General features: G+C 48.1%; 1 protein-coding gene across 1 annotated transcript; it reads left to right on the top strand.

Moving 5' to 3' along the window:
• The first annotated feature begins 17,501 nt into the window (after positions 1 to 17,501).
• LOC123039315 (vegetative cell wall protein gp1) lies at positions 17,502 to 44,943 on the top strand. Its single transcript, XM_044462528.1, has 3 exons — positions 17,502 to 17,677; positions 41,245 to 42,547; positions 44,675 to 44,943. Exons 1-2 carry the CDS (start codon positions 17,502 to 17,504, stop codon positions 42,305 to 42,307), a joined length of 1,239 nt encoding a protein of 412 aa, XP_044318463.1. The 3' UTR covers positions 42,308 to 42,547; positions 44,675 to 44,943.
• Positions 44,944 to 72,089: the final 27,146 nt, after the last annotated feature.

Here is a 72,089-nt window from a genome sequence, read left to right as displayed (position 1 = left end):
ATGCTACAAAACTTCTTGATAATATTATGGCTAATTATTCTCAATGGCACATCGAAAGATCTTCTAGTAAAAAGGTGCATGCTATAGAAGAAATCAATGTTTTGAGTGGAAAGAAGGATGAACTTATGAAGATGTTTGCTACTAAAAATACTCCTCTTGATCCTAATGATATGCCTTTGTCTTCCTTGATTGAGAATAATAATGAATCTATGGATGTGAATTTTGTTGGTAGGAATAGTTTTGGAAACAACACTTATAGAGGAAATTTTAATGCTAGACCGTTCCCTAGTAATTCCTCTAATAATTATGGAAATTCCTACAATAATCCTTATGGTAATTTTAATAAGATGCCCTCTGATTTTGAGAATAGTGTGAAGAATTTATGATTTCTCAAAAGAATTTTAATGCTTTGCTTGAAGAAAAATTGCTCAAAGTTGATGATTTGGCTAGGAACGTTGATAGACTTTCGCTTGATGTTGATTCTCTTAAACTTAGACCTTCTCCTCCTAAGTATGCTATCAATGAGTCTCTCAAAGTAATGAGAATTTCCATTGACGAGTGCAAGGAAAGAACCACTAGATTGCGTGCTAAGAAAGATAGCTTTATAAAAGCGTGTTCTTCTAGTTTCCGTGAAAATAATGATGAGGATCTTAAAGTTATTGATGCGTCTCCTATTAGATCTATGTTTTGCAATATGAATTTTGATGATTATGGGACTGATGATGAATCAACTTTGCCTAGAAGGTGTCCCAAGAATTCGGAGTCTTTAGATCTTAATGCTAAATTTGGTAAAAGAGAGATTGGAGAATCCTTAACTTTTAATAATGTTGAACCTACTATCTCGGATTTCAAGGAATTTGATTATGATAATTGCTCTTTAAAAGGTTGTATTTCCTTGTTGCAATCCGTTGTTAATTCTCCTCATGCTTATAGTCAAAACAAAGCTTTTACCAAACATATTGTTGATGCCTTGATGCAATCTTATGATGAAAAACTTAATTTGGAAGTTTCTATACCTAGAAAACTTAATGATGAGTGGGAACCTACTATAAAGATTAGAATTAAAGATTATGAGTGTTTTGCTTTGTGTGATTTGGGTGCTAGTATTTCCACGATTCCGAAAACTTTATGTGATATTCTAGGTTTCCATGATTTTGAAGATTGCTCTTTAAATTTGCACCTTGCGGATTCCACCATTAAAAAGCCTATGGGAAGGATCAATGATGTTCTTATTGTTGCAAATAGAAATTTGGTGCCCGTAGATTTTATCGTTCTTGATATAGATTGCAATCTTTCTTGCCCTATTATTCTTGGTAGACCTTTCCTTAGAACGATTGGTGCGATTATCGATATGAAAGAAGGGAACATTAGATTCCAATTTCCCTTAAAGAAAGGCATGGAGCACTTTCCAAGAAAGAAAGTTAAATTACCTTATGAATCTATCATGCGTGCTACTTATGAATCAAGTGCCAAAGATGGCACTCGTTAGATCTATCCTCGCTTTTATGCCTAGCTAGGGGCGTTAAACGATAGCGCTAGTTGGGAGGCAACCCAATTTTCTTTATGTTCTTTATTTTTGTTCCTGTTTAGTGTTAAATTTTGTTTCTACTTTATGTTTAGATGTGTTTTTATCTTTTGTTTAGTGTTTGTGCCAAGTAGAACCTATAGGATAAACTATGATGATGGTTGATTTGATTCTGCTGAAAAACAGAAACTTTGCGCTCACAAGAAAAAATTCAATAAATCACAGAAACGTGATTTTGCATTGATTCTTTTTTCTGCTGATCAATAAACAAATTGTCCAGTACTTCCTATTTTGGTAGGATTTTTAGAGTTCCAGAAGTTTGCGTTAGTTACAGATTGCTACAGACTGTTCTGTTTTTGACAGATTCTGTTTTTCGTGTGTTGTTTGCTTATTTCAATGCATCTATGGCTAATAAATTAGTTTATAAACCATAAGGAAGTTGGAATACAGTAGGTTTAACACCCAAATAAATAAAGAATGATTTCATTACAGTACCTTATGTGGTGGTTTTGTTTTCTTTCACTAACGGAGCTTATAAGATTTCCTGTTGAGTTTTGTGTTGTGAAGTTTTCAAGTTTTGGGTAAAGCTTTTATGGACTATGGAATAAAGAGTGGCAAGAGCCTAAGCTTGGGGATGCCCAAGGCACCCCAAGATATTAAAGAATAGCCAAAAGCCTAAGCTTGGGGATGCACCGGGAAGGCATCCCCTCTTTCGTCTTCGTTCATTGGTAACTTTACTTGGAGCTATATTTTTATTTGCCACATGATATGTGTTTTGCTTGGAGCGTCGTGTATTATATTAGTCTTTGCTTTTTAGTTTACCACAATCATACTTTCTGTAACGCACCTTTTGGGAGAAGCCTATTTGATTAGAATTTGCTAGAATACTCTATGTGCTTCACTTATATCTTTTGAGCTTGATAGTTTTTGCTCTAGTGCTTCACTTATATCTTTTAGAGCACGGTGGTATCTTAATTTTGAAGAAATTGCTAGTCTCTCATGCTTCACTTATATTATTTTGAGAGTCTTTTAGAACAGCATGGTATTTGCTATGGTTACAAATTTGGTCCTAGAATGGTGAGCATCCAAGTTGGGTATAGTAAAAACTATTATAGGAAGTGAATTGGATGCTATGATTAATTTGATACTTGATAATTGTTTTGAGATATGGAGGTAGTGATATTAAAGTCATGCTAGTTGGGTGATTATGAATTTAAAGAATGCTTGTGTTGAAGTTAGCAAGTCCCGTAGCATGCACGTATGGTTAAAGTTATGTAACAAATTTGAAACATGAAGTGTACCTGGCTTGTGCATCCTTATGAGTGGCGGTCGGGGACGAGCGATGGTCTTTTCCTACCAATCTATCCCCCTAGGAGCATGCGCGTAGTACTTGGTTTTTGATGACTTCTAAATTTTTGCAATAAGTATATGAGTTCTTTTGACTAATGTTGAGTCCATGGATTATACGCACTTTTACCTTTCCACCATTGCTAGCCTCTTCGGTGCCGTGCATTGCCCTTTCTCACCTTGAGAGTTGGTGCAAACTTCGCCGGTGCATCCAAACCCCATGATACGATACGCTCTATCACACATAAACCTCCTTATATCTTCCTCAAAACAGCCACCATACCTACCTATTATGGCATTTCCATAGCCATTCCGAGATATATTGCCATGCAACTTTCCACCGTTCCGTTTATCATCATCATGACATACATTACTTTTGTCATATTGCCATTGCATGATCATGTAGTTGACATCGTATTTGTGGCAAAGCCACCATGCATTATTTTTCATACATGTCACTCTTGATTCATTGCACCATCCCGGTACACGCCGGAGGCATTCATATAGAGTCATATCTTGTTCTAGTTTAGAGTTGTAATTCATATGTTGTAATCAATAGAAGTGTGATGATCATCATTTTAGAGCATCGCCCTAACAAAAAAAAAGAAAGGCAAAAGAAGGCCCAAAAAAAGAAAAAAAAAAAAAAGAAGAAAATAAATAAAAAGGGCAATGCTACTATCTCTTTTCCACACTTGTGCTTCAAAGTAGCACCTTGTTCTTCCTGTAGTGAGCCTCATATATTGTGCTCCAAAGTAGCACCATGTTTTTCATATAGTGAGTCTCATAAGTTATCTTTTTCATACTAGTGGGAATTTTTCATTATAGAACTTGGCTTGTATATTCCTACGATGGGCTTCCTCAAATGCCCTAGGTCTTCGTGAGCAAGCAAGTTGGATGCACACCCACTAGTTTTCTTTTGTTGAGCATTCATTTATAGCTCTAGTGCATCCGTTGCATGGCAATCCCTACTCCTCATGTTGACATTAATTAATGGGCATCTCCATAGCCCGTTGATTATCCTCGTCAATGTGAGACTTTCTCCTTTTTGTCTTCTCCACACAATCCCCATCATCATATTCTATTCCACCCATAGTGCTATATCCATGGCTCACGCTCATGTATTGCGTGAAGGTTGAAAAAGTTTGAGATTATTTAAGTATGAAACAATTGCTTGGCTTGTCATCGGGGGTATAGAAGTTGGGAACATCTTTGTGTGACGAAAATGAAGCATAGCCTAACTATATGATTTTGTAGGGATGAACTTTCTTTTGCCATGTTATTTTGAGAAGACATGATTACTTTGATTAGTATGCTTGAAGTGTTACTATTTCTTTTATCAATATGAACTTTTATTTTGAATCATTTGGATCTGAACATTCATGCCACAATAAAGAAAATTACATTGAGAATTATGCTAGGTAGCATTCCACATCAAAAATTCTCTTTTTATCATTTACCTACTCGAGGACGAGCAGGAATTAAGCTTGGGGATGCTTGATACGTCTCCAACGTATCTATAATTTTTGATTGTTCCATGCTATTATATTACCTGTTTTGGATGTTTATGGGCTTTATTTTATACATCTTTATCATTTTTGGGACTAACCTACTAACCGGAGGCCCAACCCATATTGCTGTTTTTTTGCCTATTTCAGTATTTCGAAGAAAAGGAATATCAAACGGAGTCCAAACGGAATGAAACCTTCGGGAACGTGATTTTTGGAACGAACAAGATCCGGAGAGCTTGGAGTGCAAGTCAAGAAACAACCGGAGCCTCCACGAGATAGGAGGGCGCCCCCCCTGTAGGGCGCGCCCCCTGTCTCGTGGGCCCCTCGGGCGGCCACCGACGTACTTCTTCCTCCTATATATACCTACGGACCCCGAAAACATCCAGGGGCACCACGAAACACAATTTCCACCACCGTAACCTTCTGTATCCGCGAGATCCCATCTTGGAGCCTTCGCCGGCACTCTGCCGGAGGGGGAATCGACCATGGAGGGCCTCTACATCAACATCCTTGCCCCTCCTATGAGTTGTGAGTAGTTTACCACAGACCTACGGGTCCATAGTTATTAGCTAGATGGCTTCTTCTCTCTTTTTGGATCTCAATACAATGTTCTCCCCCTCTCTTGTGGAGATCTATTCGATGTAATCTCTTTTTGCGGTGTGTTTGTCGAGATCCGATGAATTGTGGGTTTATGATCAGATTTATCTATGGATATTAATTGAATCTTCTCTGAATTCTTTTATGTATGATTGAGTTATCTTTGCAAGTCTCTTCGAATTATCGGTTTGGTTTGGCCTACTAGATTGATCTTTCTTGCCATGGAAGAAGTGCTTAGCTTTGGGTTCAATCTTGCGGTGTTCTTACCTAGTGACTGAAAGGGTTGCAAGACACGTATTGTATTGTTGCCATCGAGGATAACAAGATGGGGTTTATATCATATTTCATAAGTTTATCCCTCTACATCATGTCATGTTGCTTAATGCGTTACTCTGTTCTTATGAACTTAAACTCTAGATGCATGCTGGATAGCAGTCGATGTGTGGAGTAATAGTAGTAGATGTAGGCAGGAGTCGGTCTACTTGTTATAGACGTGATGCCTATATACATGATCATGCCTAGATAATCTCATAACTATGCACTTTTCTATCAATTGCTCGACAGTAATTTGTTCACCCACCGTAATACTTATGCTCTCGAGAGAAGCCTCTAGTGAAACCTATGGCCCCGGGTCTATCTCTTATCATATTTGCTTTCAATCTACTTTTATTTGCATCTTTACTTTTTGCATCTATATCATAAAATACCAAAAATATATTTATCTTGTCATACTATCTCTATCAGATCTCACTTTTGCAAGTGACCGTGAAGGGGTTGACAACCCCTTTATTGCGTTGGTTGCGAGTTCTCAATTTGTTTGTGTAGGCGCGTGGGACTTTTGAGGAGCCTCCTACTGGATTGATACCTTGGTTCTCAAAAACTGAGGGAAATACTTACGCTACACTTGCTGCATCACCCTCTCCTCTTCGGGGAAAACCAACGCTAGCTCAAGACGTAGCATGCACCCGTACACTTTGGTACGTTCAATTCGCCAGGGGTTTCAATGTACCCCATAACACGGCAAGAAAAGTCCGAACACTTTCGACAGTATGGCACCCCGAACTCATAGCATTATATGCATCAGCTCCGAATCATGTCTTGGGTCAATAGTTGGGTTTGCCCGACTCCCATGTTTTGATGCCTTATGTTCCACTATATCGGCTAAGGTAGCACAGGGAGAACTACTGCGATTGTGTCCCGGTTCTTCTGGACGAGCACCTCAGTAGAGAAAGCCGAAAACTGACTGTCATGATGCGGCGAGAGCTGGTCGCTGTTTGAGTGGTCTCAAATCCTTAAAGATTTTTTCCACTTTGGGTGAGGAATCGGCCTTGTCTGATTTAGGCATGTATAGCGCCCCAAGTTTGGCCTTCCAAATACTAGGGGCTTCGCCAAAATTTAAAATTGTAGACTTCTATGGCTAAGTGAGAGTGATAGAGCTGTATAGTCCGATTACCTTGTTCACTGTGCTAAACACCTCCTTAAAGGACCATAAATTTGGATAAAGTGTGTTTAGATTTATCCCGAACACCCCAGTACTAGTTACATCGGGGCAGAAGCCGACGACTAGCCAACTTTCAGATTTTTATAAACGGCCGCACAGAAGGTAATATTTTAAATCAACAAGCGTTATATAGCGCACACGAACTAGTTTTCGTATTACAGGATGACATGAGTACATTTATTCAAATATTACATCCTTGGCACAATCCTCCGCCACCACGCGGGCGCCTTTCATAACACCGTCATAGTACTTCTCGGGGTGGCGGTGCCCCTTGCCCTTCGGTGGCCCCTCCGTCACCAGCTTCTCGGCATCCATCTTCGCCCAGTGCACTTTTGTGCGGGCGAAGGCCTGGCAGGCACCTTCAATGCAGACGGACCGCTTGACGACTTCAAGCCGCGGACAGGCATTTACCATCTGCTTTACAAGGTCGAAGTAGCTGCTGGGCTGGGGCTCACTAGGCCACAGCCGGACTATGAGGTCCTTCTTGGCCAGTTCGGCCACCTTGTGTAGTTCGACCAGTTGCTTCAGCTGGTCACTCAAGGGCATCGGATGTTCAGTCCTAGTATATTGAGACCACAACAACTTCTCTGTCGAGCTCCCTTCTTCGGCACGGTAGAACTCCGCGGCATCCATATGCTGCGTGGCAGATCTGCGAACGCTCCTGGAGAGCTTCGAATTCGGGTAATTAAAAGGAAATCCTCCTTCACATGCTTGCTTTGCATAATGAATGCCTTACCCGCCGCTATCTTCTTGGCCGCCTGAATCTTCTGGAGGGCCTTTTGGGTTTCGGCCTTGGCGTCTTGCATGCTCTGGAGGGCCTTCGCAAGCTCAAACTCTTGCGTCTTGGAGTCACGCTCCAAGGACTCGAATTTTTTGACAAAGTTCTAGAGCTCTTGCTGGACCTCATTAACCTGAGCCTCTTGTTTCTCACGCTCGGTGTGCTCCTTGGCTGCCTTGTCTTCGGCCTCGGACAGCGCTTTCTTAAGGGCTGCCACTTCGGTCATGGCCCCTATTAAAATTCGTGATGCTTCTGTTAGCACCAACGATTTTTCCTTTATATGACACACGGACGGGGTATCACTTACCTTTGTTCTCCTCGAGCTGCCTCTTCACGAGGCCGAGCTCTTCCTCGGCCCACTCCAGGTCCCGCTTCAGTCCCGAGACCTCCGCAGTGCGGGCGGCAATGGCCAGCAGTGACACCTGCTTATTCACATAGAATTATTATGTTAGACTCCTGCGAATATCACTTGACCCTGTATTAGAGTCATGTTCCGGAGCCGTGTTCGGCTGGGGGCCAAATTCACTGCGGCCCGGTATTAGAGTCCATGGGGGTCTCCCCCCATGTGTCCGGCGTCTGGGATCTCGCCCTGGGGTGTCTCTAGAACTTTCTCCCCCTGGTCCGGCATCCTCTGAGACAACACTTCAGTGTCATCCGTAGGCCTGGGGGAGCAGGCCGTCGGGAGTGACTCGCTGTTCATCGCCGACGGGTCCAGGAACTCCTCCAAAGAGGATACCTTGATGTGGGACTTGGCCGGACTGCATATGCGTGTTCGGCATTATAAGAAGCAATGAAGCTAAACACACTGAAAGTACTATGGAGTGCGGATACTAACCACTTCACTAGGGGCTTGTCCCTGGGCAACCACTCCTCGTCGCTGTAGGCGACCTGGTGGAGTGGTCCGGGAGGGATGTCTTTCCCTTCTTAGGTATCTTGGCCTCCCCCTGTGGGGCGGCTTTTCTCTTCTTCTCCCCCCCCCCCCGGTTGGGGGAGGGGGGATTTCTTCTTCCTCCTCCCCGTCTTCGTGGGAGGAGTGCGTCTTGGTGTCCTTGGACGACGAGTCCGATACGACCTCGCGTCCGAGACCTTTCCTGGTCCCCGCGTCCGTCTTCTTGGCCTTCTTCTCCGGCACCTCATAGGGCGCCGGAAACAACATCCTTGTTAGAAGCTCCGTGTCGGTGTACAAAAGTAGGGGCATGACTTTTGTACCCCTTTACTTGTGCGCGGGCAGTTGGAGCCACGCGCCACGACCACGAGCGGCAAGGCAGGGGAGGTGAACCGAGGCAAAACCAAAATCCAAGGCAAACAAGACAACGCCAAGGGCTAAGACCACAGAGAGCAAATGGGCGAAGCGGTTTTCCCCGGCAAGACCCTTGCCGGGGTGGCTCGCCAACACCAGCGGAGTAAGCCACTCTCGAACCCACGGCCTCCAACACTATCAACCACGTTGGGCCAGGGCTTGGGAGGCACCTCCATGGTGACATGCAGACCTTTGTGAAGACAAAGAACATAAGAGATCAGATGAGGATCAGAAGACGGTGATCCTTGGCGAGACCTTAGCCAAGGAAACCCACAAGACCCCCGGCAAGATCCTTGCCGGGGACAGCAGCGCGCCCCGGCAAGGCCCTTGCCAAGGGCGTCGGCGGGGCCGCAGCCGGGCCCGCACCAACCAAGTCTCCACCGCCTTTCACATGCAGCTACCAGCTCAACCAGCTAGGCAGGCACCTGCGTGGCAACATGCGGCTTCCACGCCAACTCAGCACACGTCTGTGTGGCGGCATGAAGATCTTCGTGAAGGCTCCACCACCGCGCCACCTCAGCTGCTTGTCTGCCTACATGGCGCCGCATGCATCGCTGGCCAGGGCGTGTGTCGAAGCAAGGAGGAGTGGCGACGGACGGGATGACCCTCGCTCCCAACCCCAATAAAGCAAGCGGACACCTAAGCTACGCATTAAATGCGTCTTGTCCTGTAATGCAAGCGATAAGCTCATAGCACTGTAGGCCTTTCCACCTCCTGTGTGCCACTGTGGCAGCCCCTTTCGACTATACAAGGAGGCCCATGGCGTACTGGAGAGAGGTATTCGGCTCTTTTGAACCACGCAACCACCATAGCTAGTTCAAGAGCTCAAGAACACTCAATACATCCACCAAAGCAGGACTATGGTTTTACGCATCCTCGCGGCCCGAACCTGGGTAAACGATCCTTGTGCTGATTGCGAATCCTGCTCTTCTACAACCCTGCGCCCCAGCAACTGTAGAAGGGATCCTCGTGATCTCATAGGTGTCGTTTCCCACCGACATCTCTGGCGCGCCAGGTAGGGGCTGCGCAATTGTGCGAATCTGGTCTAGAAGTTGGCCCAGCAGTCCTCCATCGCCATGGCTCATAAGAAGAAGACGACCACGGCGATCGGTTCGTCCGGGACCGGACAGCCAGTACCAATGCGGACCAGTAGCGGGCCAATCGTGGAAAGAACCCATGGCGCGGCCCGCGAACATCCACATCGCCCTGACAGTCCAGGCCTGGTGAGCTGCGCCGTTCGTACGACAGGCGACGAGCCGCGCGTCGCGAGCTCCAGAGACGGAGTCGGGCCCCCCGCAGGCGGCGCGGGGCCCTCCAGGGGCGTCATCATGCTGGTGCGGCGACCTCCAAGACACCAACACCGGCGCCCACGGTGCACTCTTCTCAGGTCATGCGGGATGAGTAGCGCCGCCCTGCAGGTGACCCTAGGCGCCGCCTTGGGAAGAGTCCCATGCGCCCTTCACATGATGAGGAGGGCCAGCATGCGCACCAAGGTGCTGGCGGAGGTGGCGAACGAGTGCAGGGCCATGATGGGGCTCCTTCTAACGCGGTTAGAAGTCGAAGCGCATCGCGGTCCACACAGCTTTCGCCACCGCCCACGCCAGCAGAAGCCCTAGCACGCGTGCAGCTGCTCCTCATCTTTCCTCCCGCTGCGGAGAAGCTTGACGAATGGAGGGCCACCGTTCGGAGCCTCTTCGGCATCACTAACAACAACGAGTTGTGGCCGGCGGGACCCATAGGCCATCACTCCGTCGAGCCACCGCATGCCAGCGGAGGTCGGGCCGGAGGTGATGCGGCCATGGTGCACTCCCCTCCTCCACATCGGCCACCGCGGGTGTCGGGCCATCGCGACAATGCTCGTGATGATATCTCTATAGCATCGTCTGACCCGCGAACCCACCGCGACAAGCTTCAAGTACTTCGGGAGCGAGCTCATGAAGATGCTCGAACCACCATCGAGCACCAGCGTGAAGCGCGCCACCAGTCGAACAGGCGGGCAGGGCCCACTGCGGACCACCCAGCACCAGGAGGCTACAGTGGCCTACCCTACGAGGTGGGTTGTCCGGCCTTCACCCGTGAGCTGCGGAAGTTCCAGTGGCCCTCTCACCACATGTTCAAGCCCGACGTTGGTGAGAAGTACAACAGCAAGACTCACCCGTCGGAGTTCCTCAACATCTACACCATCGCGATGCAAGATGCTGGGGCCCGCAATGAGAAGGTGCTTGCCAATGACTTCCTGTTGGCACTCAAGCCCAATGTTATGTCATGGTTGATGCACTTGCCAGTGGACTCCATTTCTTCTTGGGCGGATCTGTGTCATGAGTTTATTGGCGCCTTTACTGGAGGCCACCAAGCTCATGGCCAGGCGTGCGACTTGCACATCATCCCCCAGAAGGAAGGAGAAAACTTGGTAAGTACATCCAAAGGTTCAGCCAAGTGCAGTACAACATCCCCGACGTTCATCTTGCCGCTGTGATCAGTGCATTCCATCAGAATGTGCGCAATCGCAAGATGCGTGAGGAGCTAGCGATGAACAAGGTCAAGGATGTGGCCGAGCTTTATGTTCAGGCCGATCGGTGCACTCGCACTGAAGAGGGAAGGAAGTACCCCGGCGAAGATGCCGACGCGGAAACCGACTCCATGGATGATACCACCACCCCGGTGAAGAAGGGCCGGCGCTGTAACAGGAAGCACAAGGGCAAGACCGTGCTTGCCGTCGAGGGGTCCGACGACACCGGCGCCACCAAGAATATCAAGGCGAGCGACCCCGGGAAGGAGGTTGCCGGGTGTGTCGCTTGCCGGGCCTTGGCGGCTGCCGACAAGCCAGGGGGCTCTGACAAGCAGTATTGCAAGACCCACCACACCAAGGGCCATGACCTCCAGAACTGCCGGCAATTGGAGCTGCTCGCTGAGAAGTAGAAAGACGAGTATGAGCGGCGGGACAAGGAGAAAGGCCAAGAGGGTGCCGAGGGACCCGGCAAGAAGCGTGGCGGTCAAGGAGGCCGCCGCGGCAAAGATAATCAACAGGAGAGGCCCGCCCGGGGCCGCGACAAGAAGCAGGAAGACGATGATCATGACGTGGATGATGAGTCCGGCGACCACGAGTTCCAAAAATCCATAGAGGCCATGTGCGTCGATGGTGGCGCCTCGCTGCATACATCCCACCGCCGGCTCAAGCAGTGGGCGCGTGAGATCACAGTGGTGGAGCCGTCGTTCGACGCACGGAAGCCGCTGAAGTGGTCTAGCACGCCTATCATCTTCGACACCGAGGACCATCCTAACCACACTACTGCGGTCGGGTGCTTGCCGTTGTTGGTTTCACCAATGATCCGCAACCTCAAGGTGACAAAGATGCTGGTTGACGGTGGGGCCAGTCTAAACTTGATCTCGCCTGTTGTGCTCAAGAGGCTGCAGATCCCTAATGGAGACCTCGAGGAGACGGGCACGTTCCAAGAGGTCAACTCAGGGAGGAGCGAGCCAAAAGGAAAGGTCACGCTACCCATGACGTTCGGAGGCGAGCTGAACTATAGGACGGAGAGGATTGTCTTCGATGTAGCCGAGATCCCCTTGCCCTACAATGGGATCCTCGGCTGCCCAGCACTAGCCAAGTTCATGGCGGCTTCACATTACGCCTACAACACGCTCAAGATGCCCAGGCTGATGAACATCATCACCGTCCCCTCTAACAAGAAAGACGCTTTGATTTGCCCCAACCAACTCTACCGGGAAGCAGTTGCGGCAGCTGCCGCCAAGGCACCAGCTCCTGCCGATGGAGTCTCGGGAGGGAAAAAGACCGGCGAGACCCCTCACACCCCCTCCATCAAGCGCACCCCTTCGGGGTGTTGCGCTCCCGTTGAAGATGTGCCATAGAGCTCCACCAGTAAGAGCAAGAAGTCTAGAGCTGCACCACCAGAGACCAAGAAGGTGTCCATAAAGGAGGACAACTCGGAGGGAGCTTTTACCATAATCTCCACCCTCGGCGGCAAATAGGAAAGCGAGCTCGTCACTTTCCTGTGGGTGAATGTCGATGTGTTTGCATGGCAAGCCTCCGACATCCCCGGCGTTCCCAGGGAAGTGATTGAGCACCATCTTGCTGTCTGTCCTCATGCACGGCCCGTCAAGCAGAAGGTCAGGAAGCAAGCTCTAGAGAGGCAGGAGTTCATCACAGAGGAGATCAGGAAACTAGAGGCGGCAGGCTTGGTAAGAGGGGTACTACATCCGAAGTGGTTGGCCAACCCGGTAGTGGTGCGCAAGGAAAATGGGAAGTGGAGACTGTGTATTGATTACAGAGATATCAATAAATCTTGTCCAAAGGATCCCTTCCCGTTACCGCGCATCGACCAGATTGTTGACTCCACGGCCAGGTGTGACCTATTATCCTTCCTCGGCGCCTACTTAGGGTACCACCATATCTTCATGACCAAAGAAGACGAGGAGAAGACAACATTCATCACCCCATGTGGTACGTATTGTTTCTTACGGATGCCTTTTGGGTTGAAGAGTGCTGGCTCAACCTTTGCAAGAGCAGTCCAAATTGGTTTTGAGCCCCAGCTACATATAAATATGGAAGCTTATATGGATGACATAGTGGTCAAAACCAAGGACAAAGCATCGCTCATGAAAGATCTGGAGGAGACATTTGCGAACCTGCACAAGATCAATCTCAAGTTGAACCCTGAGAAGTGTGTCTTCGGTATCCCGTCCGGCAAGCTTCTTGGGTACTTTGTGTCGCAGCGCGGGATTGAGGCAAACCCAGATAAGATCAAGGCCATCGAGCAGATTGAGGCACCTAAACAGATTAAAGACATGCATCGGCTCACTGGCTGCGTTGCCCCCATGAGAAGATTCATCTCCAAGTCCGCGGAGCGTGCCCTTCCCTTTTTCAAGATCTTGAAGAAGACGGGCCCAATGGAGTGGACCCCGGAGGCCGAGGCGGCGCTGCAGGACTTGAAGAAGTACCTCACCTCTACCCCAGTGCTGGTTGCACCCAAACCACATGAACCGTTGCTGCTGTACCTAGTGGCAACGAATTAGGTGGTTAGCGCCGCACTGGTGGCGCAGAGAGAGGTCGACAAAGAGGCAGCGGCAGCGGCAGAGCCAATGGATCGTGAGCTGGAACCCTCCCCGACAGGGCTCGGTCCCGACAAGACTGAGTCCCTGGTGGAGGCTGACACCAGTGCGACAGGGCCCACACGACTAGGTGAAATGGCGCAGAAGAAGAAAATGGTGCAGCACCCAGTTTACTTCGTCAGCTCCCTCTTGCAGGGGGCTAGGTCGAGGTACTCAGGTGTGAAAAAGTTGCTCTTCGGCCTCCTTATGGCCTCGAGGAAGCTGCGTCATTACTTCCAAGCGCACGAGATCACCGTGGTCACCCGCCCCCCGTTGCAACAGATATTGCATAACCTAGATGCAACGGGGAGGATTGTGGAATGGGCCCTGGAGCTGTCGAGTTTCGGTTTAAAGTTCAAAAGCACCTCGACGATTCAGATAAGAGTCTTGGCGGAGTTCGTTGCAGAATGGACCTCAACGCCTGACGAAGAGGTACAGGAGACCACTCTCCTCGGCAAGGAAACGAGCCGCAATTGGATCATGTACTTTGATGTGGCTTTTTCGCTGCAAGGCGCCGGTGCTAGTGTGCTGCTTGTCGCACCCACCGGAGAGCACCTCAAGTATTTCATCCAAATGCACTTTCCCCGAGAGATCTCAACTAACAACACTACTGAGTATGAGGGCTTGCTTGCCGCTCTTAGGATCGTGGCGGACCTCGGAGTCAAAAAGCTCATCGTCAGGGGTGACTCGCAGCTCGTCATCAGGCAGATCAACAAAGATTATCAAAGCCCTTTGATGGAAGCTTACGTGGATGAAGTGAGGAAACTGGAGGAGCGCTTTGATGGTATACGAGCAGAGCATGTCCCCCGGACGGAAAACGACATCGCCGACTACCTGTCAAAGCGTGCTACCCTCAAGCTACCTGTGGAACCAGATACTTTTGTGCTTCAGTTAACTCAACCATCCGTCGAACCATCAACCGGGCAGAACAAGCGGAGGAAGCTAGGCCCCGGCAAGTACTTCCCCACCGAGCTCCCCGGAGCCGCTGGCGAAGATGTTGTCGTGGACGCCGATCCTGCCGCGGGGCAACCGACTCCGGCAGGGCCTCATGCCATGGCCGTAGAGACGGTCGTTCCCGTGGCAGAAGAGATGCCTTTGGTCCTTGCCGTCGAGCCACATGCTCCGGCATGGGCACAACACACTGTCTGATTCCTCCAAATATGAGAGCTTCCTGAGGAGCAGGAAGAGGCAGAGAGAGTAGCCCGCTGCCTGCTCTGTACCAATTCATTGACATCTTGTACAGAAAAAGACCGAATGGGGTGAAATTAAAGTGCATCACCCGGGAGGAAGGACTAGAGCTGTTGGCAGAGATACATGGAGGCATTTGTGGCTCCCACATAGGGTCGAGGGCCCTTGCCGGCAAGGCTTTCCGGCAAGGTTTCTTCTGGCCCACTGCCCTCCAGGATGCAACGGCACTAGTAACCAAGTGTGAAGCGTGTCAGTTCCATTCGAAGAAGCTTCATCAACCAGCTCAAGCCCTTCAAACCATCCCTCTCTCCTGGCCCTTCTCGGTCTGGGGGCTCGACATATTGGGCCCTTTCCCTCGTATCGTCGGGGGCTTTGAGTACTTGTACATTGTAATCGACAAGTTCACAAAGTGGCCAGAGGTGGAAGCAGTGAGGAAGGTGACAGAGCAGTCAGCCATCAAGTTCTTCAAAGGGCTAGTTTGCCGTTTTGGTGTACCCAATAGGATCATCACCAACAATGGCACATAGTTCACGAGCCATGCCTTCATGCAGTACATTGAGGATCTCGACAGCAAGGTCTGTTTTGCTGCTGTGGCACACCCACTAAGCAACGCCCAAGAAGAGAGAGCAAATGCTGAAGTTCTGCGAGGCTTAAGAACAAAGACCTTTGACAGGCCGCGCAAGAGTGGAAGGCGCTGGATTGACGAGTTGCTGGCGGTTCTTTGGTCGATCAGAATGACGCCAAATCGAGCCACCGGCCAGACGCCCTGCCCTGGTCTACCGGGCAGAAGCAGTTCTCCCCATGGAACTCATATACGGGTCACCTCGAGTGCTCGCTTATGATGAGCTTGAGCAAGAGCGATTGCGGCAAGATGACGCAACACTCCTGGAGGAAGATAGTCTCTGGGTGGTTGTGAGAGCAGCATGCTACCAGCAAGCCTTGCGCCGCTACCACAGCCGCAAGGTTCATGCCCGGAGCTTTGAGGAAGGCGACCTTGTTCTTAGGCACGTTCAGTCGGCCAAGAATTCCAACAAGTTGACGCCAAAGTGGGAAGGCCCTTATTGGGTAACGCGAGTCACCAGGCCTGGCGCAGTCCGCCTGGAGACCGAAGATGCCATTCTAGTGAGCAACACTTGGAACATCGAGCATCTTCATAAGTTTTACCCATAAGGCACGGCTGCCGGGCCTCTTGGCAAGCCACCTTTTGTACAAGATTTGCCGGCAAGGCATGTGATCCTTTGTACAAAGCCAGGCTCAGACCCTAAACATAAATAAATGAAGCGCTGGCGCCCTAAGTCATAGCATGCATGCTAGATTGAGTCTCTCCCTCGGTTAGGGTTGATAGTGCTTAGCGGCGACTAACCCCTAGCATAGAGGTCGAGTTCGCGTCATTTTGTTCCTATCCTTCCTCTTTGGTACGCAGGGTACATGATATGTTTCTGCCAAGCCAAGTTGAAGGAAGAGAACAAGCCAGCACCCCTAGCCCGGCAAGCCGAGTTTGCCGAGGGCAGAAGACACGAAGGTCCACCCACGGCAAGTCAAGGTTGCCGGGGCTGCAGATTCAGATAAGTTTCCCCATCCCCTGTCATGCATTTCCGTATGAAACTTGGGACATATGGAACCTTGTTTTGTTCCAAGGCTGCCGTGCTTCCCTTGTTCGTATCACCCAAGAGCTTCTTGGTTTGGAATATGGTTGTAGCCATGGCAGTAAGGAAGCAAGCGTAGGGTCCACCCCCACTTCATCCCTACTTCCGCCAAAAGGCGTGAATATGGGCGAATGGAGTGGGGGAATGGCGAGGCCTGCTACAGGGAAATGATGATTATATTGAAAATAACAAGGACTTGTCCCTTGGTATGGGCTTTGCTCACACACACACACGCAAGACCCGGCAAGCATCCATTTTCCATTAATACGTTCCATACATGTACAGTAAGTATGGAACATAAACATGAACAGGGAGGTTGTAGGTTTTAGATCTAAATAAGGCCCGTCCGCTTACAAGAAAAAAAAGAGATAAGGTGCCCGTAATCCCTTTCTTGTCCATCTCCTCAGGAAATGAAACAAGAAAGCAAAAGGGGCACCTAGGAGACGTACGAGCAGCAGAGGGTGCCAAGAGAACATGCCGGTGGTCGCCAAGGAGAGGGTTGGCGGTGGTGGCACCGGAGGAAGAGCTAGAAGATGAGGCAGCTGTCCGTCAATACGCTATGAAGGCATCGGTGCCATCGTACTCCGACTTGACGGCCCGCCACCCGCCTTATTCGTCTTCTACGGCCTCCCTATGCCAAACGCCCAAGGACGCGACCCCGAGAAGTTCAAGGAGCCGGCAACACGGATGATGGGGTCGCCGGTGTCGCCTCGGAGCGGCGCACCCGACGCCTAGTCGGACCCATCATCCTGCCGCCCGTTACCCTCATCATCGCTGCCGCTGTCCTCCTCCTCACTCTCACTTGAGGAGGAATCTTCATCGTTAGAGGAGCTCTCCACATAGCACCTTACGCGAGTCCCGAAGTGCCCAAGGACCTTGACGGAGAGGAGGCCGCTCTCCATTAATTTGAAATGGAGAGTGAGCCCCTACGTCAGGCTGTGGATGCGGGCAAAGGTATTTCACCCTTGGCGAAGATACATGACGTGAGGAGCGGGGAACTCGATGTCGGACCATGTGCCACTGTTCCCGCAGCTCCTGCGGCGGGTCCAGTTCCATCTCTCGTGCAAATGGGGTTGGAAGGCGAAGACGACGGCGCGGCGGCTGGCGCAGCCTGATGAAGAACTCGAAGGGGTTATCCCCGACGTGGCCCTCCACCAGGGGAGGGGCCGCTGGTGGAGGTGAGGCTGATCTGCCGCCACGTCCTCCTCTTCCCCGAGCGCCATGACGGCCTCGACCTCGCCCCCTCCCCCTCCCTCTAATGGCCGTCTCCGCCGCTACGAGCTCTTGGGGAGGAGCGATGCGCTGTCGAGCGGAGACCCTCGCCGCTACCAATGAAGCATCATCGCGCCCTCTCGCCATGGTGGAAAAGAGGAAGGATCAAAGATGAGGAGAGGTGGAGGATGGGGGACTGAGAGGTGCCGTTCCTCCCGCTCCCTCTCCTTATAAAGAGACGGGGGCAGGGCTCGACCGCCCCTCTCGACCAGTCCGGCTCATAGACAGCGGGCGAGGCCATCGACCGCCCTCCCCACCCAATTGAAGGCGCATGGGAATCACCCCATGAGCGCACGTCTTCCCGTATCCGACGCACCTGCCATTCATTCTACGTCATGCATGTGACGTACGAGGCGCGAGAGACAGGCATAATGGGACGTGTGGAGCGACAGTTACCAAAAGAGGACGGTAAATGAGCAGCAGCCCTGCGGTCTCAAAGGGACACTCAAGCGGCCTCTTTACTATCCATCATAGATGACGCAAGCATACTTAGATCATCCGCACGCGCAACCCCCACGTCACGCATTTAACGCAGATCGTGGGAAAGCACAGCGGACCGAAAAGTTTTACTGCAGTAAAAACAGCCCCGCCTACCCACGCACCATTTTGGGCCTGGCCCAACAACGTGTCGTGCTTATGAGTGGCCCAGGCCTGGGGGCTCCTGTCGGTGTACAAAAGTAGGGGCATAGCTTTTGTACCCCTTTACTTGTGCGCGGGAAGTCAGAGCCACGCGCCACGACCATGAGCGACAAGGCAGGGGAGGTGAACTGAGGCAAAACCAAAATCCAGGGCAAACAAGACAACACCAAGGGCCAAGACCACAGAGAGCAAATGGGGGAAGCAGGTTTCCCCGGCAAGACCCTTAATGGGGCAGCTTCAGCAGCCCCGGCAAGACCCTTGCCGGGGCGGCTCGCCCACACCAGCGGAGTAAGCCACCCTCGAACCCACGGCCTCCAACACCATCTACCACGTTGGGCCAGGGCTCGGGAGGCACCTCCATGGTGACATGCAGATCTTTGTGAACACAAAGAACATAAGAGATCTGATGAGCATCAGAAGACGGCGATCCTTGGCGAGACCTTAGCCAAGGAAACCCACTAGACCCACGGCAAGATCCTTGCCGGGGACAGCAGCGCGCCCCAGCAAGGCCCTTGCCAAGGGCGTCGGCGAGGCCGCAGCCGACCCCGCACCAACCAAGTCTCTACCGCCTTTCACATGCATCTGGGACCTCAACCAGCCGGGCAGGCACCTGCGTGGCAACATGCGGCTTCCAGGCCAACTCAGCACATGCCTGCGTGGCGGCATGAAGATCTTCGTGAAGGCTCCACCACCGCGCCACCTCAGCTGCTTGCCTGCCTACATGGCACCGCATGCATCGCTGGCTAGGGCGCGTGTCGAAGCAAGGAGGAGCGGCGACGGACGCGATGAGCCTCACTACTGTCCCCAATAAAGCAAGCGGACACCTAAGCTACGCATTAAATGCGTCTTGTCCTATAATGCAAGCGATAAGCTCATAGCACTATAGGCCTTTCCACCTCCTGTGTGCCATTGTGGCAGCCCCTTTCGACTATAAAAGGAGGCCCATGGCGTATTGGAGAGGGAATCGACTCTTTTGAACCACGCAGCCACCATAGCTAGTTCAGGAGCTCAAGAACACTCAATACATCCACCAAAGCAGGACTAGGGTTTTACACATCCTCGTGGCCCGAACCTGGGTAAACGATCCTTGTGTTGATTGCTAATCCTGCTCTTCTCACAACCCCGTGCCCCGGCTACCGTAGAAGGGATCCTCGTGATCCTCGTTTCCCACCGACACTCCAATTCCAGATCTTCCGGTAACGGAGCTGGGCAGTCAATCCGCTCCGCCACCGCTACCCAATCCTGCAGAAATAGCGTAAAGGGCTTAGGATCCTTCTTCAAATGTGCAGATGAAAAGCATGTCTTGCGAAACACATAAACTTACCGGATTGGCGGGGAGCTTGACGCTGAGTCCGCGATCTTCAGTTATGGGTGGTGTCACCTCGTTGGTCTTGAACAGAAATTTCTAGACGTCTTCGTGCGTCGTGCCGAAGAGCTCTCGTAGTGTCTGGTGTTCGGCCGGGTTGAACTCCCACAGATGGCAAACCCGTCGTTGGCACGGAAGGATCCGGCAGATGTCGGTGTTCTGGGAACGGGGGTACCCAGACTTGCCTGCCTGCGGCCTGCGGCGTGGCTCAAGGAGTGGCCCAGTACGGCCCATCTTCATCAGCACATGCTCAAGACCCTCGCGAGGGGCCAAGCCTCGCGGGACGGACGACAGGAAGCTTCCTCGGGCACAACCTCGTCAGGCTGGCTCGCGAGGAGGTGGAGAGATCAAGGCAGGGTACCTCATGAGGTGCCCGTGACGCAAGCCATGACGACCGAAGCCACGCGGGTGCTTGGCGGGCGCCGGCCTGCGCAGAGTCCTTGTTTGCCCTTTGGTGCAAAGGGGGCAAGCGCAAGCGAGAGTATCAAGCAAAGGCAACCATTTCGGTGCAACAAGACCAAGACCAGCAGAACGGCAGGATGGAGGTCATCGTGGAGCCCAAGCCGGCGTCATCGTCAGAGTCTTTGGCAGGCGAGGACCGACTTTAGCCACGATAAGTGTACTAGATGTTCCCCTTCAAAATGGCCAATTGTTGGCGCCCTTCCCGCTCAATATTTGGGAAGAGGACCAAGGCCTCGCTCTATAAATAGGACTAGCCACCATAGTATAGGGGCATCTGGAGGTCGACCAATTGAACCTTAGCTAGAACAACCAACACAAGAACCCCTCCCCTTGCGAGGCAGTTCTTTCCTTGTATTGTTCATCATCAGCCCCTGAGGCAATCCACCACACCACAAACTAGAGTAGGGTATTACACCACAATGGTGGCCCAAACTAGTATAAACCTCGTGTCCCTTGTGTTGTTCCTCTTGTAGTTTAGATCGTTGCGAGGCGATGAGACGTGAGTAGGTAGGAGGTGTGATCTCCACGTGCACCCCAGAGTTCGAACCTTGAGGGTCTGACGGAACCCGAAATCCGACAGAAGAAGAGCATAACATGTACTATGTTGGCGAGCTTGATATTCTTGCTTATCATGTTACGGGCATAGTTCTGAAGTTTGGACAGCTCTGCCGTGGCCCCCCAGGCTAAGCCCTTCTCTTTCCAGGAGGTGAGGCGCATGGGGATGCCGGATTGAAATTTGGGGGCCGCCGCCCAGTTGGCGTTGCGCGGCTCGGTGATGTAGAACCACCCCAATTGCCACCCCTTTATGGTATCCACAAAGGAGCCCTCGGGCCAAGTGACATTGGGCATTTTACCCACCATGGCGCCTCCGCACTCCACTTGCTAGCCGCCCACCACCTTTGGCTTCACGTTGAAGGTCTTCAGCCATAGGCCGAAGTGGGGCGGCATACGGAGGAAAGCCTCGCCACACGATGATGAACACCGAGATGTTGAGGATGAAGTTGGGGGCCAGATCATGAAAATCGAGCCCGTAGTAAAACATAAGCCCGCGGATGAATGGGTGGAGGGGAAATCCCAGTCCACAGAAAAAATGAGAGAGGAACACTACCCTCTCCTGAGGTTTCGGGGTGGGGATGATCTGCCCCTTGGCCGGAAGCCTGTGCGCGATGTTTGCGGCCAGGTATCCGGCCTCCCGTAGCTTCGTTATGTCCTCCTCCATGATGGAAGAGGCCATCCACTTGCCTCCTGCTCTGGACATCCTTGAATGACTTTGCGGAGAAGGTGATGGCTTGGGCGCTAGAGCTCGAGCGATAGGGAATGGATGAGCGGAGGGAGAAGAAGGCGTGGGTGAAAAAGGGGAATCATTATCTCTTTATAAAGGAGGTAGAAACTGTGTGCCTCCCCACTTGCCCTGTAAACTCGCTTATTCCCCAAGCGCTATATTGATGGCTCGGTTGGATTACCCACACCCATATTGATGAGAATCCCATAATAAGGGGACACGATATCTGCTTCGACAAGATGTGCCAGTAAAACCGCCTCGCAATACATGCAGTAGCAGGCAGGGAAAAACGATTTGTATAATGACCGGGCTGCGGCATGGTTTCACGCTATGAAAAGGTGTCAGCAGAATAGATTTGTGGAATATTGTGCTCTCTACGGTGGTATGTGGAATTTACTTTGCAGAACCGAACACGATTCATGTGTTCAAAATCTACCTTGGAGTATTCGGAGATGGAACCCGCCTTGCAATGCCGAAGACAATCTGCACGCCGTACTCATCGTCATTGTAGCCTGGTTCAGGGGCTACTGAGGGAGTCCTGGATTAGGGGGTCCTCAGACAGCCGGACTATATTCTTATGCCAGACTGTTGGACTATGAAGATACAAGATTAAAGACTTCGTCCCATGTCCGGGTGGGACTCTCCTTTGCATGGAAGGCAAGCTTGGCGATTCGGACGTGTAGATCTCCTTCTCTGTAACCAACTCTGTGTAACCCTAGCCCCCTCCGGTGTCTATATAAACCAGAGGGTTTAGTCCATAGGACAACAACAATCATAATCATAGGCTAGCTTCTAGGGTTTAGCCTCTACGATCTCGTGGTAGATCAACTCTTGTAATACTCATATCATCAAGATCAATCAAGCAGGAAGTAGGGTATTACCTCCATTGAGAGGGGCCGAACCTGGGTAAACATTGTGTCCCCCGCCTCCTGTTACCATTAGGCTTAGAGCACAGTTCGGGACCCCCTACCCGAGATCCGCCGGTTTTGACACCGACAATAGCTGCAAAGGATGGTGTTTGAATTTCTAAAACTTCTATCTGTAGTGAACATGCAACTATAGGTGTGTCGTCAAAATTTTTGTAATTATTCAGGGTTCGTTTGGACATTTTTATTCGATAACTTGGTTTTCTAGGCATTTCAGGTGTACAATTCAAAATTGAACCACATGCACATGTTCCGGTGCACCAAAATGGGTTGTAAAATGATATATGTGCCATGGGTTGATGCTTACGTCCCATTCAAGAAATGGGCATGAATTTCAAATTCCATGGCACCGTGGCTCTCCAGCAAATGTCGACGTACTTGCTTTTGTAATTCTAGCAAATACAAAAGTCGTCCGAAATTCATGAAACTTGGCATGCTATCATGGAGCGGCATCAGCATGCCGTGGTAAACTTTTATCCCATTTGCGGCAGGTTTGGGTATAAGCTTCTCATAAACTAGAGCTTCTCATAATAAGCGTGATGGTTTCGGTAGGGAACGTTTCACCTTTCTGGACGAAACGATATTTGTTGCCTCTTCTCGATTTCAATTTTTTTCCTACTGTCAACATAGAACAACAGGAGTGTTGTGTCAATTTTTGGGATTTTTCGGGGTTCGCTTGGACATTTTTATACATTAACTGAGTTTTCTATGCATTTAGGTGCATAATTCAAATTTGAATTACATGCGCATGCTCTAATGCATATAAATTAGTTGAAAATTCAAATCTTTGTCCTTGGTTGCATGTTTAGGTCCCATGCAAGAAATGAGAATGAATGTCAAACACCCTGCCACCATCACTCGGCCGCAAACAATGAGATATATATCTGGTTCTAAATTCTAGTAAATCCAAAGCTCTTCTAAAATTCATGAAACTTGGCATGCTGTCATGGAGCGGCATCAACATGTCGTGGTGATTTTTTGTCCCATTTGGGGCAGGTTTATGGATATGCTTCTCACAAACCAGAGCTTCTCACAACAAGACCGATGGTTTCGGTAGGGAAGTTTCACCTTTCTGGACGAAACGATATGCATTGCCTCTTCTCGATTTCAATTTTTTTCCTAGTGTCAACATAGAACAACAGGGGTGTTGTGTCAATTTTGGGGATTTTTGGGGGTTCGCTTGGACATTTTTATACATTAACAAAGTTTTCTATGCATTCATGTGCATAATTCAAATGTGAACTACATGCACATGCTCTAATGCATATAAATTGGTTTAAAATTCAAATATGTGTCCTTGGTTGCATACTTAGGTCCCATGCAAGAAATGGGAATGAATGTCAAACACCCTGCCACCGTCACTCGGCCGCAAACATTGAGATATATACATGGATTTTAAATTCTAATAAATCCAAAGCTCGTCTGAAATTCATGAAACTTGGCATTCTATCATGGAGCAGCATCAACATGCCGTGGTAATTTTTTTGTCCAATTTGGGACAGGTTTGGGGATATGCTTCTCACAAACCAGAGCTTCTCACAACAAGCCGGATGGTTGCGGTAGGGAATGTTTCGCCTTTCTGGACATAACCATATGCATTGCCTCTTCTCGATTTCAATTTTTTTCCTAGTGTCAACATAGAACAACTGGGATGTTGTGTCAATTTTTGGGATTTTTGGGGGTTTGCTTGGACATTTTTATACATTAACTAAGTTTTCTATGCATTCATGTGCATAATTCAAATGTGAACAACAGGCACATGCACTAATGCATATAAATTGGTTGAATATTCAAATATGTGTCCATGGTTGCATGCTTAGGTCCCATGCAAGAAATGGGAATGAATATCAAACACCCTGCCACTGTCACTCGGCCGCAAACATTGAGATATATACCTGGTTTCTAAATTCTAGTAAATCCAAAGCTCGTCTGAAATTCATGAAACTTGGCATGCTGTCATGGAGCGACATCAACATGCTGTGGTAAATTTTTTGTCCCATTTGGGGGCAGGTTTGGGGATATGCTTCTCACAAACCAGAGCTTCTCATAACAAGCCTGATGGTTTTGGTAGGGAACGTCCCACCTTTGGGGACAAAATGATTTTGATTGCCTCTTATTGCTTTCAAAAAGCTTCTCATGTCAACGTAGAACAACGGGAGTGTTGTGTCAATTTTTGGGATTTTTCGGGGTTCGTTTGGACATTTTTATGCATTAATTTAGTTTTTCAATGCATTTATGTGCATCATTGAAATTTGAACTACATGCACATGCTCTAATGCATATAAATTTGTTGAAAATTCAAACATGTGCCCTTTGTTGCATGCTTAGGTCCCATGCAAGAAATGGGAATGAATGTCAAATACCCTACCACCGTCACTCGGCCGCAAACATTGAGATACCTGGTTTTTAAATTCTAGTAAATCCAACACTCGTCTGAAATTCATGAAACTTGGCATGCTATCATGGAGCGACATCACCATGCCGTGGTAATTTTTGGTCCCATTTGGGGCAAGTTTGGGTATATGCTTCTCACAAACCAGAGCTTCTCACAACAAGCATGATGGTTTCGGTAGGGAACATCCCACCTTTGGGGACGAAAGGATATCCATTGCCTCTTATTGCTTTCAAAAAGTTTCTCATGTCAACATAGAACAACAGGAGTGTTGTGTCAATTTTTGGGATTTTTTGGGGTTTGTTTGGATATTTTTATGCATTAATTGAGTTTTCAATGCATTTATGTGCATAATTCAAATTTTAGCCATTCACGTGATGCCACGTGTCTTAGTTTTAATGGGTATAAGTCTTAATGGCTCTTGATTGCAAACATTTTAGAAAGAACACCCGTATGCAAAGTGAGAGCAGGATTTGTGCATCTCTTCAATGCAAACAGTCCTTTTGGATGACCCGTGTGCAACCACTTACGAACAATTTGGTAAAATTTGCATCTGTCATATTGGGTATGTTGCCATTTGTCAAACTAGAAAGATTGACATTTGTTGATCTAGTAACATTGCCATTTGTCAACCTTGTAACACTGCGATTTGTCAAAATATGAAGCTAAAAATCACTAGCAGTATCTAATTTTTGCAACTAAAATTCACTAATTAAGCATAGATGGAGGCGAGGAGGCGTGTTCAGCCGGCGTGTAGCGGGCAGCGCAATACTATTCGATTTGACAGTGGGCGGCATAGTTCCCGATATGGCTTTAATGCAGACGAGGGAGAGGGTAGCAGTTCCCGAAATGTTGAATGGACAATGATGCATCCTCCTTCAATTAGGATCATGAATGCATGAGGAAGTAATCGGAGGAGGACCGGGAAAACAGGCAGCACTATGTGAATGCAACGCAGTTTGCACTCATATAAAGGCGCCTCTCCATTCCAGTGCATCTACCACATCGTACGCACCTAACCATTTGCCTAACCACCTACACTAAGCGCGAAAGTGCTCACTCTAGACCCATGGCGGCGATGCGTGAAAGCGGCCAGAGCGGTTGTGCCATACGGTCCATGACGCCGGCATGCGGCATGGCACCGAGGATCATCTCCAGACGGTGTTGGTGATAGGCTGGTGGATGGCCGCCGTTGGCGCCATCTACGACTCTCAGTTGGACCAGATGATCGTTGCCACCACCAACAAGTTCACCGTCATCAAGAAGCTCGCGGACGACATTGTCGTACTCCTCCAGCCCTCACGCCTGGGCTCCTCATTGCCTGCCACCCTAATCGGCCTCCATGGTCAGAACCTCTTTCAAGCGTCGGTGGCCCTGCGACTGCCCACCGACGCCACAAAGAATGTCCACCTGGAGGTCGTGCTCACCGCGAGGCACCTCGCCCTTCAAGAATTCGTCGACCTACACATCCACGTGTACGAGAAAATCATGTAAATAGGTATCTACAAGGCCAGTGAGGATGCTATGACGTTGGCCTTCTTCAATCGGCTGGAAGCCTTGGATGCCTTTGCTGAGAAGCACCTTGACCTTGCCACAAAAGCCGCCGCTCCTTTGCCGCCGGTCGGTGCCCCGGGGCACTTAGTTGAGGAGGAGGTCGTACGTTGATGGATGCATCTTATTTCTTGCCTCCTTAATTCTTATTGTGCTATTGCATTCTCATTCGAGTCAATACAGACATGTGTGATCCCTTTCCTTAATTATATGCATCACTGTAACTAGTACTCCATCCATCTATTTATAAGTAGTGCTGCCAGTGTTTGGGGCCGGCGCACGACACAATAAGCACACCCACGACAACACATACAGAGAGGACATCCAGCGGTTCCAATGGTGATTTGTCAAAATACGCAGCTAAAAATCACTAGCACTATCTAATTTTTGCAACTAAAATTCAGTAATTAAGCATAGATTTCATTCATAGACTAAGCAGTCGTGATTAATTTATACAAACAGTTAAACCGTTAGGTGCCGCGGCGCGCTCTTCTCGTGTCCGTCGGTGCGCTCGGGTTGTGGACAGCTTTTCCTTGCGTGCTCAACTGCTATATGCATATATATGGTTGCTCGCTGTCGAGGCGACCACGGAGCGCTCTGCTAGCGTCCCTCCGCACGCGCTCTGCCAGCGGTTGGGCCCGCGCACAATCACATCAGGGGCCCCATATGCATGCGGTTGCGCCACGCGCGTTGCCACGTGATGCAGTTACGTGCGGCACGATGGAGTTACGTGCTGCAAATTAGAACTCCATCAGGATGTGCCGTCCGGCCTCCCCTTTAATTCCCGCGGCCTTTATAACCTTAGTGTTTTCAACCTTTCGAACGCGCCCCACAACACAACAAGCACACCCACGATGACACATAGAGAGGGGATGTCTAGCAGCGCTCCAATGGAGTTCGGCGAGCATAAAGTGGAGACCCACGTGAGGGAGACGGATCTCTCGGCGGTGTACACCATCGACCCGGCCGTGGTGGATGACTACATCAACACTATTGACCGGTTGCTTGCTGGAGACAAGTACAAGGTGGTCGGCATCGACCTCCAGTACACCGCCGGTCGTGCCAGCATAGATCAGAAGGTTACTGTCACCTAGTTGTGCGTGCACCATCATTTTCTCATCTACCACTACTGCATGGCCAGAGAGCCTTGCGACCGTTTCAATAGGTTTGTCAACAGCACCGACTACAAGTTCGCCACGGTGGAAACCACTGACGATGGAAAATCGCTCAGTGTTACGGGCTTGGCCTGCCAGAACTTTTTCGAAACCCGTGACCACTATAGGGTCTGGGGCAGCACAAAGAAGGACTCTGTGGTCGAACTTGCCTCGACCATCATCGACCCCTACTACGAAAAGATGAAGAAGGATGCCCAGAGAACAACTGCTGTATCCTGGCATAGGGCCTGGATGCGGCGACTTGATGAACCTCACCTCAGGTTCATGGCCAAGAGCCTGTACACATGCTATGATATGCACAGGCGGATCGTTGACATGAGGAAGTGCCTCATTACCCAAATCGATGAGCCTGGATCGAGCCACAACCAGAGCAAGCGTCACATGAAGTAGATGATGATCAGATGATCGTTTATGCTAGTTAATCATGCATGTAATATATAGTTTACTTTATTGGTGTGTGGAAGTGTCATGTGTGTAGTATCCACCTATGAAATTATGTATGTAATAGTTTACTTTGGTGTGTGCAAATGCCATGGTTATAGTAGCCACCTATGTAATTGGATGTACAATTTGGTTATGCAACTATGTCCTTATAAGTGTGTGTGTGTGTCTATATATATGTTGTTTTTTTCTATGCCATCCCATCACACAACACACATGTCTTATTAGCAGCAATCGTCTGTGTTATTATCGGTCTTCGCACACACTTCTGATTACAGAACTGTTTGCCGCGTATCACACACATCTTGTTATATTGAACCATTTATGTTCTCTTGTCTCAACACAAATAGTTCATCCGCGTGAACCGTATGCCGTATATCGCACACACCTTGATTTGGCTGACCATTTTTTTGTGTTGCCTAATCACAAACAGCTCATCCTAGTGAACCGTGTGCTATTTATCGCACACACCTTCATCTGGCTGCCCGTTTCTTTTTTTTCTCCTCATCGCAAACAGTTAATTGCTGTAACATCCTAATTTTTCAATTTGGAATGTTATACATAGATCATCTTATGCATATCACATTTTAATGCATTTTGGTTGATACTAGAAATTCTAAGCAACTCAAGGACCCACAGAGAGAGTTGGGGATTTCATTTATTTTCATATTTGATTTTTTTTCAAATTTGAAAAGAGGATCATTTTGGTTTTAGATATTTTCCTCTCCAAAAATATTTCCAATATAAATTAAAAGAGAGGAGATAATATGACTTCTCCTAAATAAAAGAAATATTGGAGGAAAATATTAAAATCAAATTTTATTTTATTTGGACTTTTATTGCTATTTTATTTGAATTAGAAAAATATGCATGTTTTCAAAATTGCATTTTTAGGCTAGAAAAATGTTCACTTTGTTCTAAATATTCTATTTAGACGGTGAAAATTGTTTTTGGCATTTGTAGGATATTTTTTAGATTTTATTAGGATTTTTTGTTTTGGCGAATTTATTTAAAAAAAGTTTCCCCGCCACCGAAGCCCAGCAGAGCAGGCCGACCCAAGTCGCGCGCCACCACCCCGCGTCACGAGCCGTGCTCATGCTGGACTCGTCAGAGTCCGACTCTGCCCTGCCGCGTTGCCCCTCCTCCAAGCCGCAGCCACCCCGACCCCCCCTAGAAAGCCGCCACAACCGCCGCCCCTCTCCGCAGCCACCGCCCCTCTCCGCAGCCACCGCCGCCGTCGTCGCCACAACCACCGCCCGCGCCTCTCACCGCCGCAACCACCGCCGTCGCCGCCCTGCCCCGCCGCCACCATTCATCATTTTTTTCGGTTAACCGTTCGTTAAAAAAACCTAGATCTGTTTTTTTTTAAATAGATCTGTTCATTTTTTCGGTTTAGTTGTTTAGCGAGCGTCTGCTCGTTCGTTCATTTTAACGAACGATGTTCACCTTTTAGGTTCTGTTAACGAATGTTCGTTCGTTAGCCTATTTGTCTCCTTTTATTTTCCAGGGTTTATATGCGATTATTTTCGATCATGATTTCTGCCCTGATCTCCGTTCTAGTATATCTTTTTACTCGTTTATCCAAATTAGATGAAACCAGCGCCTAAATATTCTTCTTGAAGCCCTCTTTCCGTTTAACCAACTTGAACAACATTTTGGTACTGTAAAATTTGACTTTAGTCCAGATTAGTAAAAGAATCTTGTTTCGTCCGTAGTTTGACTTTCGTTGCTCCATTTGATTTGATTCTTTTTGCAAACCGGAGTTCTTTAGTTAAACTTTCTGGTTGGATCTTCTTATTTGAGTTCTACCCGTGCTTCTTGTTTGAGTGCTTATATATGCTATTGTTTGTTTGCGATAGAATTCCCGGAGTGCAAAGCATGCTACTACGAGTCTCTAGGTTTTGCGGATCATCAGCAAGTCAAGTAACACTTTGATCATATCCCTTTATTACCTAGTTTTTATGCATTAGTTACAATCCTCAAACATTGCATGGTTAGGATCTGAATAACATGTGGGTTTGAGAAGTAGACGATGAGGTAGAACCTATTGTCCTTTTTATTATCAAACCTTTGGGAGTTACTTCTATGTTATGCTTAGGATTGCTATGCTATGCTCGTAGACGTGGATTGGGTGACTGTATCAATGACAGATGTGAGAATTGTTAATTAATGGTTAACTTAAGGTGGCTACTTAAGTACACATCTGGGTGGATTGGTTGAGGCACCCTGGAGCACCTAGTGGTTGTCAGGGCACCTGGAGAATCCAGTGTTGTCCTAGGATATCCCGTAGTACCTGTGTGATCATCCTACGGTTCGCCATCCAGGCTCAAATGGATCATAAGATTATTCATGCTAGAAACTTCCGTGTGCAGCCACAAGACATTATGGGCTCTAGCATAGTTGAGTATGTTGCATGAGCTCTTGAAGAGGTAGACTAGCAAATGTAGGGGATGTAGGTGGTACTGTCTACCCGGAGTAGAGAGTTAATGCTTCTGAAAGACTGTGTCTCGGTCATCCGTTTCTCAAACACCATGTAGTGCAAGAAATCTAACGGACGAGATCGATTCTTGTGGGGAAAAGTGCGCAAACCTCTGCAGAGTGTACAAACTAGTCATGGTTAGCCGTGTCCCCGGTTATGGAAATCTTGAGTATCTGGTTCTTGGATTATCATGTTGATCTCATCACTCTAAATTAATTTGTTGGGTTAATTGAGATTGAGTTGGAGGAACCTTCTCAATGTTTAACAACCACCATGATAGTTAAATAAAATATATTCCTTTGTTGTAGGGAAAAATTGGCTTTATGCAAAACTGTAATCATAGAGCTTTCTACCAGCCATATATGCATGTAGTGATAGCATTTATTCTGTTCAGTACTCTATGTGTTACATTGCCAGCATATTCCATGTGCTGACCCGTTTCGGGCTGCAACATATCATGTTGCCGACTTTTTAGACGACGAGTAAGGTGCCATAAGTCGTTGTCGTTCAGTCAGCTATGTCGCTGGAGTTGATGGACTCACTTTATCTTCCAAGCCTTCCGATGTTATTGTATTTAGATGGCTTATGCCATATTATTGTAATAAGTTCTCTTTTGGACTTTTCAATGTAATAAGTGTGTGATTGAAACTCTGTTATAAATCCTCAAGTATTGTGTGTGTCAGCGTTACCGATCCAGGGATGATACTGATGCACAGAGACTACACTGTTTGAGGTCTGGTCGCTACAAGATGGTATCAGAGCACATGCTGACTGTAGGACACAACCACTAAGTTAAACCATAGGTCACTCTTCTCTACTCATTTCTGACTCCTCTTCCCTTTTCCACTCTATAGGATGGCGGACTCAAGGAACAAGTTCACACAACCAGATGAAGATACACCTTTTGGACGACACTTGAAGGAAGTTACTAGGTACCTGAACATCAGAATACCAAGCTTCACCGGGACCTACATCGCCACTTTACCAGAAGAGGAGTGTTGGATGATTCGAGTTCAAGTTCCAGGAAGGACGTTCATGCCAGTCACTGAGCCCATAGAGCTTTCCTTTGATGCACCAACCCAGAGTCTAGGAAAGAGCATGTCAGCGCATCGCCATAGGACGCATTGGAGAAGTTTATCCCAAGGATCTTAAGGACACTATTTACCAAATATGTGGGCGCCGAGATGAGCAATGGGAGATGATCAGCACCAGGAGGGATAGGTCCATTGTAGCTTCCATCGAGGAGTTAAACCAGCACATTCTCTGCTAGGAGAACCAGATGTGCGCAAGCATGATAGATATGAAGAAGGCAATGACCAGGATTACAGAGCTAGAAGAGGAACTCAAGTTTACGCGCGATTGATATGAGGAGGAAATGATGATACTACTGGAGAAGAATGATGACCTGACAAGGAAGCTAGGAGTATTCATGGGAGACCCCGCGCCTGGAGGAGATGACGACCATTCCAAGGACATTCGTTCAGAGGACTACATCATCATCGACGACACTGATTCTGACCCGACGATAGCGATGATGACTACGTTGATGAAGCTGGAGCGGATATCATGGAGTCTTCCACCGATGAAAACTTCTAGTCGACCACCATATTATCAGTAGTAGTATACCACATGTATATAGAATAGTCCGAGCACTTTTGTAACGATAGTTAGACTGATTGTAAGCCCTTGTTTGAATTGATTGGTGTGATATGATTTGTTTTTGTCTCATGTGCATATGGGTAGTGTTTTCCCTTTAGACCCCATTATGTTCTGTTTTCTCATCTTTTCTAAACCCATCAGATGCCTCCGAGACGTGACAATGGATTTGCCTTCCCACCGGAGCTCACCCAGTTGATCCAGCAGCAGAATACCTTGAGGCAACTACTAGTTCAGAACTAGAACCAAGGCAACAACAACAACAACCCACCACCACCACCACCACCACCTGTTGATCACTTAGCCTGTTTCCTAAGGCTGAATCCGCCAATGTTCTCTAGTAGCACCGAGCCATTGTTGCAGATGATTGGCTCCGCAAGATTGGAAGGGAGCTGACCACTGCAGGATGCACAGATGCGGAGAGTGTGTGTTTTGCCGCACCCCAGCTTGATGGACCCGCAACATCATGGTGGGAGAATTTCACAGCCACCTACCCTGTTAACACTATTACATGGGATCGATTTCAGCAGGCTTTTGGCACTGCCCATGTCTTAGCAGGAGCTATGAACATGAAGAAGTGCAAGTTTCACAATTTGCGCCAAGGAGGACACACAGTGGGCCAGTATGTGGATGAGTTTAGTAAGTTAGCACGTTATGCCCCTGATGACATAGCAACTGATGCTGCAAAGTAGGAGAAGTTTCTAGAAGGACTGAATGATGAGCTGAGCATGCAGTTGATTTGTGGCAACATTCAACAATTACCAGGAGTTGGTAGATAGAGCTGTTATGATTGAAGGGAAGCAGCAGCAGATAGATAGCCACAAGAGGAAGTGTGGACAAGGGAAGTACAATTGAGGAGCTCAGTAGAGACCCAGTTTTACCCCGAACTCGGGAGGACACATTCACCATAACCATGGAGGCCATAATTCCAATGGAGGGAGTTCGCATAACCATAGTGGCCCCAAGAATGGGAATGGGAATGGAGGAAGCAACGGCCAGAACCGTTCCAACCCAGCAATCCCCGCCAAGAAGGATTTAAGTCACATTACTTGTTTCAGGTGCGGGAAGAATGGACACTATGCCACCGAGTGTTCTGAAGCAAAGAATGGAAATGGCAATGGAAGCTCTGGGAAGAAGCCCAACCCTTTCAACAGGGTACAAGTGAACCACGTTAGCAAGGAAGAGGTTGAAGAGCAGCCAGATGTAGTTATAGGTAAGTTTTTGGTCAAGTCATTTACGACAATCATTCTTTTTGATACTGGCCATCACATTCATACATATCAAGGGGATTTGTGGATAAGTATAAGTTTCCAACCCAAGCCCTTAGGTCACCCATGTTAGTAACCTCGCTTGGAGCAGAGTATATGGCCAGCCTATGGTGTGATCGGTTACCCTTAAGGATTGTTAACTACGTGTTCCCCTCAGAACTAATAATATTGGAGTCACAAGGATTGGATGTAATATTAGGCATGGATTGGTTATCAAAGTATGGAGGGAACATTGATTGTGCGAGTAAGTCAATTATGCTCACCACCGCAGAGGGAAGAAGGATCAAGTATGTATCCCGGCATGTGCCGAAGAGGACTCAAGTGAATTCCTTATCAGGAGTTGTACATGAGGAAGTACCAGTGGTGAAGGATTACCCCAACGTATTTCTGGAGGAGTTGCCAGGCATGCCACCGAATAGAGACATTGAATTTTTGATTGAGCTTTTGCCAGGCACCAGCCAATATCAATGAGACTATATCGGATGCCCGCAAAGGACTTGGAGCAGTGCTTATGCAGGAGGGAAGAGTTGTTTCATATGCCTCGCAACAGCTTAAACCTCATGAGCAAATTATGCTACTCACGATTCGGAGTTAGCAGCTGTAGTGCATGCGTTGAAGACATGGAGACATTTTCTCATCGGAAACGACTGTGAGGTATACACAGATCACAAGAGTTTGAAATATATCTTCACGTAGAAGGAGCTGAACCTCAGGAAAAGGAGATGGTTGGAGCTCATTAAGGATTATGATATGAAATTACACTATCATCCCGGAAAGGCTAATGTAGTAGCCGATGCGTTGAGTCGCAAGAGTTATGTTAATACGCTCATGACCGGAGGATTTCCCAAGGAGTTAGCAGAGGATCTTCGTGAGCTATGTTTGGAAATAGTTCCGAGAGGTTATGTAGCAGCATTGGAAATTCATTCCACCTTGATGGATAAGATTAGAGAAGCCCAGAAGACTGACAAGAAGATTGCCGAGATAAAGGAAAGGATGAGCAAAGGAAAGGCTAAAAGATTTCGTGAGGATGAGCATGATACTTTATGGTTTCAGGATCACGTATATGTGCCTAATGACCCAGAGATCAGGAAGTTGATTCTGCAGGAGGCCCATGATTCGCCGTATTCGATTAACCCAGGAAACACCAAGATGTATTTGGATTGGAAGGAAACTTTATGGTGGACAGGAATGAAGAAGGTATTGCTGAATATGTAGCAGTATGTGATGTATGTCTGAGAGTTAAGGCACAACATCAGAAGCCAATAGGATTGCTACAGCCACTGCCGATACCCGAATAGAAGTAGGACAAGCTTGGGATGGATTTTATCACGGGATGACTCGTTCAGGCTATGACTCTATATGGGTTGTAGTCGATCACTTGACGAAAGTAGCTCATTTCATCCCAGTGAAGACCACCTATACAAGTGCGAAGTTGGCAAAGATATACATGACCAGGATCGTATGTCTGCATGGAGTTCCGAGGACCATTATATCAGATAGAGGAACCCAGTTTACCTCAGAGTTCTAGAATCAGTTGCATGAGACTTTGGGTACTAGGCTAGAGTTCAATACAACCTTTCATCCATAGACGGATGGACAGACCGAGAGAGTCAATCAGATTCTGGAGGACATGTTGAGAGCTTGTGCGCTAGATTATGGATCTAGTTGCGACGACAATCTGTCGTATGCAGAGTTCTCTTATAACAACATTTACAAAGCCAGTTTGAATATGGCCCCTTTTGAAGCCTTGTATGGAAGGAGGTGAAGGACACCGTTATTGTGGGATGAAGTTGGAGACCATCAACTGTTTGGACCAGATTTGATTAAGGAGTCTAAAGAGAAGGTTAAACTAATTCACGACAGACTCAAGGTAGCCCAGTCCCGGCAGAAGAGTTATGCGGATTCAAAATGCAAGGAGACAGTTTACGAAGTTGGAGACAAAGTATACCTTCGTGTGTCCCCACTTCGAGAAGTTAAGCGTTTTGGAGTTAAGGGAAAGTTAGCACCAGGTTTCGTGGGACCATACAAAGTTCTGGAACGTATGGGAGAAGTTGCTTACAAGCTGGAATTGCCAGAAGGATTGTCAGGAGTTCAGGATGTGTTGCACGTTTCCCAGTTGAAGAAGTGCCATGCAGAGATGGCCGATATTCCTCTGAGCGATACAGTGCCACTGGAAGCGATTCAGTTGGATAGTGATTTGACCTACGAGGAGAAACCAGTGAAGATTCTTGAGTTTGCCAGCCGAGTCACACGCCGTAAGGTTATCAAGTTTTGCAAAGTTCAGTGGAGCCACCATACCGAGGAAGAAGCCACCTGGGAACGAGAGGAAGACCTACGGAAGGTCCACCACACCTATTTTCTAGCCAACCCGAATCTCGAGGGCGAGATTCATTTTAAGGGGGGTAGGTTTGTAACATCCCAAATTTTCAATTTGGAATGTTATACATAGATCATCTTATGCATATCATCTTTTACTGCATTTTGGTTGATCCTAGAAATTCTAAGCAACTCAAGGACCCACAGAGAGAGTTGGGGATTTCATTTATTTTCATATTTGATTTTTTTTTCAAACTTGAAAAGAGGATCATTTTGGTTTTAATTATTTTCCTCTCCAAAATTATTTCCAATATAAAATAAAAGAGAGTAGATAATATGACTTCTCCTAAATAAAATAAATATTGGAGGAAAATATTAAAATCAAGTCGACCCAATATAAAATAAAAGAGAGTTGGGGATTTCATTTATTTTCATATTTTGATTTTTTTTTCAAACTTGAAAAGAGCAGGCCGACCCAAGTCGCACGCCACCGTCCCACATCGCAAGCCGTGCTCGAGCCGGACTCACCGGAGTCCGACTCTGCCCCACCACCGTTGCCCCTCCTCCAAGCCGCAGCCACCCCGACCCCCCCTATAAAGCCGTAGCCACCGTCGCCCCTCTCCGTAGCCACCGCCGCTGTCACCGCCGCAGCCGCCGCCCACGCCCCTCGCCGCCGCAGCCACCGCCGTCGCCGCCCCTCACCGCTGCCGGAGCCCCCCGACGCTGCCCTGCCCCGTCGGACCCCGCCGGAGGTAGCCACCGCCGCCGCCGCCGTTTGTCGTTTTTTTCGGTTTACAGTTTGTTTTAAAGAAAACCTAGATTTGTTTTTTCTAAAATAGATCGGTTCGGTTTTTTTTGGTTTAGTTGTTTAGCGAGCGTCCGCTTGTTTTTTTGTTTTAATGAACGTTGTTCACCTTTTAGGTTCTGTTAACGAACCTTCGTTCGTTAGCCTGTTCGTCTTGTTTTATTTTCCAGGGTTTATCTGCGATTATTTTCGATCGCGATTTCTGCCCTGATCTTCGTTCTAGTATATCATTTTACTCGTTTGTCCAAATTAGATGAAACCAGCGCCTAAATCTTCGTCTTGAAGCCCTATTTCTGTTTAACCAAGTTAAACAAGATTTTGGTACTTTAAAATTTGACTTTAGTCCAGATTAGTAAACGAATCTTGTTTCGTTCGTATTTTGAGTTTCGTTGCTCCGTTTGATTTGATTCTTTTTGCAAACCGGAGTTCTTCAGTTGAATTTTCTGGTTGGATCTTCTTATTTGAGTTTTACCCGTGCTTTTTGTTTGAGTGCTTACGTATGCTATTGTTTGTTTGTGATAGAATTCCCGGAGTGCGAAGCGTGCTACTATGAGTCTCTAGGTTTTGCGGATCATCAGCAAGTCAAGTAACACTTTGATCATATCCCTTTATTACCCAGTTTTTATGCATAAGTTACAATCCTCAAACGTTGCATGGTTAGGATCTGAATAAAATGTGGGTTTGGGAAGTAGATGATGAGGTAGAACTTATTGTCCTTTTTATTATCAAACCTTTGGGAGTTACTTCTACGTTATGCTCAGGATTGCTATGCTATGCTCGTAGACGTGGATTGGGTGAGTGTATCCATGACAGATGTGAGAATTTTTAATTAATGGTTAACTTAAGGTGGCTACTTAAGTACACATATGGGTGGATTGGTTGAGGCACCCTGGAGCACGTAGTGGTTGTCAGGGCACCTGGAGAATCTAGTGTTGTCCTAGGATATCCCGTAGTACATGTGTGATCATCCTACGGTTCGCCACCCAGGCTCAAAGGGATCATAAGATTATTCGTGCTAGAAACTTCCGTGTGCAGCCACAAGCCATTATGGGCTCTAGCATAGTTGAGTATGTTGCATGAGCTCTTGAAGAGGTAGACTAGCAAATGTAGGGGATGTAGGTGGTACTGTCTACCCGGAGTAGAGAGTTAATGCTTCTGAAAGACTGTGTCTTGGTCATCCGTTTCTCAAACACCATGTAGTGCAAGAAATCTAACGGAGGAGATCGAGTCTTGTGGGGAAAAGTGCGCAAACCTCTACAGAGTGTACAAACTAATCATGGTTAGCCGTGTTCCTGTTTATGGACATCTTGAGTATCTGGTTCTTGGATTATCATGTTGATCTCATCACTCTAAATTAATTTGTTGGGTTAATTGATACTGTTTAATTGGGATTGCGTTGGAGGAACCTTCTCAATGTTTAACAACCACCATGTCAGTTAAATAAAATATATTCCTTTGTTGTAGGAAAAAATTGGCTTTATGCAAAACTGTAACCATAGAGCTTTCCACCAACCATATATGCATGTAGTGATATCATTTATTCTATTCAGTACTCTATGTGTTACATTGCTAGCATATTCCATGTGTTGACTCATTTCGGACTGCAACATATCATGTTGCAGACTTCTCAGATGATGAGCAAGGTGCCATAGGTCATTGTCGTGCACTCAGCTATGCCGTTGGAGTTGATGGACTCACTTTATCTTCCAAGCCTTCTGTTGTTATCGTATTTAGATGGCCTTAAGCCATATTATTGAATAAGTTCTCTTTTGAGACTTTTCGATGTAATAAGTGTGTGATTGAAACTCGGTGATAAATCCTCAAGTATTATGCGTGTCAGCATCATCGATCTAGGGATGACACTGTTGCACAGAGACTAGATTGTTTGAGGTCTGGTCGCTACAATTGCACTGAACCGTATGCCCTACATCACACACGGAACTAAAACCTGAACCGTGTTTTATGCACCCGTCATCACAAATGTTTTGCACCTTTTTTGACGGTTTTTTACACCACCATTTGCGATGAATGCATCGCACACAGTTTCATCAAAGGGTCTCTAATCGTAGTGTCGCTTTAGCAGCATCCTACAGTAGTGTCAGTTGATAATACTTGCAAATATTCTTTGGCTCCCCTTGTGTGAATCTATAAATTTGGGTTGAATACTCTACCCTCGAAAATTGTTGTGATCCCATATACTTGTGGGTTATCACCCCAATTTATTTTTTTGTTTTTAAACTTTATCAAAGCACTCAACATAAATAAATGACTCTCTAAAACTTCTGGGTTGTCTCACTGGAAGCGCTTTCTTTAAAGCCATTAAGCTAGGCATATAGTGCTCAAGTAATGGATCCACCCGGATTCCAAGGTATATCAAAGCCAATTTTAATTAAAAATGATTGGAATTTAGTACTGAGGACAAAGTAACATATATCATGTAATGACGAAGTCTAACTCTCTTCCTATGCATGGGCATGTCATAAAAGAACAATTCATGCACACAAAGTAAAGGCCAATGCATAGTATAAATAGTTTGTTGCAATTTTATCGCATTGAAAACATAGAGAGGCAGAGATGTAGTGCCTCTCTCATTATTATTGAAAGTATGAGTAGAAAGCACATGCATATTACATTCATAAAAAATATCATGTGCAACGGTAAAACGGAACCCATCAATATAATCCTTATTAAGAACAAACTTCTCCGATATAGTGTAGTTTGGAGAATTCAAAAAGGTAATAGGACTATCATGTGTGGGTGCAATAGCAAAAATTTCATTCATAACATAAGGAACTATAGTAACTTCATCTCCATAAGCATAATTCATATTGGCATCTTGGCCACAAGCATAGCAATTATCAAGTTGATCAAAAAGGAATATTTCAAATGAATCAACGGGATCATAGCAATTATCATAGCATTCATCCTTCGGTAAGAATGAAGGGACATTAAACAATGTATGAGTTGGAGGGTTATTCTCATTAGAAGGTGGGCACGGGTAGCTAATCCACTCTTCCTCCTTTGGTTCTTCGCTCTCCTCATCATCCCTTTCATCCAATGAGCTCAAAGTTTCATCAATTTCTTCTTCCGTAGACTCTTGCAAAATGTTAGTCTCTTCTTTGACAGCGGAGGAGTCTTCAATATATGGTTTAACATAGGCATTAGAAGCATAATTATCATAACAATATTTAAGTATGGCAAAGATTTTAGATTTGTAAAGAGTAGCATCATACTTTCCAATCAAAGAAGCAATTTCATAAGCACCCTTAGAAGCAACAAATTCTTCAATTTGTTGGACATCATAGTAATTATAAACACCCTTAGCATACAAAGATATGATTCCATTATCACTAAACTCACATTGGTAGGGAAGGTGTTTCTTAGGGTCTTCAGGACAGCAAGTAAAATCACATATTTCACATATATTCCAAGCATAGCATTGCAAACGATGAATTTGATCCAGTAAAAGTTTCCCTTTTTGAGATAAGCGGTGTCCCACATAACAAGCATGCTCATCTAAAGGTTTGCCCTCAACTAAGCTAGTTGGGGTTTCAGCATGAGCACATAGTGATCAAACATGATCCAAGTAAAAAGCTTCAGCAGTATGTGGTACATCTCCAATGTATCTACTTCTCCAAACTCGTTTGCCCTTGTTTTGGATTCTAATTTGCATGATTTTAATGGAACTAACCCGGACTGACGTTGTTCTCAGCAGAATTGCCATGGTGTTATTGTTGTGCAGAAATAAAAGTTCTCGGAATGACCTAAAACTTCACAGAGATACTTTTTGGAATTAATAAAAAATACTGGCGAAAGAATCAACCAAAGGGGCCCACACCCTAGCCACGAAGGAGGGGGCATGCCCTACCCCCTGGGTGCACCCTCCTACCTCGTGGGCCCCCTGGACCTCCACCAACCTCAACTCGAACTCCATATATTCACGTTTGGGGAGAAAAAAATCAGAGAGAAGGATTCATCGCATTTTATGATATGGAGCCGCCGCTAACCCTGTTCTTCCTTGGGAGGGCTGATCTAGAGTCCGTTTGGGGCTTCGGAGAGGGGAATCCGTCGCCATCGTCATCATAAACCATCCTCCATCACCAATTTCATGATGCTCACTGTCGGATTTCGGGTTCCAGCAGACCCTCTAGTGTAACGCCCCGAGACCGACGCTCCAGAAGACTTCCAGCTATTCCGAGTTTTGCCATGTGTCTTTTGTGCTTGCTCTTTTATTTTTGCATTGCATCATGTCATCATGCCATCATGCCATTTAATTTTTAAAACTCAACTAAATAAATTTGCATAGATCTTTTGATCTATTTAAACCGAGGGAACTCACATGGTGACTTCTCTTTATAACATATCCTCCAATATTAGGGAGCTATATTAAATATTTCTTTATTTCAGAACTCACCATAACCCACTTGCAAAATTCTCCATGCCTTTGTTATCTCACTTCTTGACCTCAAACCTTGCCAATAATTATTTCATCATTTTCCGGAGCTCCACCAAAAATCCGAACATTTTTGGACCTTCCCAAACCTCACTTCCTATTCAAATCATTTGAATTTAAATCAAATGAGTTTGAATTTAATCTTTCAATCATGCCTCTTTCTATTTTTCTTGGTACGAGCATATTTTTGTGAGTCCAAGGAAATTATCCCCTTGTGCATTTTCTTTCCCTAACCCCCCCTCTTCTTTTTCCTTCTCTCCAGGCTTTTCTATTTCAGAAATTTAAGAGAGAGGGAGAAGAGAGTCTGCAGCCCAGCTCCTCCATGGCCCAAGGCCCAGCCGCGGTGCCCGCTGTTAACCCTAGCCCCGAGTCCCCCGATCCAATCTCTCCCCCTCGTTTCCCCTCAGCGCCGTCACCTCCCTCGCTACCGCGTCCGCTTCCCTCGATCCCCATCTCCCTGCGCCCGACCATCTCCTCGCAGGCCGCCCGCAGCTCCCGCGCCACCGTACGCTCCTCCCATCGCCTCAAACTCCTCCACCCGAGCCGCTCCTCCTCACCTCGTCTCCCTCATCGTGGCTGCCCACGAGGCTCCTGCCACCGGCGCCTCTTCCTGGCCGGATTCGTCGCCCATCGCGCCATCTCCTGCGCCCGGTCCCCTTGCCGGCTTGCCGCCTCCAGCCGCTCCTCTACAGCTCCTCCTCCGCCTCCAGCTGCACCCTCTCGCCGACGCCGCGCCCGGACCTTCCCCGACCTCCTCGTCATCGCTTCGCCCGTTCGTGACCACCGGTGCCCTCGCCGGAGCTTCCGCAAGCCGTGCCCGTGGCTCCAAGCCCCTCCGCCATCTCCCTGGCCAAGTTAAGGCCAGGGCCGACCCCAAGCTCTCCTGTGCTGCCGTCATCAGCCGCAGGCGCAGGTCCGGCAAGATCACCTCTGCTGCTTCGTCGCCCTCCTGCGCCTCCCGCGAACCCGCCTTCCTTGCTGAGCCCCGTGGCGTGGCCCTTCTCCGGCAACTAGCGCCCCTTCATGGACAACCACCACTGCCGGTGCACGCCTCTGGATTCGTCCAAGTCCGATGCTATTTTTGTACAACTACGCTGCGGAGACCAAGACCACCAAGTCCGCACGGGAGCCCGAACGACTACTTCCACGACGATGCAAGTACAAGTACCCTCTTCGTGGTTTTCGCCAAGTACCGCACCGGACGCCAAGTACCCCTTCGAGTTGACAAGACCGGCAAGCCCGACGACCTCGGACATCTACGAAAACGTGTACCCCTATCGTCGACCCTCGAAGACCCCGTGGACCCCGAACATCTACGATCATGAACAAATACTTCATCTACGGAACGTGTACAACTACCGCCGCCGCCGTGTACCACTACTTCCACTACCGTCACATGAACGACGACTTCCACTACGCCGTGTACGACTACTTCCCACGACGACCCGTGAACGTCTACCTCTACTACGGCCCATGAACGTCTACGAGATGTACCACTACCGTCGGCCCGTGAACGACTACTTCCCTCTACGAAACGCGAACCGTCCCGTTTGAACGCTTCGAAGGTATAATCCGAGATGACCGCGATGAGATGCCCTTGCATGTATGAGATGTATGATATGTTTGCACCGTGCCCGTTTGTTTTGTGCACGTTCCTCGTTTGCCATGCCGTCGACCCGTGGGAACCCGGAATCCGGGATCACCCCACCATCCTTGCATGACACGCTCACGTCACACTTCTCGTTTGCATCGGTATCTCACTCGAGTTATCGGGATCGGAATGTTGCCGTGGCACCATTTTCTCTATCGTTGCCATGGCACCATTTTCGTTATCGTTGCCGTGGCAAAATTTTTGTTATCGTTGCCGTGGCACCCCTTTTGTTCCGCCATGGTGACCAAATGCTCCCTATCATATTAGATGTCAACGTTTTCATAAAAATTGCATAAAACTTGTGCATGTCATCCGCATCATGATAAACCATTTAAATGCTTAAAATTGTGTTTGCATTAAACTACTAAATGACATGAGGACTTTCCGGAATTGTTGTTTCTGGTTTCCGGCCTCATTTAAACTTGCCTAAATATGTAGTTTAATTATGCTTCACCTCTTGCCATGTTTAACAACATTTAATATTGTTGGGTACATAATCGAGAGAGAACTAAATAATTGATGTGGTGTTCCGTCAATATGCAACTCGTTGCATATTGAGCTCCACTTAAATTGTAGTGTTGTTTGCTTTACCTTGCCATGCCATGCCTCTTTAAACCGGACATGCATCATACTTGTCTATGCATCATGCCATGATTATGCTTGTGTGTTTACCATGTTGTTTGCTTCTTTCCGGGTTGCTTCTCTCGTTAGCTTTGGTTTCGTTCCGGAGTTGTGAGGATTCGTTCGACTACGTTCTTTTGTCTTCTTCATGGACTCGTTCTTCTTCCTATCGGAATTTCAGGCAAGATGACCATTACCCTCGATATCACTTCTATCTTTGCTTGCTAGTTGCTTCGTTCTATCGCTATGCTGCGTTACCTATCACTTGTTTACCATGCCTCCCAAATTGCCATGTCAGCCTCTAACCTTTTCACCCTTCCTAGCAAACCGTTGCTTGGCCATGTTACCGCTTTGCTTAGCCCCTCTTATAGCGTTGTTAGTTGCAGGTGAAGTTGAAGATTGCTCCATGATGGACAGGATTATGTTGGGATATCACAATATCTCTTATTTAATTAATGCATCTATATACTTGGTAAAGGGTGGAAGACTCGGCCTTATGCCTGGTGTTTTGTTCCACTCTTGCCGCCCTAGTTTCCGTCATACCGGTGTTATGTTCCCGAATTTTGCGTTCCTTACGCGGTTGGGTGATTTATGGGACCCCCTTGACAATTCGCTTTGAATAAAACTCCTCCAGCAAGGCCCAACCTTGGTTTTACCATTTGCCACCTAAGCCTTTTTCCCTTGGGTTCTGCAGACTCAAGGGTCATCTTTATTTTACCCCCCTGGGCCAGTGCTCGTTGTGAGTGTTGGTCCAACCTGTCAACCGCCGGTGACCACCAGGGGCAACTTTGGGCTGGCCTACCGGAAGTTTGGACAATCTGGTGTGCCCTGAGAACGAGATATGTGCACCTCCTCTCGGGATTTGTCGGCACAGCGGGAGGCTTTGCTGGTCTTGTTTTACCATTGTCGAAATGTCTTGTAAACCGGGATTCCGAGTCTGATCGGGTCTTCCTGGGAGAAGGTCTATTCCTTCGTTGATCGCGAGAGTTTATCATGGGCTAAGTTGGGACACCCCTGCAGGGTATAATCTTTCGGAAGCCGTGCCTGCGGTTATAGGCAGATGGGAATTTGTTAATGTCCGGTTGTAGACAACTTGACACTTGACCTCTTTAAAATACATCAACCGAGTGTGTAGCCGTGATGGTCTCTTTTCGGCGGAGTCCGGGAAGTGAACACGGTTTCTGAGTTATGTTGGACGTAAGTAGGAGTTCAGGATCACTTCTTGATCATTGCTAGTTCACGACCGTTCCTTTTGCTTCTCTTCTCGCTCTTATTTGCGTATGTTAGCCACCAAATACGCTTAGTCGCTGCTGCAACCTCACCACTTTACCCCTTCCTTTCCCATAAGCTTAAATAGTCTCGATCTCGCGGGTTTTGAGATCGCTGAGTCCTCGTGACTCACCAGATACTATCACAACAGTTGCAGGTGCCGATGATACCAGTGCAGGTGATGCAACCGACCTCAGATGGGAGCTCAAAGAAGATCTCAGTTGTTGCTATGTTTTGTTTATTGTTGATCAGTAGTGGAGCCCAGTTGGGACGATCGGGGATCTAGCAGTTGGGTTATCTTCTTTTCTTTTGGCTTTGTCCGTAGTCGGACTATGTGTGTGTACTCTGAATGATGTATGATTTATTTATGTTCATTGTGTGAAGTGGCGATTGTAAGCCAACTCTTTATCCCAGTCTTGTTCATTACATGGGATTGTGTGAAGATGACCCTTCTTGCGACAAAACCACAATGCGGTTATGCCTCTAAGTCGTGCTTCGACACGTGGGAGATATAGCCGCATCGTGGGTGTTACAAGTTGGTAATCAGAGCCATCCCCGACTTAGGAGCCCCCTGCTTGATTGTTTGCTGGCGTTGTTGAGTCTAGATCAAAAATGTTTTGAGTCTTAGGATTATATATATCGGAGAGTAGGATTCTTTTTACTCCTCAGCCCCTTCGTCGCTCTGGTGAGGTCTCCTGACGTAGATGTTTTGACTTTCCTCTCCTCAAATTTCACTAAATTTTTTTTAGGATCACGCGGGTATCTTGGAATCGTTCCGATGGTTTTGTGACGAGAACATGGTTCTTGGTGCCTCCTGTCTATTTATGTGGCTTTGACCCGGGGAGTTGAGCTCCGAGGTGTTGTCGTCACAATTTTATCGTTGCAGTTCTGGAATACCTGAGTTTTGCCGACATCGAAAATCTCTTTTATGCAGTTGTTAGTGAGATAACCTCGATAACCCAGTACTGGGGCGAGATCGAGAGTATTGCCATAACTCGTATAACGGATGCTTTTCGAAGGTTGAGGTACACAATTTCCGAAGGTTTCTTGGTTATGTGTTGACAGATGGATACAGCTTGGATGTAGGGATTGTTAGTTTTGGGTGAGATATATATTGCTTCCCCTGTATCCCCAACACCAGATTGCATAACCAGAAAGTTTCGGGAGTTTTATAGGTGGGAATTCAACTAGCTCCTAGAATATCTTTTCGACAGATGCATGATATGAGATTGGGGTTCGACGTCTAGTGGTCCGCCTTTCCACGGTCGTTTTTACAGTGGTCTCGTTGTGTCTTAAAGAACCCTTGGCTATGCTGGTTCGGGGACACTTCGTATGTCATGTGCACTGCCTTGTACATGATGGTGCTGTACACTCGAGTCCGTGTGGGCCCCACCACAAAAACTTCGGAAGAAATCTCTATCATATGTTTGTTCTGGCTTATTCTGCAAGCCAAATCCTTTGTTTTGTTTTATTTGTGGTATTCGAGTTGTTTCGAAGTCAAATGTTGAATCCATACCTTTCCTAAACGGTGTTCTCATATTTCTATGGGAATACTAATCCTTCTTGATCATCGAGATCGTCATGTTAATTCTTTTCCAACCTGTGCGTTTCTCTTCGAGATGATCCCATCATTCTCCCCATCCACAAGATCAATTCTAAGTTTTCTCAACGGTGTTTGTTTCGTTCATCCCAAGTTGTCTTTGTTTTCCCGCCCTCCCACCCTTTTTCTTCAAGGACTCAGATTTTTTAATCAAGTATCCTTTTATTGATGTGAAGTCTCTTCACTCTTTTCAATCAATGTTCTTACCCGGTGATTATCACGAACTTGACCAGGAGTTTCAAGTTCGTCATTCTTCGTTATTGTCTTCTCCGGTGGATTTACCTCAAGCTTTCGGTGTTGATCATATCTTTTCCTCGTTTCAAATGCTATCCCATGCCGGTGCATCTCATAATTGTTCACCTCTCTCTATTATCCGGAGTGCTCAAGATATCTTGGAAGATTCGTGTTTCCATTCTCAATCCGTTCAAGTTATTTTGAGGCTGTTATCTCATTCTAGTCATTTAATTCAACCGGTGCAATCCCCCCTTTTCAATCAATCGTTCAATGGTGTTTCTCTTGAGTGGGCCCTAACCCACAGGTCTTTTCCCAGGATCTTACCTGACTCTTCCAATTTTCCCGGAGCCATTCCCAAATTCATTTCCAAGTTTGACATAAGAATGATTTTCTCATCAATCAAATGTTTCCTCCAAGATCGCTTTCAAAATATTTTCATCGTTGGTTCATCATTTCTATTCTTCTTTGTTCCGAAGTGCCTCAGCAATTTTGGGTGGTTCTCATCATCATTCTCAACATTTGAAGACCGAAGAAGAAGGATTTCTCTTAAATCTTGCTCCATTCTCTTCAAGATCCATGGTTCTAGCTTGATGCCATCCTCTCATAATTGTTTTCGATAGTGAGAATTCTTTTCACCCATCCGGAGCATTTCATGAGTTGTTTCCATTTCTTTCCTCTAAAGGCCATCGTGTCATAATTCTTCATTCTCAGCATGTAGCTATCGTTCTCCAAATCTTACCGGTGCATCGTTCAAATATCCTCTAATCAGTTCATGATCTCTTCGTTCTCATGTATCTAAATCCCCTCAAGTATCTTCTTTCGTTTTCAAATTCTTTCCGGTGAATTGTGCCTTTGCTACATTCGTTTTCTATTCTTTCGGTGGTTCGTTCAAGAGTTCTCTTCCTTCGTTATCATATAGATTTATTCGTTGTTTCAATCCTACCGGTGGTTCGTTGAAGACCTTCCAAGTTTGCGCTATATCTCTCTTAATCCTTTCTACGAGAATAAGTAGTATGCCAAATCCGTTGCTTGTCATCAATTTAAATCGGTGAAGGATAGGCATGACATAATTCTTATTCTTGTTTCATCCAAGTGATTAATCCTTTCCTTCGGAGTTTGTTCAGGAGGAATAAATTCTTGGCTTCTTGTTGTTCATCTTTTCTTTCTGGAGTTCCAAGTTCTCTCGGTTATATCATCGTGAATCTCCATCTAAATCATTGCAAGGATTCACCTTGTGTTTTCAACTTCCCTTTCTTTCTATCATCCTTTTATTACCGGAGTTCTTCATGGAGGCTCTACATGGTTCTTCGTCAAGGATTCTTTTCATTCTTCAATTGTTCTTCAAGATTTCTCTCGAAGTTATGACCCGCCAAGCTATACTCAAAAAATTAAACATGGTGCCCAACACATGTTTCATTTTGAGGCATTCAAGTATTCTTCATCTTGCATTCCAAAGTGCAATTCCTTCTACCTTATATTTTGAGATGGTGTTATATCATTCTTGACAATTTTCATTCATGTTTCACGATTCACATGTTGTCAAGAATGAGGTATTTTAAATCCATTAATCTCTTCGTTGGAGTTATCTTGGTATAGATTTCACTTAAAGCCTTCCCTAAGGAATGTTGCCATTATGGTGCTTATCAATGATCCAAGCTTTCTCCATATCCTTCTCGGTGAAAGAGGTTTTCATCTCTTCGTTGATCTCAACCAATCAATTGTTTCTGTTAGTGGTCGGTTGTCACCTCATAGTCTTGAGATGTTTTCCATAAGCCCACTACAAGCTTATTCTTTTCGTTGTTGATTTTCCAACAACTCCGTTCAATTCTTCTTTGCAAGGATGCTTTCCAAGCTCATTTGTGGCAGAAGTTGGCATTTTCTTCTTCATTCTGTTATTCCAATGATCTATCGTCTATTCTTTCTTCCGGAGGCATTGTGATGTTGCTCTCTTCACTCATCTTCTCATATTGAGGATCGTGTTCTTTTCGTGCTTATCCATCTAACCGGAGTGTTGTGTCATCTCTTCAAGTTCTTTTCATCTTATCAAGTCTTGCATCTCTTTTCAACCGGAGTGCTGTCCAAATTTGTTCTTCCTTGTTCCTTGTTTATCTTGTTTCAACTAGAGTGGTTCAATTCCTTCTTGTCCATTGTACTCATCATTCATAGCTTTCCAACCTCCAAGGTTCAAATGGTGTTCCTTGTTTCTATTTTCTACCGCAGTGCTCTCAATTGTGTTCAACTCCGTTGTGTTCTTTCTTTCAACTTTTCAACCTCTCAAGGTTCTTTGGTTTCACTCTTTTGTCGAAGAAGCAACTTAGTTTTACCTCTTCTCTTCCTCTTCCGTTTCTCTCCGGTTCCATCCTAGATCTCGGGACGAGATCCTCTTGTAGTGGTGGAGTGTTGTAACGCCCCGAGACCGACGCTCCAGAAGACTTCCAGCTATTCCGAGTTTTGCCATGTGTCTTTTGTGCTTGCTCTTTTATTTTTGCATTGCATCATGTCATCATGCCATCATGCCATTTAATTTTTAAAACTCAACTAAATAAATTTGCATAGATCTTTCGATCTATTTAAACCGAGGGAACTCACATGGTGACTTCTCTTTATAACATATCCTCCAATATTAGGGAGCTATATTAAATATTTCTTTATTTCGGAAATCACCATAACCCACTTGCAAAATTCTCCATGCCTTTGTTATCTCACTTCTTGACCTCAAACCTTGCCAATAATTATTTCATCATTTTCCGGAGCTCCACCAAAAATCCGAACATTTTTGGACCTTCCAAAACCTCACTTCCTATTCAAATCATTTGAATTTAAATCAAATGAGTTTGAATTTAATCTTTCAATCATGCCTCTTTCTATTTTTCTTGGTACGAGCATATTTTTGTGAGTTCAAGGAAATTATCCCCTTGCACATTTTCTTTCCCTAACCCCCCCTCTTCTTTTTCCTTCTCTCGAGGCTTTTCTATTTCAGAAATTTAAGAGAGAGGGAGAAGAGAGTCTGCAGCCCAGCTCCTCCATGGCCCAAGGCCCAGCCGCAGTGCCCGCTGTTAACCCTAGCCCCGAGTCCCCCGATCCAATCTCTCCCCCTCGTTTCCCCTCAGCGCCGTCACCTCCCTCGCTACCGCGGCCGCTCCCCTCGATCCCCATCTTCCTGCGCCCGACCATCTCCTCGCCGGCCGCCCGCATCTCCCGCGCCACCGTCCGCTCCTCCCATCGCCTCAAACCCCTCCACCCGAGCCGCTCCTCCTCACCTCGTCTCCCTCGTCGTGGCTGCCCACGAGGCTCCTGCCACCGGCACCTCTTCCTGGCCGGATTCGTCGCCCGTCGCGCCATCTCCTGCGCCCGGTCCCCTTGCCGGCTTGCTGCCTCCAGCCGCTCCTCTGCAGCTCCTCCTCCGCCTCGACCTCTCCGCCGGCAGCAGCAGCAGCTGCTGCACCCTCTCGCCAACGCCGCGCCCGAACCTTCCCCGACCTCCTCGTCGTCGCTTCGCCCGTCCGTGACCACCGGTGCCCTCGCCGGAGCTTCCGCAAGCCGTCCCCGCGGCTCCAAGCCCCTCCGCCATCTCCCTGGCCAAGTTGACGCCAGGGCCGACCCCAAGCTCTCCTGTGCTGCCGTCATCAGCCACAGGCTCAGGTCCGGCAAGATCGCCTCTGCTGCTTCGTCGCCCTCCTGCGCCTCCCGCGAACCCGCCTTCCTTGCTGAGCCCCGTGGCGTGGCCCTTCTCCGGCAGCTAGCGCCCCTCCATGGACGACCACCACTGCCGGTGCACGCCTCTGGATTCGTCCAAGTCCGATGTTGTTTTTTTACAACTACGCTGCGGAGACCAAGACCACCAAGTCCGCACGGGAGCCCGAACGACTACTTCCATGACGATGCGAGTACAAGTACCCTCTTCGTGGTTTTCGCCAAGTACCGCACCGGACGCCAAGTACCTCTTCGAGTTGACAAGACCGGCAAGCCCGACGACCTCGGACATCTACGAAAACGTGTACCCCTATCGTCGACCCTCAAAGACCCCGTGGACCCCGAACATCTACGGATCATGAACAACTACTTCATCTACGAAACGTGTACAACTACCGCCGCCGCCGTGTACCACTACTTCCACTACCGTCACATGAACGACGACTTCCACTACGCCGTGTACGACTACTTCCCACGACGACCCGTCAATGTCTACCTCCACTACGGCCCGTGAACGTCTATGAGATGTACCACTACCGTCGGCCCGTGAACAACTACTTCCCTCTACGAAACGCGAACCGTCCCATTTGAACGCTTCGAAGGTATAATCTGAGACGACCGCGATGAGATGCCCTTGCATGTATGAGATGTACGATATGTTTGCACCGTGCCCGTTTGTTTCGTGCACGTTCCTCGTTAGCCATGCCGTCGACCCGTGGGAACCCGGAATCCGGGATCACCCCACCATCCTTGCATGACATGCTCACGTCACACTTCTCGTTTGCATTGGTATCTCACTCGAGTTATCGGGACCGGAATGTTGCCGTGGGACCATTTTCGCTATCGTTGCCGTGGCACCATTTTCGTTATCGTTGCCGTGGCACCATTTTCGTTATTGTTGCCGTGTTACCCCTTTTGTTCCGCCATGGTGACAAAATTCTCCCTATCATATTAGATGTCAATGTTTTCATAAAAATTGCATAAAACTTGTGCATGTCATCCCCATCATGATAAACCATTTAAATGCTTAAAATTGTGTTTGCATTAAACTACTAAATGACATGAGGACATTCCGGAATTGTTGTTTCTTGTTTCTGGCCTCATTTAAACTCGCCTAAATATGTAGTTTAATTATGCTTCACCTCTTGCCATGTTTAACAACATTTAATATTGTTGGGTACATAACCGAGAGAGAACTAAATAATTGATGTGGTGTTCTGTCAATATGCAACTCGTTGCATATTGAGCTCCACTTAAATTGTAGTGTTGTTTGCTTTACCTTGCCATGCCATGCCTCTTTAAACCGGACATGCATCATACTTGTCTATGCATCATGCCATGATTATGCTTGTGTGTTTACCATGTTGTTTGCTTCTTTCTGGGTTGCTTCTCTCGTTAGCTTCGGTTTCGTTCCGGAGTTGTGAGGATTCGTTCGACTACGTTCGTTTGTCTTCTTCATGGACTCGTTCTTCTTCCTATCGGGATTTCAGGCAAGATGACCATTACCCTCGATATCACTTCTATCTTTGCTTGCTAGTTGCTTCGTTCTATCGCTATGCTGCGTTACCTATCACTTGTTTACCATGCCTCCCAAATTGCCATGTCAGCCTCTAACCTTTTCACCCTTCCTAGCAAACCGTTGCTTGGCCATGTTACCGCTTTGCTTAGCCCCTCTTATAGCGTTGTTAGTTGCAGGTGAAGTTGAAGATTGCTCCATGATGGACAGGATTATGTTGGGATATCACAATATCTCTTATTTAATTAATGCATCTATATACTTGGTAAAGGGTGGAAGACTCGGCCTTATGTCTGGTGTTTTGTTCCACTCTTGCCGCCCTAGTTTCCGTCATACCGGTGTTATGTTCCCGGATTTTGCGTTCCATACGCGGTTGGGTGATTTATGGGACCCCCTTGACAGTTCGCTTTGAATAAAACTCCTCCAACAAGGCCCAACCTTGGTTTTACCATTTGCCACCTAAGCCTTTTTCCCTTGGGTTCTGCAGACTCAATTGTCATCTTTATTTTACCCCCCCCCCCCGGGCCAGTGCTCGTTGTGAGTGTTGGTCCAACCTGTCAGCCGCCGGTAGCCACCAGGGGCAACTCTGGGCTGGCCTACCGGAAGTTTGGACAATCCGGTGTGCCCTGAGAACGAGATATGTGCAGCTCCTATCGGGATTTGTCGGCACAGAGGGAGGCTTTGCTGGTCTTGTTTTACCATTGTTGAAATGTCTTGTAAACCGGGATTCCGAGTCTGATCGGGTCTTCCTGGGAGAAGGTCTATTCCTTCGTTGATTGCGAGAGCTTATCACGGGCTAAGTTGGGACACCCCTGCAGGGTATAATCTTTCGAAAGCCGTGCCTGCGGTTATAGGCAGATGGGAATTTGTTAATGTTCGGTTGTAGATAACTTGACACTTGACCTCTTTAAAATACATCAACCGAGTGTGTAGCCGTGATGGTCTCTTTTCGGCGGAGTCCGGGAAGTGAACACGGTTTCTGAGTTATGTTTGACGTAAGTAGGAGTTCAGGATCACTTCCTTATCATTGCTAGTTCATGACTGTTCCTTTTGCTTCTCTTCTCGCTCTTATTTGCGTATGTTAGCCACCAAATATGCTTAGTCGCTGCTGCAACCTCACCACTTTACCCCTTCCTTTCCCATAAGCTTAAATAGTCTTTGTCTCGCGGGTTTTGAGATTGCTGAGTCCTCGTGACTCACCAGATACTATCACAACAGTTGCAGGTGCCGATGATACCAGTGCAGGTGATGCAACCGACCTCAGATGGGAGCTCAAAGAAGATCTCAGTTGTTGCTATGTTTTGTTTATTGTTGATCAGTAGTGGAGCCCAGTTGGGACGATCGGGTTCTAGCAGTTGAGTTATCTTCTTTTCTTTTGGCTTTGTCCGTAGTCGGACTATGTGTGTGTACTCTGAATGATGTATGATTTATTTATATTCATTGTGTGAAGTGGCGATTTTAAGCCAACTCTTTATCCCAGTCTTGTTCATTACATGGGATTGTGTGAAGATGACCCTTCTTGCGACAAAACCACAATGCGGTTATGCCTCTAAGTCGTGCTTCGACATGTGGGAGATATAGCCGCATCGTGGGTGTTACATCTAGATTCGAACACTGGGGTGCGCGCGGAGATTTCGCCCACTACCTACCTGCACCTCACCGCCTCGCTATGATCTAAGCTACAAAAGGAACAACACAAGCGACACAGGGTTTATACTGGTTCAGGCCACCATTGTGGTGTAATACCCTACTCCAGTGTGTGGTGTGGTGGATGGCCTCTTGGGCTGATGATGAACAATACAAGGAAGAACAGCCTCGCGAGGGGAGGGGTTCTTGTGTTGGTGGTTCTGGCTAAGGATCGATTCGTCCTCCTTGCCTTGAGAGTGGCTAGTCCTATTTATAGGCAAAGGCCCTAGGCCTCTTCCCAAATATTGAGCGGGAAGGGTGCCAACAATTGGCCATTTTGAAGGGGAACATCTAGTACACTTATCCTGACTAAAGTTGGTCCTCGCCTGTCAAAGGCTCTGGTGGTGACGCCGGCTTGGGCTCCACAATGACCTCCTTCCTGCCGTTGCGCCGGTCTTGGTCTTGTTAAACCGAAATGGGTGCCTTTGCTTGATGCTCTCGCCAGTGCTTGCCCCCTTTGCACCAAAGGGGAAAGAAGGACACTGCGTGGGCTGGCGCCCGCCTGGCACCCACCTGGCGCCCTTGGTCGTCATGGCTTGCATCATGGGCACCTCGTGAGGTGCCCCTCCTTGATCTCTCTTCCCCCTCGCGAGCCAGCCTGACGAGGCCGTGCCTGAGGAAGCTTCCTGTCGTCCGCCCCGCGAGGCTTGGCCCCTTGCGAGGGTCTTGAGCTCGTGCTGATGAAGATGGGCCACGCTGGGCTGCCCCTTGAGCTACGCCGCAGGCCGCAGGTAGGCAAGTTTGGGGACCCCCGTTCCCAGAACACCGACAGTAGCCCCCAGGCCCAAGGCGCGCCCGAACTTGGCTGAGTAGAGAGGCGAAGGGGCAAGTGCGAAGCATCGTGGGCCCTAACAGCCTGCGGCCTCGAGCGCTGCGTGGCAGTTGGTTCATTGTGGGTGCCTTAGCGACTGCGCGAATCGTCAAAGGAGGGGCATCTGCCTAGGCTTTTGCTTCCCTTGATTCCTCCGGTCATTGCCCAGATACCCTTTCTTGCACCCTTCCTTCCTGCCTCTGAAATCTTCAGATCTACTTGGACCGCGTGCCCTAGCAAGACATGTCGCCTCACCAGGCCCCGGCCGAAGCTTGGTACTCGCCCGCCTTGGACTCACCAAACGTGTCGGAGACGAGACTTGCCCGGGTGCGCCGGATGGTGGCGGCGCAAGGCATCGACGGGGCAAAGGTGTTCAAGGCCGGCTCCGCCCTTCCTGAGGGCCAAGGCAGTACCTTCTATCCGCTCTTTGTAAGCGCCATTGCTGCCGGTCTGGTGCTTCCCTTTTCTAAGTTTTTCTTCTCTGTCCTCCGCCATTACAACTTGCAAGCTCTGCATCTCCACCCCAACTATGTTCTTCTTCTTGCGATCTTTGCCTACTATTGTGAGTCTCACATCGGAGTGCAGCCTTCAGTGGCCTTGCTGCGCCACTACTTCTCCCTCTGGGCCTCTAGTGGTCCCATCTCCGCGTGCGCGAGCTTTGTCGCGTACGGCGGCTCCAACGCCATCTCGAAGCCCGGGAAGAGGATTGAGGGCTTCAGGAGCAAGTGGGTCATGGTAGATGCTGGGCGCATCCACCCTCGGCTGATTCTCCCCATGGAGCATCCCACGACCTCTGATGATTGGTCTCGTGCGGAACTTGTGGACCCGCGCGTGAAGCCGGTGTTGGAGAAGATGGACGCGGATCTGAGGCCGGGCAAAATGGCGGTGGCGAAGCTGACTGGTGCGTCGCTCCTGAGAGAGTTCCTAGAGCACCAGGTGGCCCCGCTTTGTAAGTACTCACTTCCGCTGTGGAGGCCCCGCCCGAGCCCCGCAGTCTTGGCCGACGAAGATCTGGCTGCGGTCCTCCAATCTTTGGTCGGAGGAGATGTGGCGAGGCTGGAGGGCGCCCCTGTACCCCTGTTCCTTTGAGATGATTGGGAGTAGGCGGTGGACTCCATGCCCGTCTTCAATGGGGACGGGCCCATGCCCACGGAGGTTCCCGAGGACCCGGCGGCCCTGGTGATGGTGAACGTGTCCTCCGGCGACTCCAGCTAAGAGGAGGAAGAAGAGGAGCGAGAAGGAGGACCTGACTCCGAGGCTACCGACCGGGAGTCGAGAGCGCCCCTCCCCCGGCACAGGTCCCGCGCTCTCCGCCTCTTCCCGAGCGATGATGAGGATGGCGACGAGCAAGGCGGCGAGAGCTTGCCCCCGATCTGGAAGAAGGATAGGACTGGGCTGGTCCCCCTCGGGTCTGCCCCGGCTCCGAGGCGACCTGCAGACGCGCCGCCTGCTCCCGAGCCTCTCGAGGCTGATCCCTGCAGCCGGCTCTCAGGCTTCAAGTATGGCTGGAGGTTGCTTGAGCTCATGAGCGATGACCACTAAGTGCTTGATTCTTGTTTTATTCCCGGTTTCATCATTCAGGCTTGACGTCCGTATCTCTTGGCTAGGCTGGCGCCTACGGCGAAGAAGCTAAAGGGGGCTCCTGAGGTTTCGTCTGGGGCAGCGCCTCTGCCCACGAAAGGAGGTGACTGCAAGGCACGGGCCTCTCCTACCCAGTCGTCCTCGAGAGGCCTGGTGGAGCTGGCTGGGGCGAGCTCAGCCCCCATGGCCCAAGCGACTCCTAAGGTATCCTTGCCTGACGCCACCGCCACCGCTGTTGGGGCACAGTAGGTCCCGCCTCAGGATAGTGTGGTTACGCTGCGGTCCTCTCCTCCTACTCCACCAACAGTTGTCTCTCCGACTCCTCCCACTGTCCTGGATCATGCTACTGCTGTACTGGACCGGCTGCGGCAAGATCTTTTGAGCACCGACCTCGCTTGGTGGCCGGACGCTTGGAGCTGGCTTCGGGCTGGATTTGTTCTGGCGCTTCGATTCGAGCGGCGCTGGTTCAGGCCTCGACGGCCTACGACGAGGAGAAGCAGGCCATCCTGGGGGCGAAGGCCGCTCGCGACGCCGCCTTGGGGGAGGCGGCTGATGCCCGAGGTCGCTGCAAGTCGCTGGAGAGCGAGCTGGAGGGCCTGTGGGGCCAGCTTGCCAAGGAGGTCTGCATCCGCCTAGAGAAGGAGGAAGACATGAAGGCTCGCGAGGCGGCCGTCAAGGACCGAGACGCCAAGCTTAAGAAGCGCCGTGACCGCATGGGAGCACTGGAGCAGGAGTTGGAGGCATGGAAGGTCGAGCTGGACGGAAGGCGCCGGTCCTTGCTGAGGACCGCAAGGCCTTCATGGAGATGGAGGTGAAGGCTCGCACCTTGCTGAGGTCGCTTTACGACAGCGGCCTGGAAAGCCCGCTAGCCGGTGCCAAGGATGGCCCCGCCAAGCTGCTCCCCTTCCTGATCCGCGCTCTTGAAGATGTCACCCTTGGCCTTGGCCCTACGGCTGAGGGCGAGGCGCGTGTCCTGTCTTCTGCAGCGCTGACGCGGGTCCTTACCCACGTCTACCTTCACGATCCCAACATCGACCTCGACAGCCTGCTGGAGCCAGCGACCGGCGAGCTTGCCGCTACCGCTGCTGAGGCCGTGAAGGGTCGTGCGGAGGCTCTGTTGTCGAAGTTCCGGGCCTTCAGCACCAAGCCGAAGCGAGGCGCTGCCGGTCCTGCGGCTTCACGAGGCGAACCCGCTCCGTGCAGCTCCGCCGCCAACAAATGACTCCGTTGTGGCTCCTGTCCTGCTTTCAGCTCCTGCAACATGCATCATGCCTCGGGGAGGCGTTTAAACTTGTGTTTGGTGTTGTGATAACAGTTATGGCCTGTAATATTTGCTTTTGAATTCCTTGAGATTTACGCTCTTCCTACTTGCTTATGTTCTACGCGGGCAGAGCCCGGCCCCGCGCATACCTCAGCCGCCGTTAGCCCCGACCGGAAACCAGGACGGGACCAAGGAGTGAGGGGCTACGTGACAAGTTAGGCTCCTGAGTCACGATGCTTAGGAGTCCCCCTTGGCGCACGAACAACAAGTAGGGAGGTGAGATTTGGGGGTGAATCTACCGTTCTACATCTGCAGAGCCCGGCCCCGCGCATACCTCAACCGCCATCAGCCTTTCGGAACTAAGGAGTGAGGGGCTACGTGACCAGTTAGGCTCCTGAGTCGCGATGCTCAGGACTCCCCCTTGACGCTCAAACGGCCTTCGTACCTTGGCTCCGCTCGGGGAGGGACGCGCGACGAACCAGGACCGAGGGGCCTGGCTGGGTGGCGTGCATCTCGGCGTGACCCAGACGCAGCCCCCCGTGCCCAGCCCCCTCGCGCGGCACTCCCGACGGGAGGCGTTGCGATGAGGCCGGACATTGAGCTCTGGGCTCCCTGAGGTTGATGCAGCCGGGGGCCACCCTCAGTTGTTTATCACCAGCGCGGAGCATAGCGCTTTCGTATGTGTACGGGCATAGCTGCTCCTCGGCAGTGTCGTCAGCCAGCGCGGAGCATGGTGCTTCCACTGGTGCGTGGGAGGGGGCTCCCCTCCGGGAGGAGCCCCCGGGGCGTGTACAGCCCCGCCCTGACACGTGGCTGGCACGGTAGGGCCTGAGGAGGTGTATCTGGGCACCCGTGAGCCAGCGCGGGACACACGGGGCCCTACCTCAAGGCGGGTTGCGCCTGGCACTAGGCCTTAACTTGTGATGTGTTCCTGGAAATTTGGCTAGATGCCGACGCTCTACGTCCTCGGGTCCCGGCCCTCGATCGGGTCTCACCCGTCGCTGGTTTGCCAGGTCGCGATGCCGTGGACAAAGCCAGAGGGTGAGGGCTGGAGAGCCAGTAGGAGCCCTGAGTCGTGATGCTCAGGTACCCCCCTTTAACATGCAAGCTTGGTTAGATGTCGACGCTCTATGTCCTCGGGTCCCGGCCCTCGAGCGGGTCTCAGCCGTCGCTGGTTTGCCAGGTCGCGATGCCGTGGACAAAGCCAGAGGGTGAGGGCTGGAGAGCCAGTAGGAGCCCTTAGTCGCGATGCTCAGGTACCCCCCTTTAGCGTGCAAGCTTGGTTAGATGTCGACGCTCTACGTCCTCGGGTCCCGGCCCTCGAGCGGGTCTCAGCCGTCGCTGGTTTGCCAGGTCGCGATGTCGTGGACAAAGCCAGATGGTGAGGGCTAGAGAGCCAGTAGGAGCCCTGAGTCGCGATGCTCAGGCACCCCCCCTTTAACGTGTAAGCGGCCGACATGAAGGAAGAAGAGGTGCCGCGGACAGGAATCAAATAACAAGCATGATGGGTCGAATGCATGACCCGAAAATAAACGCAAGAGGGGTACATGCCGCTGGGTCTGACCCGAGCGACTTGGGGATGATGCAGCCCGAGGGGCGCCCCCAACAAATTAAGCTAGGAACATAAAGTAAAAAGGGGATACATGCCGCAGGGACGGACCCACGCGGCTTGGGAATAATGCGGCCCTGGGGGCCCTCCCAGCTGGAAACGAAACTTGGAAGATGTCACCTGACAGCGTTGAGGACGAAGGGGTGTTGAAGTAGCCGACGTTGTGGGCTGCTTAAGCCGATCTTCACAAGCCCCCAGGCCCAGGAGCCTCGGGAGGCTCCGGAGGCACTGGTGGCTCCTCGCGGACCATCTCCATCTCTGCCAGGACTGCGGAACGCCTGGCCTCCTGAGCCTCCAGGATGCTCCTCATGAGGCGCTGGTACGCGGCGGCCGCGTTCGGCAAGCTGTAGGGCATGCGAACGTAGCTGTGGGGAGGGCCTTCGCAGCGCCCCAGGCATGAGGGCCAGAAGCGCTCCTGAGAGGTGGCTCGGTTGAGCCCTGGGATGTCGATGCAGACGCGCAGCCCACCATCCTAGCCTGGATGGGGAGCTACGGCGGGTAAGCGGCGGCTGCCACTCATGACTCCAGACTCCTGCAACTCCTGCGTGATCTGACTGACGAACTGCTGAGGGTTTGGCCCTCCTTGCCTTGCTCCTTCCTGAGGGAAACTTGCTTTGAAACACTCCTCCAAGTGGTGCCCAAGCGCCTCCCTCGTGACCTTGGCAAGGTCGGTGGCCCTCCAGGAGGGAGCCCCCGAGCCTTGCCTGAGGAGGGCACCGGGTGTGCCTTCCTATGCGACAGAAGGAGGTGCCCCCTGAGCAGGCGCAGACCCTGAGGGGCCTGCCTCCTGAGGGGTTGGGCCTGGCGATGTCTTCTTATTCTTGGGAGCGGTCTCAGGGAGCCTCCCGCTCCCGCGATCTGGGTCTTCAAGTGATGACTCTGCAACTTCCTGGCATCTTGAGGACGTTGTAGCCGTGATGAGTCACGGCCATGAACTTGGCGACAGCTGGGTACCCGAGGATGGCGTTGTATGTCAGGCGAATGTGGGCGACGTCGAAGTCGATGAGCTTGGTGCGGTAGTTGTTGCGCGCCCTGAAGGTGACAGGGAGGCGGACCTGCCCAATCGGAACCGTGGAGCCGTCGGTGACTCCGGAGAAAGGCTTGGTTGGCTGAAGCTGATCGTAAGGCACTTGGAGATTGTTGAATGTCTCTACGGACAGGACGTTGAGTCCTGCCCCGCTGTCGATGAGGGTCCTGGTGACTTGCACGTTGCTGATGACTGGGGAGCAAAGCATCGGGAGGACTCCGGCTGTGGCCGCGCACTTGAGCTGATCCGCTGAGCCGAACGTGATGGCGCACGCCGACCACCTGAGGGGGCGCGTGGCTTCGAGCTTGGGGAGGACTGCATTCACTTCGCCGGCAAACTACTTGAAGATGCGTTGAGAGGCTGGGGCTTGAGCTCCGCCCAGGATGCAGGCGATCGCGCACGGCTCCTGGAAGCCCCCAGCCCCCTCGTCCAGATGATGGTCCTCATTTCTCCTTGGCTGCAGCGATAGTGGAGGGAGGCCTGCGTTTCCTTGTGGACGATCCTCGCGAGGCTGATCCCTCCAGTCTCCCTCGCGAGGCTGATCCTGCCAGCGATCCTCGCGAGGTCGGTCGCGCCACCCTTGGCGAGGGCCGCGGTCTTCCCTGCGTCCTGCGTTCGTTCCTCCTCCTCGGTCGTAGCGCCGATCGCTGCGGTCGGGGCGTCGGCCGATCCTTCCTTCTCGCATGGCTCGGAGCTCTTGACATTCATTGGTGTTGTGGGTGTGGAGGTCGTGGTACACATAGTACCGGCTACCCTTGAAAGACTCGAGCTGATCTCTGCCCCGCTTGGTGTCTGGTTCCGCCGCGAGCATGGGAGCCCCCTTGTGCTTCACGTCCTTGGCCTTGGATTTCTTCTCTTCTGGGTCTGCGGCTGGCAGCTCGAGGAGGGAAAGGCGCCCTTCCTCAGCCCTGGCGCACTTGGTCGCCAAGTTGAACAGCTCCAAGGAAGTGCACATATCTTCATGCATCGCCAGCTCCTCCTTTATCTTGATGTCACGCACACCGTCGGAGAAGGCTGAGATGATGGCCTCCTCGGTCACCTTGGGAATCTTGAGGCGTGTGTTGTTGAAGCGCTGGATGTACTTCTGCTGGGTCTCCCCTGGTTGCTGCTTGATGCGGCGCATGTCGCTCACGGCGGGCGGCCGGTTGCGAGTACCTTGGAAGTTGGCGATGAAACGGGTGCGCATCTCGTCCCAAGAGGAGATCGTGCCAGGAGCCAGGTTCAGGAGCCAGGTGCGGGCCCCGTCCTTGAGTGTCATGGGAAACTAGTTCACCATGACCTTCTCGTCCCCGTTGGCGGCTTCGATGCCCAGCTCGTAGAGCTGGAAGAACTCCGCAGGGTCGGCCGTGCTGTCGTAGCGAGGAGGCAGGTCTGGCTTGAACTTGCAGGCCACGCGACGCTGCGCAGCTCGGTGGTGAAGGCGCGGCAGCCTGCTGTGGCAACGAGAGGCCTTTGGTGACAAAGAGCTCGGTCTTGCGGGTCCCCATGCACTGCAGCTGGGAGCAGCATGGGGTCGTGGCGTGCTGGAACAGGAGCGTGGTCGCGACGGGCCGGAGCAGGGAGCACTCGGGCAGCTTCTTGGGGGTGAGGGACCTCTTGTCAGCTCCGCTCTTGCTGCGCTGGCGCCGGACGGAGTGGGTTCCGCCCAGGGGACACACGCCTTGGGGCCAGGGCGCCTTCTTGAGGGGGAGGCAGCTGAGGCGCCCCCGGAGCTTCATTGCCCGCGCAGGGCGGGGCGCGGTGCAGCGAGAAGGACGGCGCGGGGGAGCCCCCTGCGGCGCGGACGAGCTCGGCGACGCGGTCGAGCCACTCTTCGTAGACGTCGTCGACTGGGTGGTAGCGCAGGAGCTCGTTTGCCGTGATGAGCGGAGCTCGAGCCTCCATTGCCGCGCGGGGCGCGCGGGACGAAGAACCAGCTGGGGCGAGTGAGGGAGTAGCAGTGCGGCCGTCTCGCCTCATGGACGGATGCTGCGACGATGCTTGTTGCTCGTTCCCCACTGGGCCGGTTGTGGCGTTGACATCAGGCGAAGGGGAACGTGGGGGTGGCCACCGACGGGGGCCGTCTGGGCGACGCGGGAAGCGAGAGCGGCTGGGCGCTCGGCGCGGGCCCGACGAGCGTCTGACATGGATGCGGTGGTCGATGAAGAACAGGGCGGCAGAAGATGAATTTTGGGGCACCCCTACCTGGCGCGCCAAATGTCGGATTTCGGATTCCGGCAGACCCTCTAGATTCGAACACTGGGGTGCGCGCGGAGATTTCACCCACTACCTACCTGCACCTCACCGCCTCGCTATGATCTAAGCTACAAAAGGAACAACACAAGAGACACAGGGTTTATACTGGTTCAGGCCACCATTGTGGTGTAATACCCTACTCGAGTGTGTGGTGTGGTGGATTGCCTCTTGGGCTGATGATGAACAATACAAGGAAGAACAGCCTCACAAGGGGAGGGGTTCTTGCGTTGGTGGTTCTGGCTAAGGATTGATTCGTCCTCCTTGCCTTGAGAGTGGCTAGTCCTATTTATAGGCAAAGGCCCTGGGCCTCTTCCCAAATATTGAGCGGGAAGGGCGCCAACAATTGGCCATTTTGAAGGGGAACATCTAGTACACTTATCCTGACTAAAGTTGGTCCTCGCCTGTCAAAGGCTCTGGTGGTGACGCCGGCTTAGGCTCCACAATGACCTCCTTCCTGCCGTTACGACGGTCTTGGTCTTGTTGCACCAAAATGGGTGCCTTTGCTTGATGCTCTCGCCAGCGCTTGCCCCCTTTTCACCAAAGGGGAAAGAAGGACACTGCGCGGGCTGGCGCCCTCCTGGTGCCCTTGGTCGTCATGGCTTGCGTCATGGGCACCTCGTGAGGTTCCCCGCCTTGATCTCTCCACCTCCTCGCGAGCCAGCCTGATGAGGCCGTGCCTGAATAAGCTTCCTGTCGTCCGCCCCGTGAGGTTTGGCCCCTCGCAAGGGTCTTGAGCTCGTGCTGATGAAGATGGGCCACGCTGGGCCGCCCCTTGAGCCACGCCACAGGCCGCAGGTAGGCAAGTCTGGGGACCCCTGTTCCCAGAACACCGACACTCACCGCCTTGCATGAGTAATCCCATCGTAGGCTTGCTGGACGGTGATGGGTTGGATGAGATTTACCATGTAATCGAGTTAATTTTGTTTGGGTTCGATCCCTAGTATCCATTATGTTCTAAGATTGATGTTGCTATGACTTTGCCATGCTTAATGCTTGTCACTAGGGCCTGAGTGCCATGATTTCAGATCTGAACCTATTATGTTTTCATGAATATATGAGTGTTCTTGATCTTATCTTGCAAGTTATAGTCACCTACTACATGTTATGATCCGGCAACCCCGGAGTGACAATAGTCGGGACACTTCTTGGTGATGACGGTAGTTTGAGGAGTTCGTGTATTCACTAAGTGCTAATGCTTTGGTCCCGTTCTCTATTAAAAAGAGGCCTTAATATCCCTTAGTTTCCATTAGGCCCCGCTGCCACGGGAGGGTAGGACAAAAGATGCCATGCAAGTTCTTTTCCATAAGCATGTATGACTATATTCGGAATACATGCCTACATTATATTGATGAACTAGAGCTAGTTCTGTGTCACCCTATGTTATAATTGTTGCATGTTGAATGCCATATGACATAATTATCTATCATTGATCCATTGCCTATGAGCTCGTTTCATATTGATCTTTGCTAAGTCGCTTTTCCGTTGCCACTGTTACGATTGCTACAAAACTGCTACTGTTACTTTTGCCACCATTACTGTTACTTCCATACTACTTTGCTACTAAATACTTTGTTGCAGATAGTAAGTCTTTCAGGTGTGGTTGAATTGACAACTCTGCTACTAATACTTGAGAATATTCACCTTCTGTTTTGAGTAAAATTGCGACACCTACACCTCCTATTGAGTCTAATATGTCGCATGTTATTGATGATGCCACTTCTGCTATGCATGATGCTTATGATGATACTAGTTCTCTGCTTGATAATACCGTGCCACTAGGTGAATTTGTTGATGAACAACTTTCTAGGGTTAGAGAGAATGAAATTACTGAAACTGATGATATTAATGAAAGTGATGATGAAGATTCTCCCCCTAGATATGAATTGCCTATTGTACCTGAGGGTTATATTATGGATAAAGAAACTGCTAGAGAATTTTTGGCTTGCAATGATAGATATGATCTTAAGAAACTATTAGCTAAGCTGAAAGAAAAGTCTTTGAATGCTAGAATGCAATATGATCCTACGCTTTCTACTTCACCTATTTGTGTTACTGATAAGGACTATGAATTCTCTGTTCATCCTGAGTTAATTACTTTGGTGAAATCTGGTCCTTTCCATTGCTATGAATCTGAAACTGTTGTGGCACATCTTACTAAATTGAATGATATAGCTACCCTATTTACTCATGAGGAAAAAAACACTATTACTATATTCTTAAATGGTTTCCTTTCTCATTAAAGGGTGCTGCTAAAATATGGTTTAATTATCTTGCTCCTGGTTGTGTGTGTAGTCCACAGGATATGATTTATTACTTCTCTGCAAAATATTTTCTTGCTCATAAGAAACAAGCTGCCTTAAGGGAAATATTTAATTTTGTGCAAATTGAAGAAGAGAGTCTCCCGTCAGCTTGGGGGAGGCTTCTCCAATTACTTAATGCTTTTCCTGATCATCCTCTCAAGAAAAATGAAATACTTGATATCTTTTATAATGGACTAACCGATGCTTCCGGAGACCACCTGGATATTTGTGTTGGTTGTGTTTTCAGGTAAAGAACTGTTGAGCAAGTTGAATTGCTATTGAATAATATATTGAGTAATGATAATGATTGGACACTTCCTGAACCAACTCCTAAGCCAACTCTGAAGAAAATGGGTATTCTATTTCTCATTCCTGGAGATATGCAAGAGGCAAAGAAATCTATGAAAGAAAACGGTATTAAAGCTGAAGATGTTAAGAATTTACCGCCTATTGAAGAAATACATGGTCTTGATAACCCGACACAGGTAGTAAACGTAAATTCTCTCTATAGATTTGATGAAGGTGATATTCCTCATAATAAGTCTGCTAGTCAATGCTTGGATGAGTTTGATAATTTTATTGTTAAACAAGAAAACTTCAATGCTTATATTGGTAGAAAATTGAAATCTAATGCTTATATGGTTGAACAGGTGAGTGATTATATGTCTAGAGTTAAAACTGATCTTAAGCTTATTAGTAAACATGTTTCCATGGTTAGGACTCAAGTAGAACAAGTACTTAAGGCACACAATGATTTTCTCAATGAGTTAAATAATAAGAACAATGATAATGTTGTTAGAGTTATGACTAGACGTGGTAAAATGACCCAGGAACCTTTGTATCTTGAGGGCCATCCTAAGAGAGCTGAGCAAGATTCTCAGATAATTAATATTGATACAGCTAGTCCTTCTAATAAAAAAGAAAAAGAATACTGATAGGCCTTTGCATGCTTCCAGTGAACCTGTTATTGACACACCTTAGAATCCCAATGATATTTCTATTTCTGATGCTCAAACACAATCTCGTGATGAACATGAACCTAGTGATAATGTTAATGATGATGTTCATGATGATGCTCAACCTAGTAATGATAATGATGTAGAGATTGAAAATGTTGTTGATCTTGATAACCCACAATCAAAGAATCAACGTTATGATAAGAGAGACTTCATTGCTAGGAAGCATGGTAAAGAAAGAGAACCATGGGTTAAACACCCATGCCTTTTCCTCCTAAGCCATCCAAGAAAAAGGATGATGATGATTTTGAGTGCTTTGCTGAAATGATTAGACCTATCTTTTGGCGTATGTGTTTGACTGATATGCTTAAAATGCATCCTTATGCTAAGTATATGAAAGATATTGTTACAAATAAAAGAAAGATGTCGGAAGCTGAAATTTCCACCATGCTTGCTAATTATAAATTTAAGGGTGGAATACCAAAGAAACTTGGAGATCCAGGAGTACCAACTATACCATGCTCCATTAAAAGAAACTATGTTAAAACTGCTTTATATGATCTTGGAGCCGGTGTTAGTGTTATGCCTTTCTCTTTATATCGTAGACTCGATTTGAATAAGTTGTCACCTACTGAAATCTCTTTGCAAATGGCTGATAAATCAACTGCTAACCCATCGGTATTTGTGAGGATGTGCCTGTTGTGGTTGCAAACGTTACTATTTTAACGGACTTTGTTATTCTTGATATTCCCGAGGACGACAGTATGTCGATCATCCTTGGTAGACCCTTTCTGAATACTGCAGGGGCTGTTATTGATTGCAACAAAGGCAATGTCACTTTTCATGTTAATGGTAATCAGCATACGGTACACTTTCCGAAGAAACAACCTCAAGTTCATAGTATCAATTCTATTGGAAAAAATTTAAACTATTACTATTGGAAGTTTTGAATTCCCCCTTCCTACTGTCAAAAAGAAATATGATATTCTTATTGTTGGGGACATGCATATCCCCGTTGAGGTAACCTTGTGTTATTCGAAAATTCTCTGGTTTCATGTCATTTGGAGGAAGTTTATTAATAGGACTTGATCAACCTTGTTAATGGATTCATTTTGATCAGCATGAGATGGATGAATTTAAAAAGCACAACACTCTGTACCCTCCTTTCACTTTCTGTTATTTAGTTTAAATATAAAAAATAGTATTTTCTGCGTGTTTTCTGAATTATCCTTGCAATAAAAAATACCCCGAAAATAAAAGTTCTCCAAATGCGCTGAAAATTTAGTATGATTTTTTATAGAATATTTGAGAATTCCTGGCAGTGAGAACACACCAGGGGGATGCACCAATGAGCCACGAGGGTGGAGGGCGCGCCCTACCCCCTAGGCGCGCCCCCTGCCTCATGGGCCCCACGTGACCCCCCTCCATTTATTCCAGCACCCATCCACTTCGTCTTCCTCCAGAAAAAATCATCCCGTAGCTCAAACTCGTGTTGTTGCTTAGTTTTCTGCCATTTTTTATCTCCTTGCTCAAAGCTCCATTCGCAAAACTGCTTTGGGGGATTCCTTCGGTATGTGACTCCTCCAATGTTCCAATTAGTTTTTGTTCTAGTGCTTTATTTATTGCAATTTTTTGCTGCTGCGATGATCCTATTCTTGAGCTTGCATGTCAAATCTATATGGTCCAGGGTATTTCTAATGCATGATATAGTCTCTAGGCACTTGTGGGAGTAGTTGCTATCAATCTTGTTGAGTTTGGTTCACTTTTATTTTGAGTCACTAAAAATTTCAGAAATTTTCAGAGGAAGAAAAATGTTGAGGAGATTATTGAGAGGCTCCTCAAGCCGGGGTTCGAAGGAAAAGGAGAATGAAGAGAATGAAAAGCCCAAGTACAACCTTCGTCGCACCGTGTAGGTCCGACCGTGTGATTGGCCATGTGATGCATTCTTGAAGGCAGCTGGAATTTATGAGGATTTCTATTACTTGTCTAAGAATGCAGCCATCACCGACTTTCTCCATGATAAGTGTGATCAGTATCTCCTACTCACTAATACTTTCGTGCAAAATTTTATTCTTCATGCTAGGAGATCACCACCCTTGGTAGAATTTTATTTATATGATGAGTATAAGGAGATATCTCTCTATGATTTTTGTGAGGTTTGCAAATTACCTTTTGAGGCCAGCGTCGAGGAACCACATCCTACTGATGTGGGAGATTTTATTAATGAAATTACTGCAGGGGAAAGGAGAAAAGTGTCAGATGCAAGAACTACTAGTATACATTTTCCTGTCATGCGCTACTATTCAATATTTGCTAGTAGTTGTTTAATTGGTCGCGGGAACAGTGGAGGCCTCAGTGCTCCAGATCTTGCCATTTTACGCCATGCTTTACTTCGTGATAAAACTTCCAGTTTAGGCACTATGATTGCTAGAAAAGTTGCTGCCCACTATTTACTTGGATTATCAAAGTATGGTAGCACATGATTTTCTTTGCTATGACAAGGAAAAGAGACTTATTTATAACCTGATATTTGACGAGGATAATTTTCAGATTGTTACCTTGCCTGCACCTACTTTGTTCGATCTTCATTCAGGCAGGCACTTTGTTTTGCCCGTGGATATTCATGCACATTGGAGGGGGACACGATCCCCATATTCGGAGCCAAAGCCATCACCTATCCATATCAGGAGTCTATTTATCAGTGGGATCCGCAGGAGCTCGCTAACCAGTGGAACCCCGAGGATCCTCCTCGGTACGCTGGAGAGGGCTACTTTGATCCATGGGCTTAGACCAACTTAGGCCAAAAGCCTAAGCTTGGGGGAGTACGTATTTCTCACTGACATTACATTCATGTTCATACACTCATTCTAGTTGTCTGTGTTCATACTTTTTTATTGTATTATCGATGCTAGTTTATTTTCTTTTCTTGCTTTCTTCATGTGTGTTTGAAAAACTTTGAGAAAAACAAAAAATAGTTGTAGCTTCTAGCTAGTTTATTTTTCATGCTTGTAGTAGTAGTAAGTAAATAAGAAAACCCAAAAAGATTTTCTGTTCTTCTTTTGCTTATTGGGAGCTTTTCCTTGTAAATAGTTTTCTCGTTATTTGAATTTCTTTTCTTTTCTTTGGGGGTCGAGAGGAGAATACCATGATGAAAATGATGAGTGGCTCTCATATGTATTATTGTTGATCTAACAAAGAGCCCATATTACCTTGTCTTCTCCTTGGAATTAAATGTTTGCAGATTCCAGCTTAGTCCAATGCACGTGCACTATTATTATTATTCACACTATTCGGTCGTGCAACTGAAAGGCAATAATGATGATATATAATGAAATGATTGAGATGAGGAAAAGCTAGTATGAACTCGACCTATCTTGTTTTTGTAAGTATGATTAGTTCATCGTTCCTGATTCAGCCTATTATGAATAAAACATGTTTGCAATGACAATTAGAGATTATAGTTACTCATTCCATGCTTAATTAGCAAGGAGTTTATAATGGTTTACCTTGCGTGCCAACATCGTATTTAAAACGGTTGTGATGTAGTATGATAGGATGGTATCCTCCTTTGAATAATTCGAGTGGGTTGACTTGGCACATGTTCACACATGTAGTTGAAACAAAATCAACATAGCCTCCATGATATTTATGTTCATGGTGATTTATCTTGGGGAACATAGTAATTCAAAAAAAATCATACGATCATGCAAGATGTATATAGGAGAGGCATAGCAACGAGAGTGTGTCCACGTACCCTCGTAAACCGAAAGCGAAAGTGTTTAGTAACGCGGTTGATGTAGTCGAACGTCTTCATGATCCAATCGATCCAAGTACCGAACATACGACACCTCTAAGTTCAGCACACGTTCAGCTTGATGATGTCCATCGAACTCTTGATCCAGCAGAGGTTCGAGGGAGAGTTTCGTCAGCACGACAGCGTGGTGACAGTGTTGGTGATGTGATCTGTGTAGGGCTTCGCCTAAGCACTACGATGATACTATCGGAGGAGTAAACAGTGGAGGGGGGCACCGCACACGGCTAAGAAAATGTTGTGCCTTTGGGGTGCCCCCTTGCCCCCGTATATAAAGGAGGGAGGAGGAGGCCGGCCACCAGGGGCGCGCCAAGGGACGGGGGAGTCCTACTAGAACTCCACTCCTAGTAGGATTCGCCCCCCCCCCTCTTTTTTCCTTTATACGGATGTGGAAAGGGGGAAGGGGAGGGAGTAGGAGAAGGAAAGGGGGTGGCGCCCCCTTTCCCTAGTCCAATTCGACCTCCTCCTTGTGGTGGGGGGGGGGGGGCGCACCAGCAACTTGTGGGCTGGTTAGCCTCCCTCCTATGGCCAATATGTCCCATATCTTCCACTTGGGGGGTTCCGGTAACCCTTCTGGTACTCTGGTTTGTACCCAATAGACTCGGGAACCCTTCCTGTGTCTGAATACCACCTTCCAATATATCAATCTTTACCTCTCGACCATTTCGATACTCCTCGTCATGTCGGTGATCTCATTCGGGACTCGGACCAAACTTCGGTCATCAAAACACATAACTCATAATACAAATCGTCATCGAACGTTAAGCGTGCGGACCCTACGAGTTTGAGAACTATGTAGACATGAGCGAGACACATCTCCGATCAATAACCAATAGCGGAACCTGGATGCTCATATTCGTTCCTACATATTCTATGAAGATATTTATCGGTCAAACCGCACAAGAACATACGTTGTTCCCTTTGTCATCGATATGTTACTTGCCTGAGATTCGATCGTCGGTATCTTCATACCTAGTTCAGTCACATTACTGGCAAGTCTCATTACTCGTTCTGCAATGCTTCAGCCTGCAACTAACTCATTAGTCAAATTGCTTGCAAGGTTTATAGTGACGAGTATTACCGAGAGGGCCCAGAGATACCTCTCCGATATACGGAGTGACAAATCCTATTCTCGATCTATCACAACCCAACAAACACCTTCGGAGACACCTGTAGAGCATCTTTATAATCACCCTATTATGTTGTGAAGTCTGATAGCACACAAGATGTTCCTCCGGTATTCGGGAGTTGCATAATCTCATAGTCAGAGGAACATATATAAGTCGTGAATAAAGCAATATCAATAAAACTTAACGATCATTATGCTAAGGTAACGGATGGGTCTTGTCCATCACATCATTCTCCTAATGATGTGATCTCATTCATCAAATGACAACACATGTCGATGGCTAGGAAACTTAACCATCTTTGATCAACGAGCTAGTCAAGTAGAGGCATACTAGGGACACGATGTTTTGTCTGTATATTCACACGTGTATCAGGTTTTCGGTTAATACAATTATAGCATGAAATAAACATTTATCATGAAATAAGGAAATATATAATAACAACTTTATTATTGCCTCTAGGGCATATTTCCTTCAGTCTCCCACTTGCACTAGAGTCAATAATCTAGTTCACATCGCCATGTGATTTTCACATCTTTATGTGATTAACACCCATAGTTCACATGGCCATGTGACCAACACCCAAAGAGTTTTACTAGAGTCAATAATCTAGTTCACATCTATATGAGATTAACACCCAAAGAGTACTAAGGTGTGATCATGTTTCGCTTTGTGAGAGAAGTTTAGTCAATAGGTCTGCCATATTCAGAGCTGTATATATTTTGCAAATTTTCTATGTCTACAATGCTCTGCATGGAGCTATTCTAGCTAATTGCTCCCACTTTCAATATGTATCCAGATTGAGACTCATAGTCATCTGAATCGGTGTAAAAGCTTGCATCGACGTAACTCTTCGAACTCTTTATCACCTCCATAACTGGGAAATATTTCCTTAGTCCTCTTAGGTAACTAAGGATAACTTTGACCGTTGTCCAGTGATCCACTTCTGGATAACTATCATATCCCCTTGCCAAACTCATGATAAGGTACACAATAGGTCTCGTACACAACATTGCATACTTTATAGAACCTATGGCTAAGGCATAGGGAATGACTTTCCTTCTCTTTCTATTTTCGGTTGTGGTCGGGTTTTGAGTCTTACTCGACTTTACACCTTGCAACACAGGCAAGAACTCCTTCTTTGACTGATCCATTTTGAACTCTTTCAAAATCTTGTCCAGGTATGTATTCATTTTGAAAAATCTTATCAAGCGTCTTAATCTATCTCTATAGATCTTGATGCCCAATATGTAAGCAGCTTCACCAAGGTCTTTCTTTGAGAAACTCCTTTCAAACTCTCCTTTATGCTTTCCAGAAAATTCTACATCATTTCTGATCAACAATATGTCATTCACATATACTTATCAGAAAGGTTGTAGTGCTCCCACTCACTTTCTTGTAAATACAGGCTTCACCGCAAGTTTGTATAAAACTATATGCTTTGATCAACTCATCAAAGCATGTATTCCAATTCCGAGATGCTTGCACCAGTCCATTGATGGATCGCTAGAGATTGCACACCTTGTTAGCACCTTTAGGATCGACAAAACCTTCTGGTTGCATCATATACAACTCTCCTTAGAGATATCCATTTAAGGAATGCCGTTTAGACATCCATTTGCCAGATTTCATAAAATATGGCAATTGCTAACATGATTCGGACAGACTTAAGCATCGCTACAAGACAGAAAGTCTCATCGTAGTCAACTCCTTGAACTTGTCGAAAACATTTTTCCGACTAGTCGAGCTTTGTAGATAGTAACACTACTATTAGTGTCCGTCTTCCTCTTTGAAGATCCATTTATTCTCAATGGCTTGCCAATCATCAGGCAAGTCCACCAAAGTCCGCACTTTGTTCTCATACAAGGATCCCATCTCAGATTTCATGGCCTCAAGCCATTTTGTGGAATCTGGGCTCATCATTGCTTCCTCATAGTTCGTAGGTTCATCATGGTCTAGTAACATGACTTCCAGAATAGGATTACCATACCACTCTGGTGCGTACCGTACTCTTGTTGACCCACGAGGTTCGGTAGTAACTTGATCTGAAGTTTCATGATCATCATCATTAGCTTCCTCACTAATTTGTGTAGGAGTCACTGGAACTGATTTCTGTGAT

Source organism: Triticum aestivum, chromosome 2B (assembly GCF_018294505.1).
Source record: "Triticum aestivum cultivar Chinese Spring chromosome 2B, IWGSC CS RefSeq v2.1, whole genome shotgun sequence".
Taxonomy (NCBI): Eukaryota; Viridiplantae; Streptophyta; class Magnoliopsida; order Poales; family Poaceae; genus Triticum; species Triticum aestivum.
The sequence above is the reverse complement of the archived record's forward strand: the minus strand, read 5'-3'. Positions and strand labels throughout refer to the sequence as shown.

Coding starts and splice junctions, on each gene's coding strand:
- LOC123039315 (XM_044462528.1), top strand. CDS start 17,502: ATGTCGGACCATGTGCCACTGTTCCCGCAGCTCCTGCGGCGGGTCCAG. Junction 17,678..41,244: donor GGGAGGGGCCGCTGGTGGAG/GTGAGGCTGATC, acceptor CCTTCTCTCCAG/GCTTTTCTATTTCAGAAATT.